This window comes from Budorcas taxicolor, chromosome 21, assembly GCF_023091745.1.
Source record: "Budorcas taxicolor isolate Tak-1 chromosome 21, Takin1.1, whole genome shotgun sequence".
Taxonomy (NCBI): Eukaryota; Metazoa; Chordata; class Mammalia; order Artiodactyla; family Bovidae; genus Budorcas; species Budorcas taxicolor.
In genome coordinates this window covers 34898609-34969899 of record NC_068930.1, presented here as the reverse complement: position 1 = coordinate 34969899, position 71291 = coordinate 34898609, and the positions used below count along the sequence as shown (strand labels likewise).

At 45.3% G+C, this 71291-nt stretch overlaps 3 protein-coding genes and 1 non-coding gene across 4 annotated transcripts; 3 read left to right on the top strand and 1 right to left on the bottom strand.

Moving 5' to 3' along the window:
• Positions 1–1210: 1210 nt before the first annotated feature.
• Positions 1211–2018, bottom strand: LOC128066800 (spliceosome-associated protein CWC15 homolog). Its single transcript, XM_052659915.1, has one exon. It carries the CDS (start codon positions 2015–2017, stop codon positions 1322–1324), a length of 696 nt encoding a protein of 231 aa, XP_052515875.1. The 5' UTR covers position 2018; the 3' UTR covers positions 1211–1321.
• Positions 2019–11171: 9153 nt separating this feature from the next.
• Positions 11172–26933, top strand: CHRNB4 (cholinergic receptor nicotinic beta 4 subunit). Its single transcript, XM_052659891.1, has 6 exons — positions 11172–11226; positions 15627–15775; positions 21389–21433; positions 21537–21646; positions 22409–23402; positions 26793–26933. Exons 1-6 carry the CDS (start codon positions 11172–11174, stop codon positions 26931–26933), a joined length of 1494 nt encoding a protein of 497 aa, XP_052515851.1.
• Positions 26934–33177: 6244 nt separating this feature from the next.
• CHRNA3 (cholinergic receptor nicotinic alpha 3 subunit) lies at positions 33178–52038 on the top strand. The gene is made up of 5 exons (XM_052659513.1): positions 33178–33259; positions 33373–33417; positions 34530–34639; positions 40851–41862; positions 51958–52038. The coding sequence occupies exons 1-5, from the start codon at positions 33239–33241 to the stop codon at positions 52036–52038; spliced, it is 1269 nt and encodes a 422-aa protein (XP_052515473.1). The 5' UTR covers positions 33178–33238.
• On the top strand, positions 37491–37563 carry TRNAE-CUC (transfer RNA glutamic acid (anticodon CUC)). The gene has a single exon. It is a non-coding gene; the product is annotated as a tRNA-Glu (tRNA).
• Positions 52039–71291: the final 19253 nt, after the last annotated feature.

Below are 71291 nucleotides of genomic sequence, written 5' to 3'. Positions count from 1 at the left end.
ATCTTGGGGGGGCACAGGGTGTCTTTGAGGACCTGGCAATACACTGTGCCTTGCATCTCTCCCAGTGCCACAGCTTGCCAGGGCTCCATCGCTGGGCTGCATGCTTTACCCACATTATGTCATTTAATCATCAGGACAGCCTTATAGCAGAGGAAAAGGAGAAACTAACTTTTTTAAAAAGGTCATGTAGGTCCCCAGTGGCAGAGCAGGATGGGAACCCTGTGTATCAACCTCACAGCCCTAACTACCAGCCTAGGCTGGAAGTAGGATGGAGAAAACTCACTCTGACCTGCTTCATAATGGAGGAGGATTCTTTGAGGCCAGCAAAGTGTTAGGCTGGCAGCAAGCACACAAGCAGGGAGACAGTGGCAGCCCAGATGGTGAGCCCTCAGAAATGCCGGGTGTGGGGCCAGCCGGAGGGGAGGGGACCAGCTGTTCCTCATCTCCATCCCCTCAGGTCGGTTGTCTGCACTTGCTAGGTTTTGGCTCTGAGTCAGCCTGGCCCTTGTCTCTGAACCCAGCTGCAGAGCCATCAACGCTGCTGCCTGCCGCGGGCCCCAGGTGCCGATTAGCACCGTGGAGAGTGGAGCTTGCCTGCCGGAGAGAAGGAGCAGGTGGAGCACGAATGGGTGTGGGAGGGGTGAGAGCAGCAGGGTCAGGGAGCAAGGAATCCAAGGAGGCTGAACGTGGATGGAAATCGCAGCCCCACTTCCTGCCCCAGCCGTGAGCAAGTGAAGGGACCATAGGCCCTGATGCCTGTAGTCCAGGGTTCAAACACCAACTCCACCAACTGACTTTCTCTTCATTCCTAAAATGAGGCAGTAAATTCTTGTGATGACAAAATGAGAGAGTTAATCAGGAAGTATCTGGCACCTTCTAGAGGCCTGGAATACTGTGGCTTCCTCCCACTTGTCCTCAGAAATGAGGACCAAAGACCCGACCCTGTCCCTGGAGTCCTTTCAGAGTAGTAAGAAGCAGACCTTTTTTTTTTTGTTTGTTTAAATATGCAATGTTTTACTAGCTGCATACATTTCAACAAACAAGTTGGGGACACAGATTTGGCTATTTATTAAAAATATTTATTACAAGGTTTCTTTTCCTATATTTAAGAGAAAACACATGACTGGAAATATTGAGATGGAAACTGGGTTAAACCAATTCCCAAGTCCTTATCAAGTAATTAATCAGTAAAGGAAAAGATACTTTGGAACTAAAAATTAGGGAAGCCTATACACAATTTAGATAGGGGTGGGAGAGAAAAATCAAAATGAAGTCAGATCGTTTACATTTTATAGCCTTCAATTCAGCACATAAAACTGTACTATTTAATGTATTTCTCCATGAACTTTTTGTGAAATTCAGATCGAAGCGTATCATTTACAAATCTTTTGTCTTTCTTCTGATCATCTACACCTTTTGCACAGTTCTTGAAGACAACGTCATCATCCCACCTTCTTTTAACTTTGAAGTTGGCCTGAGGCTGGGATGGGCCAGTGAGATTAAGAAGAGGGTTTCCACTCAGAATGTTTTCCATACGAATCCTTTCTTCTTCAGCGTTTTGTTCTTGTTCCTTTCTGGCCTGCTCTTCAGCTCCTTCTTTTTTGATTTTTTCCAACTCTGCAAGAAGAGCTGCAGTATCGTCATCATCACTCTCCTCTTCAAAATCTTCATCTTCATCTTCCTCATCTGTTAGTGGATCGTTTGCATCAAGGTTGGCAGCAGGAATCTGGTCCAATCGAGGCTCCTTTGACACTGAAGAGGAGGTTGTATGTTCTCGGGTTGGCCGATCTCTGTTTTTTTCTCTTGCAGCAGCTCTCTCTCTGTCCTCCAACTCTCTCCTGAAGTCACGGTTTCGAACTTCTTCAGGGGCATCCTGAGTGGTCTGTCTATATTTTATCTTTGTATGAGAGGGTAGGTCTCTGCTTGAATACTGCTTTGAGAGTTGGCTCAAATCACCCTCACCTTTTCCTCTTCCACCTCTTGCAGGTTCAAAAGTTGGCCGAGCTGCTGTTGTCATCTTTTATGGGGCCAACCCACAGTCTGCTTTCCTCTTGCCGCTCACTTTGGCCCAACTCCAACGCCGCTACCTCGGGAGATCATACAGACGCCATCTTGACTCTCCGCTCCCAGAACCCTCTGCCGAAGCAGACCTTTTTAACTAACAATTCTATGAGGCTGAATGAAGCAGGTCTCACTGGAGCTGCCAAGGGGGTGTAGGGAAGGCCTCTAGGAGGAGGAGGAGGAGGAAGAGGGAGCGTCCTGGTAGAGTGCTTACCGCTTCAAGAAGGAACTGCCCAACAAGAAGGAACTGTCAGGGTCCAATCAGGGAAGAAGCAGAACCACCATGAGCAAGAGCTGAGGGATTTATTACAGGAATTAGACCCTGCTTGATGGTAGGAGGAGCTGGGGAAGCAGAGGTGCTGGAGGTTCAGAGAAGGGGTCACCATTTGTTCAATCTGAGATGCCTTGTCTGGCCACTTATGTGGAACTGCCAAGGAGATGCTCCTGGAGAAGATACTGGGCAACTGTGCCAGCCTGGAGTTCCCACATCTGTGGGTCTGCAGCTCAGCGTTGAGTGGTGGGCTGGGGCCGCTATTGGCCAGCACCAGGAAGAAGAGCTGGATGCAGGGCAGACAGCTGGACCCCCCAGGCATCGCTGCATCTCTCACTGCGTACAACCACAGCAGCCTTTAGACAGTAACAGCTGCCTCTTCACTTCTGTTTCCAAATCTCATAAAGGCTCTTCTTTTGGCTGACTCAACCCAAAACCAAAAATGGAATGGGAATTCTGGAGAATATTTGTTGTTGTTTTAGTTGCTAAGTCATGCATGGCTCTTTGTGACCCCATGGACTGTAGTCCACCAGGCTCCTCTGTCATGGGATTTTTCAAGCAAGAATACTGGGGTGGGTTGCCGTTTCCTTCTCCAGGGGATCTTCCCAACCCAGGGATCAAGCCTATATCTCCTGCATTGGCAGGCGGGTTCTCTACCACTGAGCCATCAGGAAAGCCTTCTGGAAAATACAGTTCCAACTCAACCAAGTTAACACAGTTTAAACCACCAGGAATGATGAGTGGGAAGCAAAGACAAGGAACAGCATCCAGGCAGAGGGAACCACACTTGTAAAGGTTCAGATGTATAAACACTCCAAACCCTTCCCACCTTAGTTTCATCCACATTCATATACATTCCCTGTTGTTCTCTCCTGGAGAATTCAGTAGTTTTCCTCATCATACTTCGTCAATCTTTTCTTTATGAGTTTAATGTGTGTTTCTTCTACTAGAGGCTCTTCCCTGGTGGCTCAGATGGTAAAGAATCTGCCTGCAATGCAGGAGAACTGGGTTCAATCTCTGGGTCAGGAAGATCCCCTGGAGAAGGGAATGGCTACCCACTCCAGTATTCTTGCCTGGAGAATTCCATGAACAGACGAACCTGGCAGGCTACAGTCCATGGGGTTGCAAAGAGTCAGACACGACTGAGTGACTAACACTTTCACTTCACTTTCTTCTACTTGAGTGTTAATTCCATGAGGGCAGAGACTTTGCTTAGCTATCAATTCATTTCCAAGAACAGATCCTGGTACAAAGCAGATGCTCAGGGCATAGTCTGTTACTATACCCTAATATCCATTTTCCTCTACTTCTACCATGGTAGAATCCCTAATTATCTGCTGGATTATCACCACTCAGAATAAAGACTACATTTCCCAAGCTTCTTTGGAGCCAAGTGTGACAAAGATCTGCTGAATGGGATTATAAACAGAGATGTTAAGAGGCAGTTTTCCAAGAAGTTTCCTTAAAAGACAGCTGGTCTATGCTGTTAGCTTTTTCTTTTTGATTTCTTACTCCTCTGGCTACCTGGAGTACACATGTGATGCCTGGAGCTTTAGCAGCCATCTTGAAACATACAGATCAAGAAATATTGCCTTAGGATCATAGAGCAGAAAGCTAGAAGGACCACGTGACCCAGGAAGTTTGGGAAATAAAGTGACCGTATTAGTCCTATATTGGCAACCTCCAGGTTTCTACATGTGAGAGAAGTAGATATCTATGTTATTTATACCATTATGAACAAAGCTGGAGGCATAACCCTCCCAGACTTCAGACAATACTACAAAGCTACAGTAATCAAAGCAGCAATGTATTGGCACAAAAACAGACATATGGGTCAATGGAACAGAACAGAGAATCCAAAAATAAACCCACATGCCTATGGACAATTAATCTTCAACAAAGGAGGCAATAGTATGCAAGGGGAAAAAGACAGTCTCTTTAGCAAGTGATGTTGGAAAAGCTGAGCAGCCACAATCAATGAAGTTAGAACAGTCCCTCACACCATATACAAAATAAAATGGCTTAAAGACTTAAACACAAGACACCATAAAACACCTAGAAGAAAACATAGCCAAAACATTCTCTGACATGAATCAAAGCAATGTTTTCTTAGTTCAATCTCCTAAGGCAATAGAAATAAAAGCAAAAATAAACAAATGGGATTTAATTGAACTCATAAGTTTTCGTCCAGCAAAAAAAAACCATAAACAAAATAAAAATACAACCAACAGATTGGTAGGAAACATTGGGTTGGCCAAAAGGTTCATTTGGGTTTTTTTGTGAGCCTTTTGGTCAACTCAATATTTGGAAGCAATGCAATTGGCAAGGGCTTAATTTCCAACATACACAAACAGCTCATATAACTCAATAACAAAAAGGGAACAATCCAATCCAAAAATGGGCAGAAGAACTAAACAGATATTTCTTCAAAGAAGACATATAGATGGCAAATAGGCATATGAAAAGATGCTCAACATCTTTAATTATTAGATAAAAGCAAATAAAAACTATAAGAGCTATCACCTCACACTGGTCAGAATGGCCATAATAAAAAATCTACAAATAATAAATGCTGAAGAGGGTTTAGTAAAAAGGGGACCCTCCTACACTGTTGGTAGAAATGTAAATTGGTGCAGACACTATGGAGAACAGTATACAGGTTCCTTCAAAACCTAAAATTAGAGTTACTATATGACCCTGCAATCCCTTGGCATATACCCAGAGAAAATTCTAATTTGCATTGGCAGGTGGTTTCTTTACCACTAGTGCCACCTGGGAAGCCCCCCACCACCACCCCTCAAGCCAATTTGGGTTTCCCGAGAAGTGGAGTCTGAAACAAGGATTTGGGTGCAAGGATTTTCTTTAGTGAGCAGTCACAGGAAGAACAAGTAAGACAGTGGGGAAGCAAGGTATAAGGGAAGAAAGTCAATGGAGGTGCATTAATGAACAAGCTGGAAGGACGTTCGAGTTCAGTCTCACTGGGCACTTTAGAGTTATTCCAACCTGCAGGCAAAGAAATTGGATTATTTATAGGCTAACTCTCATTCCTCATTGACTATTTTAAAAATGTATCCAGGATGTGTTTTGATTATGTATAGTAAGACACACAGACATGGAAATGACTGTCATAAAGGAAGAAGTTTTCAACATCATACTCACAGATCCCTAGACACAGGAGGCATGACAGGCCATGCAGGACCACCCTGCAAAGTCCAAAGATCAGTCAGAAGGCAGAGGGAGTGAGGGGAAACGGCACGAGCCTTTACTGTGGTTTCTGCAGGAAAAGCAAGGCAAGGTACGTAGGCTTAGGGTTGGCTTTCAGTGGCCTCTGGGGCATATCAGCTATCTGCAGTTGTCAAGTACTTGGCCCTAGGATGATTAAGCCAGATGGATAGTGGACTGGAGTATAAGAGCCTGATAAGGAGTTAGTTCAGGACTATGGGCTTTAGATAGTTGGTATGCATGTGAAAGTTGCACTGGCAGGTAAGTTCTTTATTATTTCTAGAACTTGACTAAGCCCTGGAAGGGGGAGTCTCTACAGGATCAGCAAAGCCTTAGATGTCAAATAAAAAGGTATGATTAGTACATTAATGCTGCTAACTTCCTGGCATGTATGGGGTCTGTGATGCTGAAGGGTAGAGGCAGGACACCAGTGGTGTTCGCTATGTTATTCTTGGTCCCTTGATTTCTACTTGGATCTTACAATGCACCCAGTAAGTTCCATGAAAAATTCTATTGGGATTTGTGTGAGAATCACATCAAATTTATAGTTTAATTTAGTAATAAGTAATATACCAGGTTCCTCTGTCCATGAGGTCCTCCTGTTCATAAATATTAGTAGTTCCATTTTATAATTTGAGTCCTTACATTCATAAACATGTTATACATTTCCATTTAGTTCTTCAAGTCCTGGAGTAATTTTTACAATATAATATTCTACATGAAAGTTCTCATGTATCTTTTGCTTGATGCCTTTTCAGATTTTTGTTGCTGTTGTAAATAGAATCTCTTTTTCTATACATGTTATAATTTGGTACACAAATGCTAATAATTTTTAAAAAGTTGATCTTCAATTTAGTAACCTTACTCTCTTACTAGTTTTAATGATTTCTCTGTATGTTCTCTTGGATTTTCTGCACAGACAATCACATTGTCTGCACATACAGGTAGTATTCTTTTCTGATTCTTAAATGCTATTTATTTCTTCCTTTTATAGGTTGAATCATATAAGTTGCTGCTGTTGGGCAGCCTGTGACCTAAAAAAAATGGCAATTTCACATAATTTAAGCTACCACAAGAAGGTGTAGGACCTCCAATATAGTGCTGAATAGAAACTATGATAGAAGACATCCTTGTGTAAGTCTTGACTTTGATGGAAATTGCTTTTAAAGTTTTACCATTAAGTCTGATCAGTGCTACATGTTTATTAGGTTAAGGAAGCTAGTTTGCTAATAGTTTGCATTGCATGAGTAATCTGTTAGGGCAGTTTATTATATTAGTGAGTTGTCTAATGTTGACTCACTTGGGTTCTTAGAATAAACCCTACTTTGCCATGACGCAATATTTTTGTGTGTGTACACTGCTGTTTTCAACTTGGTATTATTTTATTTAGAATTTTTGAATCTACATTCATGAAAACTAATAGGAGCTAACATTTATTAGGTGCTTTCTATGTTCCAGGCACCATTAAGGCATTTTACATGAATTATTTCATTTCATCCTAGAAGGCCTATTGTTTTGAAGGTTATTTCCTCCTCTGGAATATGAGAGAACTGAGGCACAGAGAAGTTAAGTCACTTCCCCAAGTTCACAGAGAATATTAGTAGTGACACCAGAATATAAATCCAGACTGCTTGGCTCCAGAGGCCACGCACTAATCACTAACCCATGCCGTTTCCCTGTGAAAAATACCCATAAGTCACATTGGCCTATAATTCTCACAATTATACTATCCTCAACAAATAAGTTGGATAGCTTTTCTTCTTTTTCTTTTCTTCCTAAAAATTATTTGTCATATGTCTATAAAAATTCATTTTATCTGGAGTCAATTCACCAATATATTTTATTGACTTTCTTAGCCTTTGATTGCTTAAGTTTTCAAATCTAAGTTTGTAAGCTCACTTAGCTTTTTTTTTTTAATCTCGAATTTAGAGAAAAGTTCCAAGTATCATACAATGAACTTTTTCCCCTTGCATCATTTTGATTACATTTACAACATAAGCTTCTGACACTTTTATGTGCATTATTTACAAAGATATCTTTGTAGATATAGCCAACATATAGTCATCAATATCAAGAAATTAACATTGATATAGCATTATTATCTCATCCCCAGACCCCATTCATATTTTGCCAGTTGTTCCCATAAAGTCTTGTATAGCAAAAGGATCCATTTCAGAATCACATGTTGCATTTAGCTGTGATGTCACTTGAGTCTCCTTCTATCTGAAACAGTTTCTTAATCTCTCCTTGACTTTCATAACCTTGATACTTCTGATGATTACAGACCAGTTATTTTATAGAATATCCCTTAATCTGGGTTTGTCTGATGCATCCTCATAACTAGAGTCAAGTCATATATCTTTGGCAGGAATATCAAAGAAGCAATCCTGTGTACTGGAACCTATCAGGTAATGTACAATTTTTATTTGCTCCATCATTCATGATGTGAATTTTGATCACTTGGCTGAGGTACTATATTGGTTTCCTAAATCTGGTCCCATCACTTCATGGGAAATAGATGGGAAAACAGTGGAAACAGTGTCAGACTTTATTTTGGGGGGCTCCTAAATCACCGCAGATGGTGACTGCAGCCATGAAATTAAAAGACACTTACTCCTTGGAAGGAAAGTTATGACCAACCTAGATGGCATATTCAAAAGCAGACACATTACTTTGCCAACAAATGTCCATCTAGTCAAGGCTACGGTTTTTCCAGTAGTCATGTACAGATGTGAGAGTTGGACTGTGAAGAGAGCTGAGCACTGAAGAATTGATGCTTTTGAAGTGGTGTTGGAGAAGACTCTCGAGGGTCCCTTGGACTGCAAGGAGATCCAACCAGTCCATTCTGAAGGAGATCAGCCCTGGGTATTCTTTGGAAGGAATGATGCTGAAGCTGAAACTCCAATACTTTGGCCACCTCATGAGAAGAGTTGACTCATTGGAAAAGAGTCTGATGCTGGGAGGGATTGGGGACAGGAGGAGAAGGGGACAACAGAGGATGAGATGGCTGGATGGCATCACCGACTCGACGGAAGTGAATTTGAGTGAACTCCGGGAGTTGGTGATGGACAGGGAGGCCTGGCGTGCTGCGATTCATGGGGTCGCAAAGAGTCGGACACAACTGAGGGACTGAACTGAACTGAACTGAAAGTTACTGTAACAAATTACCACAAATGTAGTGGCTTGAAACAACAAAATTTTTTTAATCTTACAGGTCTGAAGATGAGAAGTCCAATATCAGTCTTATGGGGCTAATATCAAGGTACTGGCAGAACTAATTCCTTGTGATGTTTCCAAAGGAGAATCTGTGCCTTGCCTCTTCCAGTTCTGGAGGCAGCCTTGGCATTTGTTAGCTCATATCTACATCACTCCAATCTCTGCTTCCATTTTCACATACATTCTCTGATTCCCTGCTTCCCCTTATAAGGACCTCCGTGACTACATCAGTCCCACTAGGAGAATCTCCCCATCCCAAGACCTTTAATTTAATCACACAAGCCAAGTTTCTTCCACCATATAAAGTGATATCCACAGGTTCCAAAATAGGGATGTGGACATCTTTGGGGGTCATTATTCAATCTACCACAGGTGGTATCTGCAAAATTTCTCCTCTGTCAACTCTTTTACCCCCTTATAATTAATAAAAGTTTTGTGGGGAGGTATTTTGAAACTATGTTAAGTTCCTCATTTATCAGCAAACTTTCATCATATATTTACTACAATATAGTCTTAAATTTTCTCATTTTACTCAATGAATATTCATCATTATCATTATTTATTTTAATGCTAAAATGTCTCAGATCTGGTCAATGGAACCCTTTCCCCATCATTCTCTGAGCACTTCACTTATGTTCCAGCACTTAGGCTAGTTTGAATGAATAATGTATCCTCTCCCTCTCTCTCTCCCTTCCCACCCTCCTACCATTGCTCACCTAACTTAAGGTTTTGCAGATACCTCCAAGTCCCATGGCATTTTCAAGCTCCTATGCTATGGTGTATGAGAGGTAATACACATACTATGAGCTAAGGCCTCAGACAACAGATCAGCAGCAGTATCCCTCTCCAGCATCTTTCAGGGATTGGGATACAACCAAGCCTGTAGCTTCCAGCCAAGAGTCTTTTAGGCCCCTTCTATCCCTAAGCACCTGCCACTGCCTTTGACTTCCAGAGCCCAGTCAGCTTCCAATTTCAGCCCCCTCATTACTTTGCTTTCTTTTCCCCCCGAAGTTGGTTCATAAAGATCTTATTTTCAGCCTGATTATGTCTTTTTGTTTGCTTTATACATTGATTTGGCCAAAAAGTTTGTTCAGCTCTTCCCATAACATCTTACAGAAAAACCCAAACTTTTTGGCCAACCCAATATTTCATCTATTTATTGCTTCAGTTTGGAGAAGAGAATGCACTCAATCCTACATTCTCCAAGCCATCTTAAAAGGAAAGGCAGCTCCATTTCAACAGTGTTCTTTTAAAAAGAAATAGATGCCAACATGTCAAATTATAGCAAAAAAGACATTGGGGAAATCCATATGATAGCAAGCCTGAGAGTCCTGGAGAGAAAGTGGCAAAGTTACTATCTTTAGGTGACCACTCCCCCAGACCCTGCCCTGTCCCTCCAGTTGCTAGCTCTGCCTGGTGGGGCTCAGGGAGGAGAGGAGGTGGAAAGCTTGGAATGAGGGCTGCAGGAGTACTCCAAAGGCCCTGCAGGATCCTGGGTTGAGGCGCCACTTCTGGCCAGGTCCAAAAGTAAGGCTGCCCTGGTGTTGACGCTTGTCCTGTAAGGTCCCCCAGCTCCCAAAGGAATGATACTGATTCCAACTCTGAGCGAGGATCACTTGGCTGGAGGAGGGGGTGCTTGCTCCCTTGAAGCATCAGAGCTGTCTGCGGTCAGCACAGGTTGTAAGGCTCAAGTGAGAGGACACAGTCAGTCCACTGGCCCCATCCTGTCCTTTCCCAACTCAATCTATTAGTATGTAAGGGGACCCTGAACCATTTAACCCTCCCCAAATCCACAGACTTGCCCTAGGCATTCTTTCCCCAATGTCTGCAGATAGCTGTGCCCCACACCACCAGGCTTATTCCCCACTTCTTGCAGTGCTCCTTGCTTTCAGCAGATCCCGTGGGCACAGACTGGAGATCTTTTTCTGTAAGACCTCCTGAGTCCTGACAGGGCAAATCCTAGAGAACTGCCGGCTAGAGTACAAGCACTTTTCGAAAAGGTATGAGAGCAAGAGCCAGGGTCCGCCTCAGTCTCCCCAGTTGTACAAAGGGTGCTGGCGCTGTTCTGCCAGCCTCCCTTTAGGGAAAGTGGGAGGCCTGAGTAGGTCTGGAAGTGCCAAGGTCAGCCCGGGGGGGTGACGACCCTAGGCGGTTGGCTCAGAAGAGCCACTGGCGCCCCATTGGTGCTGGCCCCGCCCATTCCCGAGTGGGCGTAGCTCACAGCTGCTGCCCCCAGCGGGGTTCAGCTGGGCTCTCCGCGGGGTCCTAGTGCCCTCCGCACCGCCACTTCATACCTCCGAGGCCGTGGGCACCCGCTCTCACTAGCCTGCTCCAGGCTGCCGGTGCCCGGGCGGTCTGACCGCTGAGCTCGCTTCGGCTACCTCTCCAACCCCTTCCCGTCATGAGAAGCGCTCTCCCTCTGTTCCTTTTCTCCCTGGTTGCCCTTTGCGGGCGAGGTGAGTTCTTTTTGGGGAAGGAGGGAGGGGCGTCTGAGTCTGGCAGAGCCGGGCTGAACTGGCTATAGGTGGGAGCGAAGGGGGGGTGCTTAGCACCCGGGGGAGTGGCGCGAGATTGTCCCCGACGAGTGGGGGCGTGGGCGGGGCTAAGCCCACTCTCCAGCAGCAGGGGAGGGGCGGGATGAATGGGTCTGCGAGGTTTGGGGTGGGGACCGCGTGTCCTCTGCGTGGCCACCAGGGCCACCCTCCGAATCGAGCGCCTTTGGGCTGGGTAGCGGGGCTGAGTGGACAGGAAGGTGTGCTCAATCGCAGCGCTATTGTAGAGACAGCGAAATTTAGCTTGGGGGTGGGGAGGTGGAGGTGGGATTCAACTTGCCAGTCCAGGTGTGTTTGGGGGGGATCTCCTAGGAAACACACTTCGTTGGCACCTCTGCCTCTGGTCACCCACCCCCTAGGAGTTGGCCGTCAGGACAGCCAGCTTGGCTGAGCGCAGGGCTGGTGAAGTGGGGTCTGCCACTCAGGAATCTGCAGACTCTACCTCGAAGGGAAACCCAGTTAGCCGTTCCCAAGCAGAGTCAGGTATGGTGAGGATTGCCTGCTCTGGGCCTCAGCCTCCCCATCTGTATTCCAAGGACTCTCAGTTCCTACCCTCCAGCCCAAGCTTGTCCTTCGGCTCTAGTCAGCCCAGAGGACCAGGGCTGTATCTTTCTTGGACAGAGACATATCAGGGGGTGTTGGAAGAGGATGGGGGGACATGCAAGTGTCCTTTTGGGAAGTGGAGCTCTCCCCAGAGATGATGTCTGCACTCCATGTGTGTGTCCTGGCTCTGTCGCCACTTGCTCACTGACCCTCTCTGGGCCTCCGTTTCCCTGTCTGTTCTATGGGTATGATATGCCCGGACTCGTGCCTCAGTTGCAGTGTTTCTCATATATGGTCCTAGGGCCACCTGCATCAGAAACACCCAGTACTCATCCCTGGGCCCCATCCTAGGCTCACAGGGTCAGAATTTCTGGAAGTGGAGCCCAGGAATCTGCATTTATACAAACAACCTGGTGATTCTTACACATGATTGGAGAAGCTACTGGTAATATATCATGAGCTCTTTGTAAAAGCTAAAACCCTCAACTTTGGGGGGAAAAATATCCATAGCTTCCTTTTAATAAATGCAAATCTCTTGTTCCCTTCCTCTGTTAAGGACAAACATCCTCAACTGAAAATCATTCCGCCTTTCAGATGCCCACTTGCCAAGATTCCATAAAAGTGACCCTTCGCTTTCTGTGGTTTGTGAAAAGAAGAAAGTGTTAGCGACCCATGGACTGTAGACTGCTAGGATCCTCTGTCCATGCATGGGGTTCTCCAGGCAAGAATACTGGAGTGGGTAGCCATCCCCTTCTCCAGGGGATCTTCCTCACCCAGGGATGGAACCTGGGTCTCCTGCACTGCAGGCAGATTCTTTACCATCTGACTGTCTGAACCACCAGGGAAGCCCCAATAGCTGTGGGGCTCGTATTACAAACCAGTAGCTATTGCCTTTCTTTTTTTCCAATACAGCTTTTATGATAAGCTCTGCTTTTTCAAACTGTTCACACACTCACCCAGTTTAGAATGCCAGCCATGGCTTCCTCGCAGACTGTCTCCCCTCTCAGACTGTTAATGGCTGCAGAGAAGGCCTAGCAAGACAAGGCCCTGGACAGAGGCAGGTCGGGCCCACTCCTTCTCAGAATCACTGGGTCATGACTGACCCCTAGTGGTGGCCTCTTTGTGTATCTCTACCAGCCCCAGGGCTCCAAGGTGACCCCCGACTGTGTCTGTGAAGCTTTCACCTCTTCTGGGCCACCCCTGTCATCTGGGAGTGAGAAGCCTGTTCCTTGTCTTTTAAACCTGGCAGGCCTCACAGGCATAAAGCAGCAGATTGAAAAGCCTAAACATGTATTATGTGAACCCCTCCCACCTTCGCTGGCCCCACCCCACCCTGCACCGTGCAAGCATACAAGTACAAATGCAGGCACAGGCGTGAGTACACACTTGGCTCTGGACCCCTCCATGGCCTCTGCAGGGACAGGCTCCTTAAGGGTGTGATAGAGGACCCAGGGGGTGGGGATTGGGGTGGGAGGGGGGCTCTCCCCGAAAGAGCTTCCTAGACCTGGCTCTGCCTCTGACTTGCTGGGGCTCCTTGAGTAAGTTCCTCCCCCTCTTTGGTCTCAGTTTCCCCAGATAAGAAATAGAGAGTGGGATAAGTGGTCTAAGGTTTTTGGAACTGCTTTCTCTGGAGCCCACAGCTGGTCCTCAAAATGGGAAGGGGTCCCTGGGGGCCAAATGAATGCCTGAGAGGCAGGACAGCCCCAAAGGTGAGCAACCTGAACCTCCCAGGGGGCTCAGAGCTGGAACATGGGCTCCCACAGCCTGCAGAGCAGCCCTGGCCTCTTAGATACCCAGGTAAACCAGCCTCCTGGGACTGCAGAGATGTGGAATCCAGCCCTTCAGGGTTGGGGGCCAGGAACTACAGATTCTGATGTGAGCTGTCCCCGACACGCCAGATGGACTTGGGCAAGTCATACCCTGCTGAAATGGTGTGTCAACTCGGGGGGCTACAGACTGGCTTCCAGCAGCTGGCCTCTGGGAGGGGGTCCAGGGTATGGGAGGCAGAGCTCAGAATGTAGGCCAGGCATCCACAGGACCCTCTGGGCAGCCTGGGGCAGTTTGGGGGAGGGATGGTGGGCAGCAGGTGCGCTGGGAGCATCTTTCACAGGCACTGAATATTGCATCTGCTCCAGATAGGCAACGAGTTGGAAAGTGCGTGGAGCAGGCAGGGTGGTAGCTGCCCTCTGTGGCATTGCATCCAGCCCAGCTCCTACCCAGGAGTCCACCTCAGACTTGCTCTGTCGGGCAGTTCACACTGGGGGTCCTCTGGCCACATCCAGAGATGTAATCCCAGTGCGGGGCCTGCTGAGCTAGCAGACCCACCCCCACCTCCCCAGCCTTCCTTATTCCCTCATCCTTTCCCCCTCTTTCTTGCTGCCCCACTATTTCCTCTGTACACCCTCATCTCTTCCCTTATCCCTGGATCTCCTGCTTAGGTGTCCTTGACCTTCCTTGGAGGCTCCTTCTTTACAAGGCCCTTCCCCCACCTACCCTTAACTGAAGTCACCAGAGTGAACATGACGGAGTTCCTGAACCTCACCTTCACTCCCAGACGTGTGAGAGAGACGGGACAAAGGCCCAGATGCTACGTGGCAAGAGATCTGGGGTGTGAGAAAGGGCAGCTGTGGGGCTGTGAGCTCTCAGTGGGGCTCACGACCAGGTCAGACTCCTTGCAGGAGGCTGCCTTTGCTGGGTCTCAAATATGGTTCTGAGCCCAGAACCCTCCTTTAAGCTCCAGACCAGGAGCCAACTGCCATTTGGACCCCTTCATTTGGTGTCTCAAAGGCACTTTGCTTTCTGTAGGGCAGAGTCTGAGCCTAGGAAACTGCCCCCTGGCCCAGGCCTTTTCTCTTTTAATGAAAGCATCACTATCTCCCCAGCTCTGAACACAAATTCACATTTGAGTCATGTCTCTCCTCCACTACACGGGAGGCTCTCTGAGGGCAGGAACCATTTCTGGGTCTTTGCTGGCTGTTATACACAGCACATAACGCAGTGCCTGGCATAAGAAAGACACTCAGATATTTGATGGCTGGTGGCTATTCTGGCAGAAGAGTGCACTGGAAGACTTAGAAGTGAGACAGTGAAGATCACATGGGGAAAGGAAAACAGTATATATGGCTGAAATATAGAGCACCCAGGCATAGAGGTGGAGAGGCAAGAAAAGATCAGGTTGAGGGAGTAATGCTGGTGCCAGGAACAAAGGGCTCTGGATGCCAAGCTGAACCATGGAGATGTGAACTCTGCCTACAGCTCTGAGAGGTTATGGGCAGGGATGGGCTCTGATCCAGTAGCTGTAGGAAGACCACTCTGGCACTGATGGGACATGGCAGCAGGGGCAGAGTTAGGGTGGGAAGACCAGCAAAGAGGTCTCCCTGGAAGAGCCCGGGGGCAGGGTGGTGAGCCAGGATCAGGGCTGGAGGGATGGAGAGAGGAGGACAGACTGAGTGACTTGGAAAGTAGAGGAGACAGAACCGGGTGGCCACTTGGATGAACCAAGAGAGGGGTCAGAAATAGATGTCCTGGTGCCATTCACTGTCAGAGGGGGACAGAAAGAAGATGTAGGGCAAGGGGGGAGAGAGCTGAGCTCTGTCTCGGACAGATATAATTGGAAGACCCCAAGGAGAGGCAGGCCTGCCAGCATCTTAGCTGCTCCGACCGGCCCTGAGGGCAGCTGTGTTCCCTAGCCTTTGCAGCTTCCCCTTTCCTTGCCATCAGTTGGGTGTGGATCCTGCAGATCTGACTGTGTGCTTTCCCAGGGGACTGTCGTGTGGCCAATGCAGAGGAGAAGCTCATGGACGACCTTCTGAACAAAACCCGCTACAACAACTTGATCCGCCCAGCCACCAGCTCCTCCCAGCTCATCTCCATCCGGCTGCATCTCTCCCTGGCCCAGCTCATCAGCGTGGTAGGTACCAGGGACAGATGTGCCCCAGGGTTATTCATCTGATCTTTTTCCATATGTGAAAATTAAGGAATTTGCCTAAACTCTGAGACCCCTGACTCGGCCTCTAAGTTATTATTTTTCTTTCCCAAACTGCTGTCTGTGTCTTTGCACTTGCTCTTTGCTGGAGAGGTCTTGCCCACTTTGTGCACTCTTGTTCCACACTTTGGAGCCACCTGTACATCCATGACCCCAGTACCAATTACAATGCTTTGGCTTCAAGCATAGCTGGATGATCAACAAAGCATCTGACCATGAGTGGCTAAAACAATAAGGACATCTGTTATATCACATAACAGGAGAGCAGGCCAGTCGCTTCAGTGTTGGTTAATGCAGTAATTCAGTGATGTCAGGATTCTAGGTTGTTGGCAGTGATGTCAGGACTTTGTCATTCTCTTGTTTCCTGCCCCCGCCCCCAACCCCCACCATGGTCATAATATGGCGGCCATGGTTCCAAACATAAAATCTTCACGACAGTGTCTGTGGCAGGAAATGGCAAGTCTTTTTTTGGATACCTTTTTGAGTATGAGGAAGACTTTCCCAGAGACCTCCCCACCTCTGGGCGTCCCAGTGGCCAGGGCTACAGCTCATGCCTAAGCTTTCACTGATTGTTGGCTGGAGGAATGGCATTACCACGGTTAGCTAAGACTTAAATAACATGTCCAGTGGCTAAGACTCCATGCTCCCAGTGCAGGGGGCCTGAGTTCCATCCCAGGTCAGAGAACTAGATCCTGCATGCTGCAACTAAAGATCTCGCATGTTGCAATGAAGACGAAGATCCTACGTGATACAGCTGAGACCTGGCACAGCTAAATATATAAATAAAGGGCGTGGCTAGGAGGCCGGAGAAGGGCCCATGAAGTTCATGAGTATGCAATATCTAGCAAAGTCATAGTTTTATTAACAAAGAAGTTGTAAGGGTGGAATGACCACTGAGTAGGCGGCCAACAGACCTGCCACAGACGGGCCTCCAACTGGCCATAAACATCTCCTCCTTCTACCCTATCATCTCCCCGGTCTGTGGAACAGATGACCTCACATATCCACTACCTATCGGGGGGAAATAGGAATCAGGGTACAGAAACTGATGGCTACAGAGACCCAGATGTAGGGACAGGGCCAGAGTCAGCTGCTGCCTTGGTCTAGCCAACTGGGTGAGGGTCTGGATAAATGAAGGTAGTCACTGTGGGTATGGAAATGAAGAACGGATTATAGAGTCCACAAGTAGGGTGGTCATGTGTAGATGCGGGACCTGGGTAGGGGTGCTGAGGAAGGCTGAGGTCCAAGGAGCTCCCTCTCTCCCCTCTGCTGTCTCTGACTTGGGGGTGCCTGAGAAAACCGTGGCTCATTGTTTATGTTCCCTGTGGCCCTTTCCACATCTCCACGCACAGGTTTGGAACCCTGCCTCTGAAAGCGGCTCTGAGAGGAGCACTCACATGGGGAGTGTGTGGGGTACTGTGTCCAGGCAAGGGGAAGGAGCCAGCCAAGATGGCTGAACCTCCTCTGGTCCAGCGACGGCCTTCTTATCCCCAGCCTCTCTCCCTAGCCCAGTCGGCCCCCACAAAGCCAGCCCCTCCAACCTATAGACCTGCGAAGGCTTTGGCCAAATTACTGGCTGGCTTCCTCCCCTGGGAGGAAGCACAGCTCCAGAATGGGGGAGGGGTGAAAAGCCTGTGCTCTCTGCCCCTCTTCTCTCCGCAGGCCAACTGGAAGGAATAAGCGCTTCCGGCCAGGCCGCTCCCAGGCTGGTGTCTGAGTGTTGTTGTCCAGCCAAGGGCTTTTTGCTTAATGGGGTGAGCCCAGCTGCTGCCCTAGTGAGGAAGGACAGGCAGGCAGCTCTCGCCACCCTTCCAGGGTCAGGCTGCCCCTCCCAGATCTGCTCTGTGGGGTAACAGAAGTTACCAGAAAGAGGAGGGCACACAGCCTCCAGCCCCCACACCTGTGAGCTGTCATAATCCTGAAAGCTGTGTATGGAACAGATGTGAGGTTTGGGGGCTTATTTTCCCTACTCTATTTCAGGGTTTGGTTTTCCAGAAGGGAGGATTAGGGCATAACCAGTTTAAAGATGCAAGTTCCTAGGGCGCAAACAGGGAGTTTGTGCCATGCGAAGGCCAGCAGGCCTTCAGAGATTGCACTCTGGGAATGCTGGGGCTGTCTTTGGGAAGGCAGCTGCTGGGGAAGCAGAGAGGACTGAGACAAGGGACTAAAGAACAAGAGGCGTTTCTGAGTGATAGCATTGTTCTATACCTTGAAAGGAGATGGGCTACCTGGATAATGTATTGTTAAAACTGATCAAACTGTACTTCTTAAGATCTATGCCTTTCACAGTATGTAAATTGTACCTCCACTTAAAAAAAATTTTTTTAAGGCAGATGAAGGTTTTTAGCTTCCATTAATGGCAGAGTTGCTTGTTGCAGATTAACTTTCTCACAAGAATATTTAGGAAAGCCAGACAAAAATGCCTCTCCTCCCGACAGTTAGTTTGAAGGTCTTGGAGAACTTCTAGGTCTAGGATTTGAGGGACCAGGACCCAGGAGGTGGCCCTGACAGTTTCTGGTGCTTTCCCCCTCATTTGATGATTGGTAAACATTGGGCCAAGGGGCTAGGGAGCTGAATCCAAAGTGGTGGCTAAGAGGTTGGGAAGCCTAGCTGAATCATTGCCACTCCTGCAGGGCTGAGATGACACAAATTGGAATTGGAGCCCCACCAGGGAGACGGGGCCTTGGTGAGAACATTGAAAAGACCATCCCTAAGAATCAAAATGAGTCAAGAACAGACCAGCCCTCACAAAAATTAAAACCTGCTTCGAGCCAGCTCAGTCACAGATGATGAAAATGGTTTGCCCTTCCTCTGACTGCCTGCCATAAAGCCAAAGTTGGTCCTCCCTGGAGGCAGATAAAGTCAGATGAAAACCTACCAAGAAAGCAATAAGACAAGATGAAAAAAGAAAAGAAAAAATAAGAGATAAAAGAAGGGAAATACACCCAGATGATTCAGATATTGAAGTCATCAGACATAGACTTTAAAATAACTTGCATTATGATGGTAAAATTTATGTTATATGTATTTTATCACTACTAAAAATAAACAAAATAAATTTTCTTAAAAAGAAAATACCATGCATTAATATGTGTAAGAAACTTAAAGTGATAGAGAATTTAAAGTGTATTGGATGGGTTTAACAGCAGATTGGTCATAGCAGAAGAGAAAATAAACAGCAAGAAAGAGCAATCGAAAATATCTAGACAAATGATAGAAAAAAGGAAGGAAACCATGGAAATGAAGATAATATGGTATGTGATAAAAACGTCAGGTCTGACATGTGCGTCTAGGGTTCCTGAAAGAGTGCATATAAAAATAAGACAGAAGCAATATTTGAAGTGATTCTGACTGAGAATTTTCCAAAACTGACTAAAGATATTAAGATACAGGTGCAAGAGGCTCTATGAACCCTATGTGGGATACATACAAAGAAAATCTTACCGAGGTACATCATAGACAAACTCCAGACCACCAAAGATGAAGAAAAGCTTAAAAGCAGTCAGGAAGAAACAAGTCAGAAGAAACAATAAAACTAAAACAGCTGCAATGGAAGCCAAAAAATTAAATGACAGTTTTTAATGCTGAAAGAAAACCCTGCAAACCTAGATGTATGCAACCAGGAAAAAAAATAATTAAAAATGAAGGTTAAATAAAGATGTTTTCAGACAAAAAGAGAGAGAGAATTTAATAAAAGAAGACCCAATACTAAAGGATGTTCTTTAACCATAAGGAAAAATGATCCCAGATGGAAGTACAGAAATGTAGGAAAGAATGAAGCATAACAGAAAGGGTAAGTATATGGGTGAATTTGAACTGATATTGACAGTATAAAACAAAAAATATATCATGCAAGGTTTTTATTTTATGTAGAATTAAATACATAACAATAGCCCCAAAGTAAGGAGGGTGTAGATGAAATGTTCTAAAGTTCTTGCCTTGTTCTAGAAGTGATAAAGGTACTAATTTATATTAGGTGCTAAAAGGTTAAGTATATGCATCTTGCAGTCTCCAGAGTAACTACTAAAAGAAGAGTCACATTAATAAGGGGAGAAATGGATAATAAAATAGTTAATCCAAAATAAAGCAAGAAAAGAGAGAAAGGGAATAAACAGAAAACAGGTAGATGGTAGGTTTAACCCCAAATATATCAGTAACTACACTAAATGTAAATGGCCTAAATACTCTAATTAAAACAAGACATTTGGGGGGAAAAGAAAATTGACATGCATCTTCTCTCTCCTCTTTTCATCTACCCTGCAAGGGCCTAGAATGTGGGTATAATGGCTGCAGCTGCAGTAGTCATTGTGGGCCATGCAGATGAGGACCACATTCTAGGTGTGGTAGAGAAGACATCTGGAAGGTCCCTACTGACTTTGTAGAACATAACTGCCATATTACCTTGGAGATACTTCAGGTTTGGTTTCAGACCACCGCAATATAGTGAATATTAAGTCACATGATTTTTTTGGTTTCCCAGTACATATAAAAGGTATGTTTACACTATGCTGTATTAAGTGTGCAATAGCATTATGTCTAAAATGCAATGTACATAACTTAATTTTAAAGTGCTTTATTGCTTAAAAAAAAAAAAGCTAACCATCATCTGAGTTGTAATTTTTTTGTAGTAGTAACATCAAAGATCACAGATCACCAGAACAAATATAATAATGACAAAGTTTTAAACGTTGCAAAAATTACCAAAATGTGACATAGACACACAAAGTGAGCAACTGCTGTTGGAAAAACTGTCAGTAAGATGCTCCACACAGAGTTGCCACAAACCTTGAATTCAGAAAAGATGCAGTGTCTATGAAGCAAGAGATGATAGTGGCAGAGGAGATGGGCGGAAGCAGGCAAATCTGAGACTTGTGTAGGGTCCCCAACTCCCCAGGCTGGCACTGTGGCCTGTTAGGAACTGGGGTGCACAGCAAGTGAATGGTGAGTGAGCGATCGAAGCTTCATCAGTATTCACTGCTGTTCCCCATCACTCCCATGACCACCTGAGCTGTGCCTCAGGTCAGATCAGCAGGAGCATTAGATTCTCATAGGGGCACAAATCCTAACCCTAAAGGCAAGGTGGAATATCCTGAAATTGCCACAAAATAGAAATAAAGTGCACGATAAATGTAATGCACTTGAATGATCCTAAACCATCCCCACCCCCCACCTCAGTCCATGGAAAAATTGTCTTCCACAAAACTAGTCCCTGGTGCCAAAATGGTTGGCACTGACCTACAGGACTTACTGATGGATCAGAGAGCCAGCAATCAGGGACACCTGCCAGGATTACTGGCTTGTGGAATTGTATGACTGGGGTGCCATTCACTGAGATGGCAATGCCAGTGGAAGGCCAGGTCTGGGTGAAGATAAGGAGCTCTGTCTAAGGCACGCTGGTTATGAAATACCTCTGAGCCTTTTGCAGATGTTAGGTCAGTGGTTGGTCACATGGCCCCGAAGCTCACAGCCTTTTGCTTGATAAAGTGGGATCTGTTTACCTCCTACTTGGTGAACTGATAGCTGCATTTCCCTCCCCAGAATGAGCGAGAACAGATCATGACCACCAACATCTGGCTGAAACAGGTAAGTGCCCTGCAGGGTCCCCAGCCCAAGGAGACATTTTCTCCAGGGCTGCCCCTTGGCAGCGAGGGACCTACAAGTGACGGGGCCTTGCCTGTCTGCTCAGGAATGGACAGACTACCGCCTGGCCTGGAACAGCTCCCGCTATGAGGGTGTGAACATCCTGAGGATCCCTGCAAATCGTGTCTGGCTGCCTGACATCGTGCTTTACAACAAGTAAGTGAAAGGGTTGGCCACGGTGGTGAGGGCCAAGCCTGGGGGTCCTCCAGTCCTGGGCTTCACCCAGACCTCCCGGCTGTCACGCATCAAGAGGAATTAGAGAGGTACAGAGCCAGCACCCTCAGTTACAGAGAGGAATCAGAGACCAAGAGATGGGAAGGATCTTAGGACTCAGGCACTGCTGGCACCAGGGCCAGCCTTCTGACCCCAAGTCCAGGGCTCTTTCTGTCCTCCATACCGTCTTTTTGACTGTCAGTTGCTTCGACTGTGTAGCACTGACTTGATATGCATACATATTTCAGGTAGGTTGAGGGGGCTAACAGACTTCCCAGGTTGTAGTTGTACCAGCAAAAGCATGAAATGATCATGAGTAGGTGGTGTAAAAACAGAAAGACCAGACTTCAAATCTTAGAGGTACTGCTTACTAGTTTTCTGACCTTGAAGGCTGCTGACTTCTCTGAACCTTGGTTTTCCCATCTGTAAAATGGGGACAATAATATTAATAATACCTACTTCGTTGGACCGTTATGAGGCTTAAATGAGCTCATCTACATAAAGCCTTTAGGCTGCTTCATGGCAGAGTCTCTCTCTGCTGTGCAGTTGCCAATTAAAGCAGGCCTTTCCACTGAGAGCGTGGGGGGTTGGAAGAGTGACTAGTGAGAAATGATCCCACAGGGCCCTTTGGCCAGTTCTAAGAACAGCCAGACGCCATCTATGGGCTTCATGATGTTCTCCTCCACGCCTTGCCTCTGCCCCCAGCGCCGACGGGACCTATGAGGTGTCTCTCTATACCAACGTGGTGGTCCGCTCCAATGGCAGCGTCCTGTGGCTGCCCCCTGCCATCTGCAAGAGCGCCTGCAAGATCGAGGTGAAGCACTTCCCCTTCGACCAGCAGAACTGCTCCCTCAAGTTCCGCTCCTGGACGTACGACCACACGGAGATCGACATGGTCCTCAAGATGCCCTCGGCCAGCATGGATGACTTCACCCCCAGTGGCGAATGGGACATAGTCGCCCTCCCCGGGCGAAGGACAGTGAACCCGCAGGACCCCAGCTATGTGGACGTGACCTACGACTTCGTCATCAAGCGCAAGCCGCTGTTCTACACCATCAACCTCATCATCCCCTGCGTGCTCATCACCTCCCTGGCCATCCTCGTCTTCTACCTGCCGTCCGACTGTGGCGAGAAGATGACGCTGTGCATCTCCGTGCTGCTGGCGCTCACCGTCTTCCTGCTGCTCATCTCCAAGATCGTGCCGCCCACCTCCCTCAACATACCGCTCATCGGCAAGTACCTAATGTTCACCATGGTGCTGGTCACCTTCTCCATCGTCACCAGCGTCTGCGTGCTCAACGTGCACCACCGCTCACCGAGCACACACACCATGGCACCCTGGGTCAAGCGCTGCTTCCTACACAAGCTCCCCACCTTCCTCTTCATGAAGCGCCCCAACAGCAGCCCCTCTAGGGTCCCCCAGTCCAGCCAGGCTCGCCTGACCAAGTCTGAGGCCACCACCACCACCACCACCTTGGCCATGGGCCCCACCAGCTCGTCCAACCTCTATGGGAACTCCATGTACTTTGTGAACCCTGGCTTGGCAGCTCCCAAGTCTCCAGCAGCCTCAGACTCAGCGGGTATCCCCAGAGATTTCCGGCTGAGGTCTTCTGGAAGGTTCAGGCAGGATGTGCAGGAGGCTTTAGAGGGCGTCAGCTTCATTGCCCAGCACATGAAGAGTGACGATCTGGACCAGAGTGTAAGTTGCTAGCCCAGCCCCCAACACCCACCCAGTGGAAGAGGTTTGGACTCTACTGTTTCCCATTTCCTGAAGTCACTTCAGGAGACAAAGGCTCTCAGATTCTTTGCTTGAATAAGAAATCCAAGAGTAAAATGAGTTTTATTTTAGTTTTGTGCATCCAGGGAGAGGAAGGAAGTACCAGTGATCCTTTTTAGTTTGTTTTGGGTTCCCCCAAAGCAGAGCTCGGTATAAGGACCTAGGCAGAGGTAGATTTTTTTTCTGAAAAGTGATCCCATGAAGCACATTAAGGAAGTGGAGAAAGTGAGACGGGGAAAGGAAGAGAGCCAGTGTGGGTATCAGTGAGCAGGATACTGCTATGGGCTCTGGGGCATCAGAGACCCCCTGCAGAAGCGTGGGAGCATGCCTCAGAATCAGCCCCTGGGAGGGAAAAGGGCATTTGCCCATCTCTCCCATCCTCCACTGCTCGAGTAGCCCTGGGGCATTAACTCCCCTGCACTTCCCGGTGACACCAGCTGGCTGTGGAGCAAGCAGCTTTGGTGCGGGAGGAAGCCCAGGGGCAGAGCAGAGAGGAGAAGCAGGCAGGAAGTGGGAGGCTGACCGTGGGCTGGAAAATGATTTTGCAGCCTTTAGGGACACAGGTGGGCCAGGGCACCCAGGATCTCCGCTCCCATGCTTGTCAGGCTTGCGAAGAAGCCACGCAAACATTTCTAGCTTTTAGGAGGGTAGAACTATCCATTCAAATATTATTGCTATGGTGACTACAATTACAGATTTCCGAAAAAGAGGTTAAGCTTACTTTCACAGGGCAGAGCAATGAGTTCTAGAGCTCAGGCATCTCAGTCGATTCCACTGAACAAGTAATGCTTCAGAGGACAATTTTATGACAGCTAAACACAGAACGTAATGGTAACAGTTAGCAATTTTCCAAACCCGGCAGGAGAACAAGTTTCAGAGTCTTGTGAATGTTCGCATCTTAACACCTTATCGGATAAGATTCTTTGAACAGATTTTTTTTATGAGACAACATGCAGCTTCCCCAGGGAGAAAGAGGGCATCTCCACGTTCTTACCTTCCTGCAATTCCTTTCCACCGGCCTTATTCTCAAGGGATGGTTCCGGGATTCCATTAGTTAGTGCCGAGAGAAAAGAACAGGGTGGAAAAGCTCCAAAATTACACTGTGAAAAAGCTTTGCTAACAAGCAGAATATAGGACACAAGCTCTTCTCCACCCTTGTCCTGGGAGTGTGGTCCTTGGACCAGCCGCACCAGCCTGGCCTGGGAGTTGGTTAGAGAGCCTGCGTCTCAACTGCCTGCCCCATTTTCCCACCGCCATCCCAGACCTGGGGGCTCAGCAGCTGCATTGTCACTGGATCCCCAGGGGATGCCTAGGCTCAGTCCAGTTTGAGAATCGCACAGCTCTATAGAATGATCAGATTTCACTTTCTAAAAAGTAGATTGAATTACGCTTGCTTTGGTTCAGAACCATTCAGTAGCTCAGCATCACCTAATTCATTGACTCCCAAATGTTCATATGCAGCCTGGGGCCCTGCTGGCTAATTAGGAACCACTTGGGCAACTTTTCAAAATACAGCTTTTGGGGCCACCTGTTCTGACTGAGCCGGAACCACTGTGGGAGGCAGTCCAAGGGCCACATTTTTAACCAGATCCCTGCCAGTTCCTGTGCAGACGCAGGGTGAGAAGCTAGTCTCCTGCACCCCTGGCTGAGCCGGCCCCCACCCTGAGCTCTCTCTTCTAAAGGTCTCACCACCCTCTAGCCTTTCCTCTAGACCTCCTCCTGTTTCTAACTCAATTAATTAAAAGCATCTTGTGGGAAGGAGCCAGGCATGACCCACAGTTACCATAACATAATGGCCTGTGTCGGTTGAGCTCCAACCACACATCAGGCGCTCTGTCAGGACCTCACAGACGTTACCGCTAACTCTCCCAGGAACCTGTGATGTGGCATTTACTTAGACTCCCATTTTACAATGGAGAAACTAGGTCCAGAAAGGCTCACTGACTTGCCCAAGGTCACACAGCTAGCACGGAGCAGAGCCTAGCTCCACACTCACATCTTTCTGATGTCGTTAATATTTCTTGCCCTTCCCAGTGCCTTGCCCTGAACTGACACATGGTGGCCTTATTTGTTGATCGACTTTCTCGTGCCTAGCTGAAGAAAAGAGGCTTTCTTCCCTTCCAGAGTGTGCTTGCTTGCCCCTAACCCAGCCTGGGCTGCTTCTCATCTTCAGCACTTTCACCCTCCCTGGTGATTAACGGGTCTCTATAAATAGTGCAGAAATATAAAAGGGGGAGAGGCACACACACACACACAGAGTCGTTGGCAGTTAGGGCTGTCAAAAAGAAACCCAAGAGCCCCATGTGAAGAGTGTGAGGTTTCTGCAGCGGTTGTGTTTGGCTGGGGGTGTGGGACTGGTTGACCAGCGGTTGTCCTGGAGGTAGATGCCCACCGCTGACCAGGGCTCTGACAAATTGGGTCACTGACACCAGCCTGCCCATTGCTGCCCCAATTTCCAGCTCCAGAGCCTCTGCTGAATTTTGCCGATCCAGCCACTCTCTACCAGAGCAAGTCTGCAAGCAGAAGGATCCAGACAGGCTGGGCTAGGGGAGGTGGGGGAGGAAGACCAGGAGGCTGGGTCTCTCTGGGGGCATCTCCCGCAGGCCAGGGAGGCAGGCACATCTGCAGTGGCACCTCAGGAGGCCAGCCAAGTTCCTGCCAATCCTTTATCCCACAGCTGAGTCTGAGAAGAACCACACGGAGCATTGGGGTGGGGGCAGGGAGCCGGGGGAAGGGCAGGAGGGTGGAGGAGAGAAACCCAGATGATGTAGAAGAGTGGGTCTTGATTAGAGAACTAGCAGACAATCTGCTGTTAATGGAATTGACCAAATTAAACAGGATTGCCAGCTGTCCTGCAGGCCCCACTGCCCAGCCCCCACTCAGCTCAGTGTACCCCAAGTCTTCCTTTGGGTGAAGCCAGCTCAGACAGGGGGCTTGGGGTGGAAAAGAGAGCAGGCGCCTTGTGATCCTCAGGTCCTGCCCCGCTTATGTGTAATCGTTTGGTTTTGAATCGCATGTGTAGCATCAATAACCCCTTCCTCCTAACCTTCGCATCCAGCGCAGCTCCCAGTGGCTCCATGATGCTGTGGAGGAGGGGTGGATTGAGATAGGGGTGTGTAGGGGTGGACTGAGGACCCGAGAGGCACACAGGTTCCCAGCTGAAAGACCAGCCTCAGACTCAGAACTTGCTCTCCAAGTACTATGTGGCCTGCAGGGTCCCGGCCAGAGAGTGGGGCCCCGACTCAGGGGGAAGAGGGCAAACAGGACCCCCCTCACTCGGCCCCTGTAACCGGCCCCTCTGTCTGCCCACAGGTCATCGAGGACTGGAAATACGTGGCCATGGTGGTGGACCGGCTGTTCCTGTGGGTGTTCGTGGTTGTGTGTGTGCTCGGCACTGTGGGGCTCTTCCTACCTCCCCTTTTCCAGACTCACACACCTTCTGAAGGACCCTAGGCTGCCCCGTGTGTCTGGGGCCCCCAGGATGTGGGCTGAGATGCTGTGAGTGGCCAGGTGGACAGTGTGCCACTTCCTTCTGGGTCACGGCAGATGAGGCCCTAAAGAAATGAGTTTGTCAGCCACCAGCTCCATCCAACAGTCATAGCCATGGAGGGAGGCGGGAGAGGGGGCACAGCAAGGATGAGGGGCCTGGACTGTCCTCCCTGAAGGCCTTGGTAGAACCCCAGGAAACCCCCAGCAGGAGGGTCTTTGGACACCTTACTTCTGGCCTATCTTCCTTCCCCAGCAGACAGTGCAGATAAAGATGAGCATAACATTGTCATCCAAGATGCCACCAGGCATCTTACCTGCATCCTGGTCTACCTCTCACTCCATCTCTCTCCACTCCACCTGTCCACGAGGTTCACTGGCCTACTCTTAGTCCCTCACGTGCTTCAGTATCTTCCCAGCTTAGCGCCCCTGCCTTTACTGTACATTCTACCAATATCTGCTTCTCTGGATGCCTCAAAAGCTCTCCAAACGGCTGCATCATTCAGGACTCTGCTCCACCCCATCATCTGTCCAAGGTCACCTCCCCCAGAGGCCTCCTCAGCCCTTCATTCCAAAGCATTCTCCTCCACAGCCGTGTTACCCCACCACCTTCCTCCAGTGCCCCTCGGCACCCAAGGCTCTCATTAGAGCGTTTATTGTCCACCTCTCACCCACTAGAGTGTGAACTCCGTGAAAGCGGGGACCTAGACCTTTGTGTTCACTGCGATATCCCCACAGGACAGAGCTCAGCACACAGTAGGGGCTCAATAAATGTTTGTTGAATGAATACATGGCTCCTATTCCTCCTTCCTGCACCCTCCTCTGAGCATTTCTGTGGTTCCCCACCTGAAAGGAATGGCAGTCTCCTCCATGCTCCCCAGCCCTGGTCACATTCTGTTTTTCATCCTGCTTGGGTCAAGTGTGTCTCCTTCACTGATGCTCTGATTGGCTTCCCCCACATATTATGTTTTGCACAGTGCCTGGCATGTAGTAAGCACTCGAAATATTTGTGGAATGGAGGAGGAGCTTTTTTAAAAAATCTATTTTAAAAATTATACAATAAAACTGACTTTTATGCACTGTTCTGTTAATTTTACACAAGTATAGGTTCACGTCTGGTGGTTCAGATGGTAAAGAATCCACCTGCAATGCAGGAGACCAGGGTTCAATCCCTGAGTCGGAAAGATCCCCTTGAGAAGGAAATGACTACCCCCCCCCCCCCCAGTATTTTGCCTGGAGAATTCCATGGACAGAGGAGCCTGGCGAGCTACAGTCCACGGGGTCGCAAAGGATCAGACCCGACTGAGCGACTAGTGCACACATGTGCACGGTGAGTCACTTCAGTCGTGGATTCAGGAATCGGACCTGCATTTCCTGCAGCTCCTGCATGGCAGGCAGGTGGCTCTTTGCCACTGAGCTTCGGGGGAAGCCCAACACACACACAGATTTATGTAATCAGGATACGGGAGACACTCATCACCCAAAACAGTTCCCACCTGCTACTCCTTATGCTCATGTGTCCCCACCTCTAACCCCCAGCAACCACTGAGCTTTTCTCCAGTACAGTTTAGTCTCTTCAAGAATCCCGTCGTCTGGAGAGTGACTTCTTTCATTCAGCATAATGCCTTTGAGACTCATCTAAGTTGGTGAGGGTACCAATAATTTGTTCTTTTGCATCCATCATATGTATGTTGAAGCACATTTTAGGTTGTTATCAGTTTGGGGCAACTATCAATAGCGTTACTAATCCCATGGACGGAGGAGCCTGGTGGGCTGCAGTCCATGGGGTCGCCAAGAGTTGGACACGACTCAGTGACTTCACTTTCACTTTTCACTTTCATGCACTGGAGAAGGAAATGGCAACCCACTCCAGTGTTCTTGCCTGGAGAATCCCAAGGACGGTGGAGCTTGGTGGGCTGCCGTCTATGGGGTCGCACAGAGTCAGACACGACTGAAGTGACTTAGCAGCAGCAGCAGCAGCAAACATTTACTTATAGGATTTTGTGTGATCAAAAGTGTTCATTTCTCTAGATAAATACTCAGGAATGTGCTTTGTGGGTTACATGGGGTTGTTGTTGTTCAGTCACTAAGTTGTGTCCAACTCTTTGTGACCTCAAGGACTGTAGCACATCAGGCTCCTCTGTCCTCCACTATCTCCCAGAGTTTGGGCAAATTCATGACCTTTGAGTCGCTGATGCTATCTAACCATTTCATCCTCTGCCACCCTCTTCTCCTTCTGCCTTCAATCTTTCCCAGCAACAGGGTCTGTTCCCATGAGTCAGCTCTTTGAATTAGGTGGCCAGAATATTGGAGCTTCAGTTCAGCATCAGTCCTTCCTGATGCTGAACTTCCTGAATGACTATTCATTGGAAGGACTGATTTCCTTTAGGATTGAGTGGTTTGATCTCCTTGCAGTCCAAGAGACTCTCAAGAGTCTTCTCTAGCACCAGAGTTTGAAAGCATTAGTTCTTCAGTGCTCAGCCTTCTTTATAGTTCAACTTTCACATATGGGGAGAGTTATGTTTAACTTTAACTTTGCCAATGGCTAGTGATGTTTGACATCTTTTCATGAGTTTTTTGCCTTTTTTGGTCAAGTGTCTGTTTAACTCTTTTGCTCATTTTAACACTGCATTTTAGTTTTCTTACTGCTGAGATCTTACAACTATTTAGGTATAATTTATGTATTGGATATTCCTGGTGGCTCAGACAGTGAAGAATCTGCCTGCAGTGCAGGTGATCTGGGTTCAATCCCTGGGTCGGGAAGATCACGAGGAGGAGGAAATGGCAACCCACTCTAGTATTCTTGCCTGGAGAATCCCATGGACAGAAGAGCCTAGCGAGCTACAGTCTATGGGGTCGCTAAGAGTCGGAGACGACCGAGTGACTAACACTTTCACTTTATACTTTATGTATCACAAAATCCACCCATTTTAAGTGTACAATTCAATGCGTTTAATAAGTTTATCATTATAACTCAGTTTTAGAACATTGGCATCACGCTAATAAGATCCCTCATACCCATCCATTCCTGCTTTTGAGGTTTTTTTTTTTTTAATAAGGAAGATTATCTTTTTTTTTTTTTTTAAGTATTTATTGGGCTGCATCAAGTCTTAGTTGCAACACACGGGATCTTTCACTGCAGCGCACAGACTCTGATTGTGGTGCCCAGCTTAGTTGCTCCCTGATGTGGGATCTTAGTTCCCTGACCAGAGACTGAACGGCATCCCCTGCATTTCGAGGTGGCTTTTTAACTACTGGGCCACCAGGGAAGTCCCTACTTTTGAGTTTTGAGGTTATTTTAGATGTTCTGGATACAAGTCCTTTGTTGGATATGTGATTGGCAATATAAAGGGCTTCTTGCTAGGACAAGGAGAATGCTCTAAATGGGGGCCTGACAGTAAGTCCCAATTCTTACAAACATTTTTGGAGTCTTGTAAAATGTTTCCTTTGGTTCGGTTTTAATGTGGGTTAGGTGGACCATTGTGGAAATAATAAAGGTGACTCACCTGTCCTGTGCTAAAGGGACTGCTAGCAAGCCTGCAGCTACCCCACCGCACTCCCAGTGGGTAGACAGCCCAAGTGACCCCAGGGCAGTCTCGATCACACAACCGTCCTGGAGCACTCAGGGGTGCAGATGGGCCGGTGGGCAGTGTGGATTTAGGAGGGTTCCCGAGCAGGAAGGCACACTGCTCTCTATGCTGGCTCCATCTCCACGCCTCATTTTTATTTCTTTCTCTTGTTTTACTTTTTCATCACGGGACATTGTAAACATTTTTATTCAATAGTAGAATAGCATAACAAACCCCCAGCTCAGGGCCCATACTGTTTCAACGGACTCACACCCTCTCCCTCGTGGTAAACTATAAGGATTCTTAAAAAACACAATTAACCATTATCACTTCTAAAATATTGAACAATTACTTAATAGTGTCAAAATTCAAAATTCTGAGCCCTCGTCTTGAAGGTATGTTAGAGTCTTCCAGGCAGACAGATGATTGTCCGTTTAGCCCGGTAGTCCCCAACCCCGGGGATGGGGGAAACCCACACTCACCCAGGAAGCCCGGGGACAGAGATGCGGCCCCTATTCTTCCCCGTGGTCGGTCAAGACCTGCTCGGATTGGCCCGGCGCGGAGCCGTCTGTCCGTGGGCGGCACCGACCACAGAGCGAGGGCAGAGAGCGCTCAGCACAGCGCACTGGCGCCCGCGGGTCCTCCTTCCAGGAGCGAGCGCACCTTTCTCGGGTTAGAGGCTCCGGAACCGCGCGGGGGCGGGCGGGGCCGCGCCGAGCCTGTGGGTGGGGCAGCCGGGGCTCAGCGCGCCGGGGCCGGGTCCGACGCCGAGCGGGGCGGCTGCGTGGCCGCGCGAGTCTGTCTCCGCCACCGCCCCGCCGGCTCCGGATTCTTCGGCTCCGCTCCGCCCAGCCCGCCCCCCGCCCCGTCCGCGCGGAGCCTCCGGCCCGTGGCCCGACCCGCTATGGGCGCCCACCCGCGCGGTGCTCGCCCCGCGAAGCTCTCGCCGCTCCCGGCTGCGCCGCTGCTGCTTCTGCTTCTGCTGCCAGGTACGGGCGCGGGGCAACGGAGACCCGGAGGACCGAGCCGGGACCCGGGGTCCGTAGGGCTTGCGGCCCCGAGCGCAGCGCGGAGAGGCAGGGACAAGGGCGTCGTGGCCGGGGCCCCGCACCCTGTGTGGTCTGGCTCCGACCCGGCGGCGAGGTGGGTGGGTGCGTGCGTGCGTGTTTCCCCCTCGAATCCCCCATTCTTGAGAGTCTTCCGGGCGCTGGCCCAAGGCGCGGGGAGGCCCGCACCCGGGGCCTGCCCTCCCCAGCCCGGGGCTACCGATTCGAGTCCCAGCCCTGCCTGTCGTCCTGCTTGGCGCACTGGCGCGCCCAGGCCGCGGGTTCCACGGCCCGCATCCCGCCCACCTCCTCGTTTTACGAAGAGATGGGGACGCTGAGGGCTAAAGGCTTGACCAAGGCCACCTGGGGCAGAGGGGAGTCGTTTGGGGCGCCAGCCTCTCCTCTTTGTCCTCGCCTCTCGGCGCTGCTGGCGCCTCCCCGCCTTCCGCCCGGTCTCTTAGAGGAGCCTGTTAGGGAAAAGCCGGCCCAGACCCGACGACGCCAGAAAACTTTCTGAGTGTCCTGCGAGGGGTGGTAGATACGAGGGGGCGAGGGGTTTGGCAGGGCTGACGGCGGTCCCTGCAGCTGGGCTGGACGTCGGTCGGGAGACCGCGTTGTGAGCATGCACTCAACGCTGATCCTGCCTTCCGGGGCTGAGGCCCCCACTACACAGAGCGCCGGCCGCTCCACACGGAGCTCCTGACTGTGGCCCCGTCTTTATCTGCGGGGCGGACTGGGGAGGGCAGTCAAAATCCCTGGAGAAGTTGAATTGAACTTCAACAAGGATTCCCCTCATCCCCTCCCCAGATTTCTCCCAGATCTGTAAGTGAGAAGCAAAAGACAGCTGACTCAGAATGCCTGGGGTGTGGCCTATAAACAAAGGAGATCCTCAGGGGTTTCAGAGAGAGAAGGGTCTTTGATCAAGATGTGAAGACATGTTAACAGGGACTGTGGGTCACACTCCGAGATCATGGGAGCCATGTAGGCACCTGGCTTCTAAGAGGTTTGGTGGCCAAACCCCTGCAAGGTCCTGGGTGGGAAGAAGGAGAGTCCCAGTCCTGGGCTGCAGTCTCCCTCTGACCCTGGGGTGCCCCTGCCTTGGGAGTGGACTGGTCATCTCTCCGTTGTGGCTGTGTCCTGGCAGACTGCACTTGTATCACCCCTGCCCTGTAGTAACAAAGATAGGCATGATGGTTCTTGAGCTCTCACCACATGCCAGCATGGACAGGTTAAGCCACTTGCCTAAGTTCACACCACTGCCAGGCAGTCTGTCAGGATTTGCACCAGATCTCTCCAAATTCAGAGCCTGTGCTTGTAACCACTGTGCTTCTCATTGAATGTGTGTGATCTGATGGAATCCCTTCTGTCTTGGGCCTCAGTTTTCTAGTCTGTAAACTTGAAGGCTCAGGACTAGTCTGAAAGTCTGGAGTTCCAGAGAGTACCCCCAGCAGGTGGAGGGGAGGCTGTGGGTATGTGATGTTCCTGGGGAGGGGAAAAGTGATGACTACCCCAGGGTCTGACAGGGCTACTTCCCTCAGTGGCCAGCACCTCCGACGCCGAGCATCGCCTGTTTGAGCGACTGTTTGAAGATTACAACGAGATCATCCGGCCAGTGGCCAATGTGTCTGATCCGGTCATCATCCAGTTTGAGGTGTCCATGTCTCAGCTGGTGAAGGTGGTAGGTGTCAGGGCCACAAGCCGTGGCTGTGGGGGATGGAGCTTCTGGAAGAGCCTTTCCCAGAACCAGCCTTGTTTTTGTAATTCACCATCTACTTTAATCTCTCTTTCTAGGATGAAGTAAACCAGATCATGGAGACTAACCTGTGGCTCAAGCAAGTAAGTGACCAGACCCTGAGCACTGCTGCCCCCTGGTGGTGACTATTTTATTTGCTATCCCTGAACGAGAACAAAGGGCCTAGATGTGGGCCTAGATTGGGGTCCACTGACTAGCTGGTCTTTCTCTTCTGGGGCTTGGGGTCACATGTAGGGCCCTACACCCTCCTGGAAGGACTGCAGGGTCCAGCCCCTCAAGTCACAGACAATAGACTGAAGCCTGGAAAGAGAGAGAGACCCTGCCCCGCCCCACATGTTCACACAAAATGGCGCAGATCCAGGCCTGGAGCCCTGACCTCTGACTCTAGGGTGCTGCCTGAGACACCTCTTTCCCTTCCTCTTGCTAAAAACTCATGCTTAAGTCAGAATCATATACCATTGTAGTTGGGAGGGTGGGAGCTGGGGTTCTGGATTTTCTTGTTCAGATTGAGACCAAAGAAATCAGCTCCCACATGTCCTCCCCAGGGAGCTCTGTGCAGATGTGGACAGATAACTCACTGACCTAAGGCTAACTGGCCACTCAGCTCAGCATCCTTCCTTCCCAGGAGGCTGGGCACGGTGCCCACGGAGCGCTCTGTGGCACAGATGCCCCTTGACCACAGCCTAAGGTCCTTGCTCTCCTTAGGCGCTCAGGACTCAGCTCTCCCAGCCTCTGCACCCAGATACTTCTTGGGTCCTGGTGGAATTATGGTTCTCTCCCCAGAACCCTTCAGAGGCCAACACTGCTCAACTTGGAGATATAAAGGGGGTTTTGTGTGACATTAGCACTCTGTTATTAGGGCTTCCTGGCATACCTGAGCCATTTCAGGAATGTAAACAGCAGGAGCATAAGGCAGGGACCTGGACCTAGCCCTGGAAGTGACTGGAGAAAGCCCTAATGGTCCTACTTGATTGTTGGGGGCTGGGCTTGCCCCAAGCATGGAGGCAGCGGCTCCCAGCAGCCAGCACCAGCCGAGTGCTATCCCCGTGAGTAGCACCCACAGGAGGAACTGGGCCAGTGTGGTCTTCATCACGGACATGGCTCTGTGACGTGTGGCAGAGGTGGGAGGTCACCAAGATGGGTGGTGTCAAGAGAAGTAAAACCACGCTGGTCCTTCTCCGCCTCCTCCCCCCAGATCTGGAACGACTACAAGCTGAAGTGGAACCCGTCCGACTATGATGGGGCTGAGTTCATGCGTGTCCCTGCGCAGAAGATCTGGAAGCCAGACATTGTACTGTACAACAAGTAAGGTGCCAGGTGGCCCCCACCCTCCTGGGGCTGTCAACCTGGACCTGGGTCCTTGGCTTTCTGTGCTTTTACAGCCTAGGCATCCTGAGACCTTTGCCAAGAGGGCTTCATTCATCTGATTCATTCCACAGGTGTTTATTGAGCATCTCCTATATGCCAGGTGTTATGTGGTGCCTGAGAGCCCTCTTCCCTTTCCTCATGCTAAAAACTCATCTTTAAGTCAGAATCATATGCCGTTGTTGTTGAGATAAGGTGGCACAAAACATTAATAACCACCATTCCCCTTGCCTGTAGGAGTTTGCCAGACATCAGGGAAGCCAGACATGAGTTACAATATCAAAACATACAATGAGAGAGAGGAAGGGCAAAGAAGGAAATACATGGGAGTGGGCGTTGGTCACCAAGGCAGGAGCTTTACCTTCCTGAAAGTCAGGTCCCATCAGGCCCTATGGTTAGGCCACAGGAAAGCGTCATTCTTCTACTCACCTAACAGATCCTCCCCTCCCAGCCTGATGCTGTACCTACGCCTTTGCCCACCAGCAGCAGGAAGCCCTGCTTCTTTCTCACTTTCAAAGGTTCTTTTCCTGCTGGTCTGAACCTGTGCATCCTGGCACCTCCAAAACCAGCCTCTCTACATGCAAACCTGACACTTGACGCATTTAACCTCCGTTGTTGCTGCTGCTGCTGCTAAGTCGCTTCAGTCATGTCCGACTCTGTACGACCCCATAGACGGCAGCCCACCAGGCTCCACCGTCCCCGGGATTCTCTAGGCAAGAACACCGAAGTGGGTTGCCATTTCCTTCTCCAGTGCGTGAAAGTGAAGTCTCTCAATCGTGTCCAACTGTTAGCGACCCCATGGACCGCAGCCTACCAGACTCCTCCATCCATGGGATTTTCCAGGCAAGAGTACTGGAGTGGGGTGCCATTGCCTTCTCCGTTAACCTCTGTTAGACACACATAATCTTAATGGATATTTTACAGTATGTACTAGTTTATTCTCTGGGTATTGCAAAACTTCATGTTTGCACCTGTGCTTGATCTCTGGAGTTATAGTGTCTTGAAAAAAAACAATGAACAGTTTTCAGCAAAACACTTGATATAAAATTAGTCCAATCTGATTTTAAAGTGTTCTGTGTTTAGGTTTGCCTGGCATATTAGTACAAATTAATATGTTTTACTATTAGTATTGGGACTAGAGGAGCTGCATCCCACTTTCTAGTCATGGGCTAAAAGAACTAAAAGGAGTCCTTTACCCATTCCAAAGATGGTCCATGTTTTATTTATTGCTGTCCCAAGAAAAGACAGCATTCATGTTTCTTTCATGCAACTTGTAAATTGGCCCTTAAAGAACTGTGACGGGGGATAAATTAACTGGTTTGCAGGATGTGAGCCATCCTACAAATCTCCTGGCCCAGAGGCTGTTAGGGAGCTGGACAGGGTGGTGAGAATTTTTCCTGAAATAGGATTAAAGTGGGCACAGCTTTTAATCTTATGATTTGAAAGTCATAGCTGTTTTCTTGCTGGCAATCTTGGGTGAACAGCTGGGGTGCTTTAGGGATGTATGCTTTGAACAATAATGATAGATATAGTGAAATGTTTCAAATCCGATGTAGAGAGAAGCAAATATCAAAAGGAATTTCCTTGGAATCTGAAGCTGAAAATAACATTTAGAGAAAATCATCCAGCTCCTTTCTCCTAACTAAAACTCCAGTTTCTCTAAACCTCAGGTGAAAGTTTCATCTCAACACACTAGAAACACCTTTTATCTTCTTATGCAAGTTTCTCCTATGGTTTTTTGTTTTCTGAAGTTCGTTCTCTAGTAGAATCCTCAAAGTGTTCATGGACACAATATACCTAAGTTCTCACACGTTCATAACTCACAGTACCCTTTTTAGGTAATACTTTTGTCATTTTGCTGATATAAAATTCTTGGTTCACATTTTCCTTCCATGAAAATCTTAAAAATGCTGACTCGTGTTCTGGTATGAAGTATTGCTGTCAAAAACTATTGCCAATCAAGTTTTCTTTTTCTTGTATAATCTGGTGACTCTGGGGAGAGAAAAGGGACTCTATTAATAAGTATGCCTGGGCAACAGAAATAAACCAGGGCTGTTCTTTTTCTTGGGTAACCCAAAGATATTTTTCATTTATCTTTAAAATCTAGTTGTTTTACTCTGTATCATATACATAATAAGACTTCTTTTATTCCAGTAAATTTTTTGTGAATTAGAGTTTTTAAGATTTGTTCTGTTCTATTGCTTTCTATTGCTGTTCTATCTCTCCAGGAACTCCTTTTTCACATAAATTACAACTTCTTTACCTATATTCTCTGTTATTTTCTCTCAAATTCTTTCTGTCTCTTTTTGATTTACATTTTTTCTCCTTTCTTTTTTTTATTTCAATCACTATACTTTCCATGGTGTCTGCTTGTTGTTATGTTTTAATCTTTATTTCTAAAATGATTAAAAAAATTTTTTTTCCTGTTCTTTCCTACGTTTTGTCAGCTCTTTATTGAACTCCTGTCATTAGCCAAATTCTTAACTTTTCTGTCTCTGATTTAGGCTGCTCTTTCAAAGTCTCTAAAGGTTGCTCTTTTAGGTTTATTTATAACGTCAGATTATCAGTTTCATCTGTTCTGTGGCTATATTTTTCTGTTGCTTGCATGTTATTCAGTTACTTTTCATATTTTTCTTACAGTATGTTAATATGGGGTCCAATCTATCCTCCTTTGTTGTTTTTGTTTCAGCCTTTGTGGGTAAGAGCGCAGCTCTGTGTCGCCCGCTTGGGAGTTCCCTCCTCCAGTCGTCCCCTCTGTGTAGTCCCCTCTGTGTAGCTCTGTGTAGGGACTTCCCTGGTGGTCCAGTGGCTAAGACTCTGCATTCTCAATGCAGGGGGCCTGAGTTCGATCCCTGGTCAGGGAACTAGATCCCACATGCCACAATCATGAGTTTACATGCTGCAACTAAAGATCCTGTGTGCCACAGCTAAGACCTGGTGCAGCCAAATAAGTTAATAATTAAATAAATATTTTTTAAAAAATAACTCTCTTAAAAATGCCCCCATGTAGCCACCTCCACAGCCTAAGAGCTGCCACTTCTAGATGGGTGCTGCTTTAGCTTCTGAACCATCTTCTCACCCCCAGTTTCCTGCCCTCTTCAATCTGAATCCTACCCGATGAAGCTTTTTTTCTGGGTGGGTCTCTGTCTTTCTGCAAGGCAGTTGGGGTGGGGCATGTTTTTCTGAGATCAAAAGGCCGTACTGGTCCGGACTCCTCTGCAGACCTCCATGGGCCCATCATTTTGTCTTCTCCCACTAACTGGAACCGGTGGCACCCTGCCTGACCCACTGTTCCCCTTGCTAAGGCTGCAGTACAGAGCGGGGTGCTCTCCTTTTTAATGAGACGAGCTAGCATTGATTAAAATGCATTTATTTATTCTTGGCTGCACTGTGTCTTCATTGCTGTGCCCGGGCTTCCTCTAGTTGCAGCGAGTGGCAGCCACTCTCCAGTGGCAGGACACAGGCTTCACGGTGTAGGGCTTCTTTTGTTGCGGGGCACAGGCTGTGGGGTGCTTTGGCTTTGGTAGTTGAGGGTCGTGGGCTCAGTAGCTGTGGTGCACAGGCCCAGTTGCCACCACTGCCGTGTAGAATCCTCCTGGGCCAGGAATCGAACCTGTGCCCCCTGCACTGGCAGACAGACTCCCAGTCACTGGATCGCTAGGAAAGGCTGGATCCCCTCTTTTGAGGACCAGATACTTCTTGGTGATTTCTGTCTGGGGCCCTCAGGACAGGAGAACTCCACTTCCCTTGGCCACCTCCACAGCAGCTGACCCTACCCGCAGCCCGTGCAGGTCCCATTGGTGGTGGTGTTTGACCCCACACTCTCACATCTGAGCTTCATAGGGTTCCACGTAACCTAGTTCTGTTGATGATGTGGGCAGTGTGATGAGTCCTCAAGTGTTCAAGGCTCTGCCACAAACTCTCTGTGGGACCCTGAGCAAGCAGTCCTGCTCTCTGACCTTCAGTTTCCTCTTCAGTGAAATGAGGGACTTAGACTGGAGCAGGGATCATCAAGATTTTCTCTGAAGGACCAGGTAGTATTTTAGGCTTTGGAGGCCTTACAGCCTCTGTCACAGCGATACAGCCCTGTCCTTGTCACTTAATATTTGCAGACAGTAGACCACAAATGGGTATGGGTGTGTGCACCAATAAAAATTTATTTACAGAAATAGGGGTGAAGCCAGTGGGCCGTAGCTTGCCAACTCCTGGACTAGTGCCTGGGCTCTGAAGGTCCATTGTGTTGATCCAGGATGCCTAAAGGAAAGTTGTTCTGGAGGCTTCTGCCTTCCCAGGGGTCCTCTCAGCCCTCCATGGAGTGTAGGCCAGCCTCCCAGAGCTCCTCCCTGCCCCACGTGGTCAAGTCCACTTGGGATTGCGTGGGTCCCTACCCCCCCACTTCTCATACCCCTCCTCCTTTCTTCCTGGGGTCAGGAATCATCTTCTTCTGGGGAATCGAGGGCCCAGTATGATAAAGTGGGGCTGAGAACATATATACGCAGGGCACCTTTGGGACAGTCCAGCTGGAGTAAAGGGGTTAATGGATTTGACATCAAGTTCCACATGTAATGACTGTCCTGCTCAACAGAACATGTGAGGGTGGGAGGGCCAGAGACCAGCAAGGAGACAGGCCCCAGACACCTCCCTTCTGTCTTCACACAATGATATCCAGTAACAACCAGACAGGATATCTCTAAATGTTTAGGTTTTTGGGCAAATTGGTATGGTAGTTGTTGCCTTAGGACATGTATGCCTTCAAATGCAGAACCCTAAGGAACCAGTCAAAGGCTGGCTGACCCAGGAAAACATCAAGAGCCTTCACTGGGCAAAGCCACTGTTTTGAGGACTGGCTGGCTTCACTTTCAGATGTGAGACTGGATAGGGTATTGAGTTGGTCGACAGAAAATCTTCCATTGCACAAGCCAGCTGATAAATGCCAGCAAGCCAACTCTAAGAATAATATCTATCTCTTCCTAGAAAGAAGTCAGGGTGGATGTAGCTAAGGGAGAAGGAGCGTGGGGAGAACATGGGGAAGGATGGGGACACAGAAGGCAAAGGAACCTGCCGCGCTGGGTTTAAAAGACAAGGAATCAGAAAATGTGATTATTCTTTCTAGAACAGTGCAGGGAAGAATGGGGGAGTGTGGTGAACCGGAGAACCAGAATCCAGAGTCAGAGCCTGGTAATAGACCCATCTAACAGGGCTCAGTTTAATGGGACTGGGCTCCCACGGTGGTCTACACAGCCCTTGGAGGTCCAGGGTGTGGCTCAACATGCATGGGTATACACATATTGGGCACCCAATTGAGGACAGCAGGAGGCGGCATTGCAAGGACCAAACTATAGGGACCTGAACACCTGCCTCCAAACAACCAGGTTCGTTAATTTCTTTTATTTTTTTAATTAAAGGAGAAAACTCCCTGGCATTTGGGAATAGCTTCCCCGGTGGCTCAGAGGTTAAAGCGTCCGCCTGCAATGCGGGAGACCTGGGTTCGATCTGTGGGTTAGGAAGATTCCCTGAAGAAGGAAATAGCAACCCACTCCAGTATTCCTGCCTGGAGAATCCCATGGACGGAGGAGCCTGGTGGACTATAGTCCATGGGGTCGCAAAGAGTCAGATACGACTGAGCGACTTCACTTCATTGCAGTAAATATCAGGGCTTCCCAGGTGGCTCAGTAGGTAAAGAATCCACCTGTGATGCACGGGATGTGGGTTGGATCCCTGGGTTGGGAAGATCTCCTAGAGGAGGGAATGGCCACCCACTCCAGTATTCTTGCCTGGAGAATTCCATGGACAGAAGAGCCTGGCGGGCTACAGTGCACAGGGTGGCAGAGTGGAACACAACTGACGCGACTGAGCATGCACACGCAGTAAGTTTCAAGTAGGGAGTCGTATGGTGTGGAATGAACCAGTGACATGGCCTGGGTCCGGGAGCATGACGATGAGTGTGTCGGACTGTCTGTAGGTGGGGGGTCCTGGGCGGCCTCAGTATCTCCACTGGTAAATGGAATGGTGACCTGGGAGACTTTTTATAGCACTTGGAACGCTTATATTCTACAGTTTCACAAGTCGCCACTTGCTGTTTACCAGCTGGCAGTGTGAGAGGCTGGACTAGATGACGTGTGTGCCACACGCCTCCTGTTTGTTTTCACAGTGCTGTTGGAGATTTCCAAGTGGACGACAAAACCAAAGCTTTACTCAAGTACACGGGGGAAGTGACCTGGATCCCCCCAGCCATCTTTAAGAGCTCGTGCAAGATCGACGTGACCTACTTCCCGTTTGATTACCAGAACTGCACCATGAAGTTCGGTTCCTGGTCCTACGACAAGGCAAAAATCGACCTGGTCCTGATCGGCTCCTCCATGAACCTCAAGGACTACTGGGAGAGTGGCGAGTGGGCCATCATCAAAGCCCCTGGTTACAAGCACGACATCAAGTACAACTGCTGCGAGGAGATCTACCAGGACATCACCTACTCGCTGTACATCCGGCGCCTGCCGCTGTTCTACACCATCAACCTCATCATCCCCTGCCTGCTCATCTCCTTCCTGACTGTGCTCGTCTTCTACCTGCCGTCCGACTGCGGTGAGAAGGTGACCCTCTGCATCTCAGTGCTCCTCTCCTTGACCGTGTTTCTCCTGGTGATCACTGAGACCATCCCGTCCACCTCGCTGGTGATTCCCCTGATCGGCGAGTACCTGCTCTTCACCATGATCTTTGTAACCTTGTCCATCGTCATCACCGTCTTCGTGCTCAATGTGCACTACAGGACCCCGACCACCCACACGATGCCCACATGGGTGAAGACCGTATTCTTGAACTTGCTTCCCAGGGTCATGTTCATGACCAGGCCGGCAAGCAACGAGGGTAACCCTCAGAGGCCAAGACCCTTCTATAATGCTGAGCTCTCAAACCTGAATTGCTTCAGCCGCATAGAGTCCAAGGGCTGCAAGGAAGGCTGCCCCTGCCAGGATGGGCTGTGCGGCTACTGCCACCATCGCAGGGCAAAAATCTCCAATTTCAGTGCCAACCTCACGAGAAGCTCCAGTTCTGAATCTGTTGACGCCACGCTGTCCCTCTCTGCTCTGTCACCGGAAATCAAAGAAGCTATCCAAAGTGTCAAGTATATTGCTGAAAATATGAAAGCACAAAATGAAGCCAAAGAGGTAAGGCTGTGTCTGTTATTACTAATGCAGTCATTTAGTAGTGAATTAGTCACTCATTCAACATTTATTGGTTCTTTGTGGACAAGGCTTAGGGTGGGGTTAAGGAATTAGACTGGCATCAGTGAGCTGTTTTCAGACCTGCTCTTCCATGTACCAGTTACATATCCTTGGATATGTTGCCTCACCTGTGTGAGCCTGTCTTGTCTTCTGTAAAATGGGATGATAAAGGTGCCTTGCATTTAGCTCATCGGCTGCCAGCCTTTTAGGCCCTAGGAACTCCTGATGCCAAGAGAGAATGGATTAGGAGGTAGGCTGGAAGAGGGAGTGAGACGAGATGATCTCCAATTAGTATTGATTAGCTGAGCTGACATTTTAAACTTTACTGATGGTGTCCCCCCATCCCCCTATAAGTGTATTTACATAAGGTACACATGTCTTCAGTGTGCATGCAGTTCAGTGAATTATTACATGTATACTCATGGAACCATGATCTAGATAAAGACATAGAACATTTCCAGTGCCCCAGAAAGCTCCCTCGTGCCCCTCCCAGTCAGTACCCCACTCCCTCCCTCCTTAGTAACCACTGATCCTGGCCTCTTTTACGTTAATTTTATGTATTCTTTAAAAAGTTTTTAAACTTATTTGGCTGCACTAGCTCTTAGTTGTGGCATGCAGGATCTAGTTCCCTGAGCAAGGACTGAACCCGGGCCCCCTGCACTGGGGATGTGGAGTCTTAGTCAGTAGACTACCAGGGAGGTCCCTGATTTTACCTGTTCTTGAACTTCATATGAGTGGCATTGCGTAACCTCTTTCATATTTGACTTCTTTCTTTCAACAAAATGTACAGAACGTCTGAGGTTTATCCTTTGGGTTTGTTACTGCTGTGTAATATTCTGCAATAAGACAACACCGCCTTCTGTTTATTCATTCCATCTACAATTGTTGGATGTTTGATTGTTTCCAGGTTGGCGCTATTGTGAATAAGGCGGCTCTAAATGTTCGTATACATATCTTTGGGTGAATACATACATTCGTTTCTCCTGGATACACACCTAAGGATGGAACTGCTGGATCACTGCAGAGATGTATTTTCCACTTCAGTGGATACTGTCGGGTTTCCAAAATGTTTAAGCCGATTGACACACCCGCTGGCAATGTTTGAGAGCCCCCAGCTGCCGCCTATCCTCGCCAGTGGGGTGAACTGGCATCACTTGATGTTTTAATTAGCATGTCCTGGTTGAGTAATGAATAGGTCTCCTTTTCATATGCTTATTGGCCATTTGGATATCTTCTTTTGTGAAATATCTATTCACACTCTTGCCCATGGTTTTTTCATTGGGTGGACTTCTATTTTCTCCAAGAATCTTATTTTAGAACTAGTGATAGGTATTAATGATGGGGAAGTTTTACACTCACGTGTTTGGCTGCTCCCACTCTGTTTACCCCCAAGATTATTATGCTCTGCCTTAAGTTGCTTATTAGAAGAGAGCTAATTACTAGATAATTTCATCTCCTGATGCCCTGGAGGTAATTAATGTTGGTAGGGAATGTCTAGAGCCTCTTTTTCATCTGTGAATGGCATATTAATGGGAGTGGATGAGACGGGAGGGAGACAGAGACAGTGGCCCTATCTCCTCACCCCACCCATCCGAGCAACTCTGTGCCCATCTTGTGACTGTTACAATGCACAGCCTCCCGATGATGTCAGAAATTTAGCCGAAAGGTCAGGCCGGCCTTCAGATTCTGTTGAAGCAATTGTTGGACATTGAGTACATGATTAGTGAAAATCTCTCGTTGGTCTAACACTAATCACTTTTGCAGATGCTCTCTAACATTTATCTACTTTTAAAATCATCACGTCTTTTGAGTGATAGTTGGGCGGACCTCTATTTCCTCCAAAAATCTTATGTTAGAAATAGTGATAGGTATTAATGATGGGGAAGCTTTACACTTATGTGTCTGGCTGCTTCCAACTAGAGGCACATGGTTCGTCTCAAGAGGCAGCCACTGCTCACCTCTGGTCATCTGGCGACATGGTCCCATTGTTTTTCCAGAGAATGCAGAAATCTGGACCCCAGGGCAGTGGATTGCTACCTGTTTGTGAGCAGGTGTTAGAATAAAGATGCCTACTCAGTGCTCTGGGCAGTTGGGCTGTCCGAAGGATTCCTTTCTCTGTCTTACTGTGTGACTGACACGCTGCTGTGTACATAGTTTCCCAGAGATGTTTTAGTTTCCTAATTCCCCGGCTCCAACTTGGCTGGTTTTAACTGTCCTGACCTCCTAGGAATTCAGACCAAACAGGCCCAGTTCTCCCAGAGCCATCTCGTGAGGGTGCTGGGAGCCCGTGAATGACTGTCCCTGGACACACCAGGTCCCAAAGGGACAGGAGTGTTACCGTGTCCCCTGCCTTGGCTCTTCTTGAGCTGTGTTGGTGACCCTTACTTGCTCACACTTGTGAGGAGTTTAACACTCTAAATTCAGAGTTAAGGTAGGATTGGGTTACAAATTAGAAAACTAGTTAGGGAGCTTGTGGTCTCATGTTAATACTTCCGTTTGACGGTTTTGACAGCTGATCCTTCAAGATTGGTTCCACTGCATGAGTTGCTCTTGAGGTCTTGGAGGTGTGCACAGATCAGAGCCAAGATCTTCTGAGCTAATAAGCCTGAGACAACTTGTTTGGTTGAGATATAGATACAGAGATATATCTATAGATGTATGTATATGCTATTTCATTCATTCCAACCAGAGTCTGACTTTTGATCAATGATTTATTTATATGTATTGTAATTACTGTTTTCTGAGGGTTAAATTTCGGCCATCTTATTTCATGTTTCCCATTTACTTTTTTTTTTTTTTTTTTGCCTCAGCTTGTTGTGCTTTAGAAACGTTAAATTTCTTGTGCTGATTGAAAGCCATGTGCTCTCTTTTTATTCTTCTGTTACCTTGTCCCCCAAGATCTCCTCCTCATCCCTTTCACTCCACTGTGGTGGTTTCATCTTTGATGTGGGGAGTGAGGAGGGAAGTCTCAGGCCCCGCCAGTAAGTGGGCACCTTCTCTGCTCTCTTCCCGCCTCCACTTTGCTCACAGGCGGCCCCACCTGCCTCTCTGGGCCAGGAGTAGCAGGCTGGAAGGAGGCACAGGGTTGGGGGAGAGGAGCACGATCAGTCCCTCCCCAGTTCGTCCTTCTAACAAGACCCTCCTCCTCCAACCCCACGCTCACGCCCACGCTCACCAAGCCACACCTGTCCGCGTTTCTGACCATCTTCACTGCAGTCGCCTTTCTGGGACATCTGCGGGGTTGGGCTGAGGGATGACACCAGGCGCTTGGGCCAGTTTACCATTCTGCCTAACACTCATCTACCTGTTCGTGCATCATTAGTGCCAGGGTTTCCAGAGAATAGCCAGTATCACTGTGCCGAAATACCCAGAGCTAGACACACAGTTAATTTTCACCCAGAGCTCTTTGCAGCACTATTTGTATTATGTGTAAGACCCGAGTTCACTCTTTCTTCACCAGGCTAAAACATGTGAAATGCTGTCAGAGGGAGATTTATAATGCATCATTTTAAAAATCAGCATTAATATCAATAGGTATTATTCATTAAGGACCCTGTGCCAGGCACATATTTCATTTAATCTTCATAACAATTCTCTGAAGTAGGTACTGTTCTTATCCCTGATTTACCAATGAGGAAACTGAGGCTAAGTGAGGTCACATATTTGAACCAGATTCTCACACCTAGAAAGGAGCAGAGCTGGGAATTGTAACAAGTCTTGCTTTTTCCACCCCACTGCTTCCTAGAGCCTTAGGAGGTTTAGCCAGTAGTGGGGTTAGTAGAAATTACAGGGTCTACTTTATACTTGAAGCTTTTGCAAACCAGTCTTAGGGATTTGAATAAAGTACCTTGTGGCAAATAGGGCATTATAGTTCTAATCCATTGACTTCTCAGTGTCATCGAGAGGACACATTGACTCAAGTTCATAATGATGAAATAAAATCTTGGTCTACCAGCCCCATCTCAGTCCACTTAATTAAATTACTAAATCGCATGCTGCCTCTTTATTATGTGATTATTTCTTAAAAAAATCAGTTGATTCATGGGTTCTTTTTCTCAATTCAATTATGGTTTCCTTCCTTTCTGAGTTGTCTAGGAGTGTAATTAATGTGCAATTCTCCTTCCTATTTCAAGCCAAAATTGAAGCTCTATTATATACAATTCGACTTGCTCTTTCTTCCATCTTTTACTTTATTGTCAGCAATTGTTTCTGACTTTGAACCTATCCTATAACTACACAGAATTCCATGATACTTTGGCCTTATAATTGAAGATGATAATTGGCTAGTTGGAGACAGGGGGGCTGTGTGAGAGAGAGTGATGAGGGGCTTGCCCTGGTGTGCTTGTTTATCTAAAACTGGATAAGAGCTAGTACTTTGAAATAATGGTAAATGATGTTGGATTGCATTAGCTATTCTAACAAGGGCCCAGAATCCTCCCACAGAAGTATAAGTCAAGTAACTGGTTTAACTAACTTTATAAATTAGAATTCAATGGGGGGGGGTGGTGGGGGAAATGGGTTATGTATATATTAAGAAATTTCTTATTTATGGGAGTTCCCTGGTGGTCCAGTGGTTAAGGCTTTGCCTTCCAAGGCAGGGGGTGCAGGTTCGATCTCTGGTCAGGGACCTAAGACCCCACATGCCTCCTGGCCAGAAAACCAAAACATAAAACGGAAGCAATATTGTAACAAATGCAATAAAAAGTTTAAAAATGGTTCCCATCAAAAAAAATCTTAAAAAAAAAAGAAATTTCTGATTTTAAAGCATTTAATATGACAGATACTTTATTCCTGTTTCTCTAGTGCATAGAGAGGGTAGATTTCCTCAGACTACATTCATTAATTAGGAAAAAAAAGCTTTCTTGCATGTTGGCAGCAGAATGGTTTCTTCTCCTCCTGAAACCCATTTATTAAATATTTGGTATTGAAAATATGTTCAGTTTGCCTTTTCCTTCCTGCTTTATTTTTTCTTTTCATGATTTTTGTTTTTGTCTTTCAGATTCAAGACGATTGGAAGTATGTTGCCATGGTGATTGATCGTATTTTTCTGTGGGTTTTCATCCTGGTGTGCATTTTAGGGACAGCAGGATTGTTTCTACAACCCTTGATGACTAGGGACGATGTATAAGAACTAAACTATGTGTTATTTATGAGGTTATTCATGGGTGTTGAGGGAGAGGGAGCTTTTTATTTTTTGCTGTGGAAAAGTACACTTAGCATAAAATTTATCATCTAAACCATGTTTAAGTACACAGTTCAGTGCTAAATATATTCACATTGTTATGTAAGCATCACCACCATCCCACCCAACTCTAGACCATTTAAACAATCACTCCCCATTCTCCCCTCTCCCCAGCAACCACCATAATACTTTGTCTTTATGATTTTGACTAAGCTAAGTACTTCATGTAAGTGCAATCATACAGTATTTGTCTTTTTTGTGACTGGCCTGTTTCATGTTGCAGAATGTCCCTAAGGTTCATCCATGGTGTAGCATATTGCAGAATTTCCTTACTTTTTAAGGCTAAATAATACTCAGTTGCAAGTATACACATTTTACTTGTCCATTTATCTGTTGATGGACACTTGGGTTGCTCCCAGATTTTACCTGTTGTGGATAATGCTGCTACGAATATCGGTGTACAAATCTCTCTTCTGTACCTTGCTTTCAGTTCTTTTAGGGATATACCGAGAAGTGGAATGTTTGATCATTTGTTAATTCTATTTTTAATGTTTTGAGGAACTGCCATTCTGTTTTCCACCAGGGCTATGCCATTTTACATTCCCATCAGCAATGCACGAGTTTCTCTACGTCCTCATTGTACTTATCGTTTTTTTTTGACAGTAGCAAACCTACAAGTTGTGAAGCGGTATCCCATTGGGGTTTTGATTTGCATTTCTCTACTTGTTAGTAATTTTGAGAATTCTTCATGTGTTTAGTGGCCATTCTTATGTCTTCTTTGGAGGAATGTCTCTTCAAGATCTTTGCCCATTTTTGAATTGGGTTGTTTTTTAAGTTTTAGGAGTTCTCTTTATATTCTGGATATTAATCCTTTATCAGATATATGATTTGCAAATATTTTCTCCCATTCTGTGGGTTGTCTTCATTACTGTTGATAGTATCTTCTGATGCACAAATTTTTAAAATTTTCAAGAAGTCCAGTTTGTCTGCTTTTTCATTTATTACCTGTGCTTTTTCATTTATTACCTGTGCTTTTTTTGTAATATCCAAGAAATTACTGCCAAATCTAATGTCATAAAGCATTTGTCCTGTTTTCTTCTGAGTGTAAATTCTTTTTTTTTTTGGAAATTTGATTCTTTATTAGAACTCTTCAGATTCATATTTGCAAACCTTTAACAGGGAGTGGCGGGGACCCGGGAAACCAAAAATCAAAAATGCACACCATTCTTTTCTCAGCTTCTGCAGCAGAACAGGACTTAGGAGAACAGGGTTCCAGGAGGGGCTTTCACCTGGACCTTGCCTGGCTCTCTTGCTTCTGAGCGCAGAACGCCTTCAGAAACTGGTATCTGGATCCTGCGTAACTTTGAGGAAGCTCTGGGTTCCGGCGGGGAACCGCTGGGTCCCAGTCTCCTGGACTTTCTTGGGTGACAACTGGGTCGCTGCCTGCTGGATTGCGCTGGGGGATCGCTGGGTCTTACATATAAGCTTTTTCTTACTAGAGGTTCCTATCATCACACTACTGGCTTTGCTTTTGGCATTTCAAAGCTTACTTATTATCCAGTTGTCTTGACTTTTGTTTAAAAAAAAAAAAATTCATGCAAGAAAAATGTCAAGAGTATTATAGGTAAATGAACATTTAACCAGCCTTTGGATTAGGTAAAAAAATGTCAAAATATAATTCTTCTACAGTGATAAGTAGCATGCTGTGCTATGGATGTAAAAATGGACTAAATACAGAAACTGTAGGTTTTTTTTAGTGGTGGAGACATAGCTGGATGAGAAGAAAAAAACAACCTTGCTGTTCAGAAATGGGAAGAATTGTTTGGTTCAGTATCACAAAAGATTTCCCAATGGTTTTCTTATTTAGCTTATGATCGCCTTGAAGTTTATATCATTTCAGCAAGACCTCACTACTATCATTTCTTACCATGCACTTCTTTTTTTTTTTTATCTTTTACTGTTTTTCAAGAGTCCTAGGACCATGCCCCCATTTTGGATGGCCTTATTTATCTTGCATAATTCTAAATGATTAAGAGAGATTATATCCAACCATTCCATGCTAAAGGAGATCAGTCCTGGGTGTTCATTGGAAGGGCTGATGCTGAGGCTGAAACTCCAATACTTTGGCCACCTCATGCGAAGGGTCTCGACTCACTGGAAAAGACCCTGATGCTGGGAGGGATTGGGGGCAGGAGGAGAATGGGACGACAGAGGGTGAGATGGCTGGATGGCATCACTGACTTGATGCACATGAGTTTGGGTGAACTCCGGGAATTGGTGATGGACAGGGAGGCCTGGCGTGCGGCGATTCATGGGGTCGCAAAGAATCGCACACAACTGAGCTACTGAACTGAACTGAAGAGAGCTTATGCTTAGCCACACATTCGTTGTTAATGAGTCTCCAAATGTTACCCACTGGTAACATTTGGGGCCAGATTAATTCTGTGTTGAGGAGCAGATCTATCCGTACACTGTAGGATCTTTACCAGCACCCTGGCCCCTACCCACTAGATGCCAATAACATAACCCCATCCCTTGCCAGGTACAATGACCAAAAATGTCTCCAAGGATTTTTAAGTGTCCCCTCGAAGCAAAACTGCCCCTGGTTGAGAACCATTGCTTTAGATAAATTATTAAAGCGAGCGTATCCCATACTCTACTTCTGAATCTGAGTACTGGCAAAAGATGATGATTTACAGAAACTGTTTTAATCTTCTCACTAGTCATTATGATGTTTTTCCTATGCAAAAATAAAACTGACAAAATTGCAGCCCACCGTGACTCATGTTTCAATAAGCCAAAAGAAGATTTCTATAACATGTATTTACATGTAAATTTTTTAAGTAAGGCTTCCATGGTGGCTCAGCTGGTAAAGAATCCACCTGCAATGCAGGAGACCCCGGTTCGATTCCTGGGTCAGGAATATCCACTGGAGAAGGGATAGGGTACCACTCCAGTATTCCTGGGCTTCCCTGGTGGCTCAGCTGGTAAAAAATCCACCTGCAGTGCAGGAGATCTGGGTTTGGGAAGATCCCCTGGAGAAGGGAAAGGCTACCCACTCCAGTATTCTGGAGTGGAGAATCCCATGGACTGTATAGTCAGTCCATGGGGTCGCAAAGAGTCGGATACGACTGAATGACTTTCACTTTTTAAAGTAAGAGTAGTGGAGATATAATAATAAGGATCGGGGATATTGACAAGCTGTGACAACCAACAGACTTATTTAAACTCATCAAATCAGGAGACTGTCACTCATTAAATAGCATTAAACACCTGCCTACAATAAAATGCAAATTAGATAGGATCCCCTCTGCCTTCCAAAGAGTGTTGACTTGAACACAGACCTGTTGCTTACTATAAATAAATAAGTTACCTGTTGTCTCAAGAGCTAAGAACTCTAAATTGAATGCAAGATTTCTATCAGTATTTTCTTCCTGGTCATAAGCTGAATCAGGAAAATTTAGAGATGAAATTTTAACTTGTCCACCTGTGATACATGATACTATACTGAATAAGTAATAATAGGCTAAGACTAGGCTAAGACTAGATTACATCTGGGAGAAGGCAATGGCACCCCACTCCAGTACTCTTGCCTGGAAAATCCCATGGACGGAGGAGCCTGGTGGGCTGCAGTCCATGGGGTCGCGAAGAGTCAGACACGACTGAGTGACTTCACTTTGACTTTTCACTTTCATGCATTGGAGAAGGAAATGGCAACCCACTCCAGTGTTCTTGCATGGAGAATCCCAGGGACGGGGGAGTCTGATGGGCTGGCGTCTATGGGGTCGCACAGAGTCGGACACGACTGAAGCGACTTGGCAGCAGCAGCAGCAGCAGCAGCAGCAGCAGCAGCAGATTACGTCTAAAGGCCCTCGCAACTCTAATATTCTACTACTGTACTGTAATTTTTGGAAGGAAAGAGGTAAAATTGAAACATCACAGGTATGTAACAATGTGCTTATACATAATTAGAATATCACCTTTAACATTAGAAGATGGTTTTCTCACAGAACAATTCAGTAGTATACACAGACGTGTTCTTAAAATGGGATTCACTTAGCTGTAGTGAACACTTCTAAGGTTACGGATCAAAAGATGCTACCAGAATTTATATAAAAGGTGGTCCTATTAATTGTGGAAAAGTAGACGAGAACTGAAGTAATGTTTGGGATATGCTATACTGCACGTCCACAGGAACTGTCTATTGTATGGCCTCGTAAGGGAAGGAAAGCTGTAAAAGTAGTTAATAATTGTTTAAGCAGCTACAAAATAAAGCAAGCCTTAAAGGGATTCCCAATTCCCATTTTTTATTTTTTAAAAATGCTGGTTATAAAAAAGCTGCATCATATTCAATCATTATCATACCAAGTAGCCAGCTTACTTAAAACAACAGTAGACTGTAGCTGTTATGCAGCAAATACAGGACAGAGCGAATTTTTAAATGTGTACCTTTACCAAATGAAATCAGTCTTCAAATACAACAGGATTTTCCGGCACAATCAAAGGATGAACTTCACTGCTGATTACAAAGAATTATTTGCCAGGATACAAACATTAGATTTTTATTAGTTCAGTTTAGATAATATTTTGTGCTATTATTTTTAGAAGATCAAATATTATTCACTCAGTTATTACTTCAGTCATGCAGCTAAATATTTTAATGGGCAATCTATTGAGATAAACTGATGTTGGTTGCATCAAATTTTAAACACAATTTACATTTTTGTAATTCATAGGTGCCATAAGAAATATGTGCCTTTTAACTAAATTCCTACTACAACCCCTTGGAAAGTGTCACTTATTTTCATTTCCAATATGAATTGGTACTATTATATTTGCCCATTTATAGATAACAGGAACAAAAAGCCCAAGAGATCCAACAACTGAAACCAGGAGAAAAGTCCACAGAAACATCCGATCAAGAACCTGGGCTATGAATTTCCAATCTTCAACAACCTGTACCAAAAAAACCAAAAACAAAAACCAATGTTAAATAATTAAGACACAATTTGTAAATTTACACGTCAGCTTATAATACAAGTGGCTTACTTTGATAGATTTTTAATAAAATATAGTATTTGCATATCTTACAATCAACTTTTAAAACATTTTTAATTCTTACCATATATAGTTACTTCTATTAATTATTCTGGCCCAGGAGTGTTTAATTTTTAAAGACAATCCAGCCTGAAGTTAATCTCATGACAAATGAAAAGTTGGTTCAGAATAATATACATTCAACAGCTGTTAATCTTCTTCCTCGCCTCACTTGCTTTATTTAGTTCTGGATTTCCTAGGGACCATTTTAACCTAAGCTCATGAGTTCAGATCAAACCAGTCAATCCTAAAGGAAATCAACCCTGAATATTCATTGGAAGGACTGATGCTGAAGCTGAAGCTCCAATACTTAGGCCACCTGATGGGAAGAGCCAACTCATTAGAAAAGACCCTGATGCTAGGAAAGACTAAAGGCAAAAGGAGAAGGGGATGGCAGAGGATGAGATGGTTGGATGGCATCACCACCTCAATGGATATGAATTTGAGCCAATTCGAGGAGATAGTGGAGGACAGAGGAGCCTGGCATTCTGCAGTCCATGGAGTCACCAAGAGTCGGACATGACTTAGCAATTGAACAACAATAACGTGAGTTCAGATCTGCCAGCTGAGAGCTCATTCCCTCCCCGTTTTTGCATCCCAAGCAGAGAGCTGGCTCAGCAGGTGTGAGTGACCTCAAGGAAAGGGCAGGCTGAGACCAGGCCCTGAGCACCAGAGGGTCCTACTCAACAGGCCACGTCCTTGACCACGGGCTTCCTTAGCCCCTGCTATGAAGCATGGAGTCTTCTATAGGAACTGTACCCCCAAGTTTGAAGATAATGTAAAATTTAGAGGATTATAAAACCCTACAGCTTCTCTACTTATAGGTTTTTCCCTTGAAAATAAACCCCCTTTACTGGTCTCATGGAAGGAGCCCTGACCCTGCTGTACAGCACTTTGCAGACATTCATTAAATACAGTGGTTAAGACTCTGAACTTCCAATGCAGGGAGTGTGGGTTGGAGTCCTTGTCGGGGATTTAAGATCCCACGTGCTGCACTGATTGGCCAAATAAATAAATCCTCTCTCAATCCATACTATTATCTAATATCTGTATTTTTTAAGACTCCTTTGATGGCTTCACCTTATAAACTAACTTAACTAGATACTTACACCAAATAGAAATTTTATGTTTCACAAGTATTAAAAGTTTATAGATTAATACAACATTGTAAATTAACTATACTTGAGTAAAAATGTTTTTAAAGTTTATTAGAAACTTATGTCAATGTCCCTTTGGGGGAGAGGGCTGGTATTTTACCAGATTCATTCCATCTGCTTACCACACCTGCTAGAAAATTTTCCATTTAACAAAGTTTTAGAGATTAGAATTCATATACATGTTTTATGTTAGGTACTATTTTATTTTCTTTTGATTTACAATATTATATTAGTTTCAGCTATACAATAGTCATTCAAAATTTTTATAGATTATACTCCACTTAAGTTATTGTAAAATATCGGCTAGGGACTTCTCTGGTGGCACAGTGGATAAGAATCTGCCTGCCAGTGCAGGAGACAGGGGTTCAATCCCCAGTCTGGGAAGATTCACTTTCTGAGGAGCTTATAAGCCCATGCTCCACAGCTACTGAGGCAGCATGCCCTAGAGCCTGTGCTCCACAACAAAGGGCACCCCTGCTCCCCAAAACTAGAGAAAGTAATGAAGACCCAGCACAGCCAAAGAGATACACATTTAAAAAAATATTTCCTGTGCTGTACAATATATCCTGATAGCGCTTTTATATACAGTAACCTGTACCTCTTAATCCCCTGGCCTGTCTTGCCCCCTTTTTCCCTTTCACCACTGGTAACCTCTAGTTTGTTTTCTGTTCCTATGAGAAAATTCATATAATTTTAATGGAACTATTGAAAGTAAATTCAATTATAAAAAATAGTATTATGCTGCTAAGTCACTTCAGTCGTGTCCGACTCTGTGCGACCCCATAGACGGCAGCCCACCAGGCTCCCCCGCCCCTGGGATTCTCCAGGCAAGAACACTGGAGTGGGTTGCCATTTCCTCCTCCAATGCATGAAAGTGAAAAGTGAAAGTGAAGTTGCTCAGTCGTGCCCTACTCTTAGCGACCCCATGGACTGCAGCCTCCCAGGCTCCTCTGTCCATGGATTTTCCAGGCAAGAGTACTGGAGTGGGGTGCCATTGCCTTCTCTGAAAAAATAGTATTATAGTCATACCTTTAAAAATATTACACAATAGAAATAAAGAATAGTGACAAGACTGAAATATTTTGAAAAGAATACCAGTTCAATATCATACTAATAAAATCTATTCATAGTTTAACTCTTGCATTTAAAAAATTAACTTTAAATAAGGACCCAGTGAGTTATTTTTCTATAACAAAGTTTGGAGCAAACTTTCGTTTTTAAGAAATTAAGCATATTATTAAACACTAGACATGTATCTGATGTCTAATGCATAACAGCTGAGACATTATTGCTGTTAAATTCACTAACATTCTCTTGTGAGCGAACAACAAGAGGATTCTAGAAAAATATCTTGGCTGTATTTATAAAGCCTACATTAGAGTCATTCTTTAAAAAACTAAAATCACTTTGGATAAATTACAATGCAGTTGTGCCTGCAGATGACTGTAGACTTCAGAAACAGTTACTAAAGATCAAATTGAGACAGTTAATCATGTTAGCAGAGCTAACTATGCCTTAGAAAAACAGAACAGTCAGAATCACACAGCGTTACTAAGTCATTCCAGCACAGACTTAGGGAACAGACTTGTGCACACGGTGTGGGCAGGGGAGGGTGGGGCGAATTGACAGAGTAGCAGGGAAACATACACACACCATATGTAAAATAGAGAGCCAGGGGGAATGTGCTGTGTGACACCGGGAGCTCAGCCCCGGGCTCTGTGACAACCTGGAGGGGTGGGATGGGGTGGGAGACGGGAGGGAGGTTCAAGAGGGAGGGGCCAGATGTGTACCTGTGGCTGACTCGGCTGACTCGTGTTGACATATGGCAGAAACCAGCACAATACTGTAAAGTAATTATCCTCCAATAAAAAAAGTCATCCAAGATGCTGATGGGGGAAAAGGAGATGTGAGATTTGTGTATAAGCCACATTTTGCAGATGTTTTTCACTGAAACTTTAGTAACAATCTTTTACAAAATAGTCTGTCACTATCTCTGGCCCTCAATCTATACTTAGTCTTAAGGGTCATGCCAGGGGCCTGACTTCGAATCGAAACAGACATGCATTTGTAAAGACATGTGGTCACAGACCTCACGGACATCGTTCTCCTTCACGACGTGTCTTGTGATATAGCGAACGGAATCCAGTGCAGCTTCCAGTGTGTTTCTAGAAGATCTGGGTCCACGGCTGCTCCAAGTTTCCTCCTTCTGACTGAAGTACCTATCTACATGACTTCGCATGCAAAGCAGTTTCGGTAGCTTGTGAAGAAATATCTTGCGGACCCACGGAGCCATAGCGTTGTGCGTTGAGGAAGAACGGTGATGAATGTTGATAGCAAAGACAGTGACCATGATAGACAGTGTCACAAAAATCATCGTGAACACCAGGTACTCTCCAATCAGAGGTATGACTTTGGAAGATGAGGGTATGATCTCTTCAATAACGAGAAGGAAGACAGTCAGAGACACAAGTACTGACGTGCAGAGACAAATCTTTTCACCTTCGTTTGAAGGAAGATAGAAGACAAGTACAGTTAAAAATGAGAGCCCAATACAGGGTATAATGAGGAACAAGGTATAAAAGAGAGGCAGACGCTTAATTACAAATGAGTAAGTGATGTAAGGATACCAGCAACAGCTGTCGGTTCTGTTTCCCTTGCTCCCTGTTGCGCTGACAATTTCCCATTCTCCATTATCAAAAAAATCTCTCTTGTCTACATCTTGGTCCTCCAAAATTATATCAACCTGTGATCCATCGTAAGTCCAAGAACCAAATTTCATGGAACAGTTTTGCAGATCAAATGGGAAAAATGTGACGTCGATGGTACATGAACTTTTGTAGTTTGCTGGTGGAGTCCAGGTCACCGTGCCGTCGTACCTGACGATGGTTTTGGTACTGGCCCCTTCAAAACGTCCATCTGCACTGAAATACACAAATACACAGTAACAAGGCAGAGAGTAAACAACCCGGGCATATGTTTTACAAGCCTAATGTCTATAAGAAAGCCTACAATATAGCATGAAATATTCTTAAAATTATTACACTTGAGCTATACCTACAACATGGAGGGGACTCTAGAGTCCTTAAATATCTAACTCTGCTGAAGTCGAACCACGGTTTCCATGTCTACTCCAGGACCAACAGATATGTATTTACAGAATCTTGAGATTCATGTAGTGGTAATGATTTCACTTTGATTACACACAAAAGGTAACTGGTGCTAGTGGTAAAGAACCGATGTAGGAGATGCAAGAGACATGGGTTTGAGCTCTGGGTCAGGAAGATTCCCCTGGGGAAGGAAATGGTGACCCACTCCAGCATTCTTGCCTGGAGAATCTCATGGACAGGGGAGCCTGGTGGGCTACAGTCCATGGGGTCGCAAAGAGTCGGACACGACTGAAGCAACTTAGCATGCATGCACACACAAAATATAACTAGGCTATTTATAACAATGGACATGCAGTCAATGTATGGCAAAACCAATACAGTATTGTAAAGTAAAATAAAGTAAAAATAAAAAATAAAAAAATGGACATGCATACAGCCAGAACCTAAATCCATATTCCTAGACCCACTCCCTCCAGTGACTGTCCCCCTCCATGACAGATACTGGACACTTCCTACAGTGATGGGGAAAAAATGACAGTCCCAAGCTGGGCAGAGCGCTGGAAAACAGCTGTCCCTCTCGAAGTCTGTTACCACGTGAACTCAGGCACTGGAGAAGTCTAGCGGGAAACACCACCACCAACATGAGCTCTCTTTGGGATATTGTTCTCTATGTTAAAATTCATGTAGCTTTTGCACACTCCTCTGTAATAGATCCATGTTAAATATAAAACTGTCTGCAGTGACTCCGAGTAAAATGATGCTCCAGGAAGCTGCATCATGCTACCTTGCAGCTTTGTTCACTCCTTCCATGTTGAGAAGCATGGAGGTAAAGGTTTGAAAAGTGAGAAACATTTTTTCTCAGCCTTTGCTCTGTCCTCATGCCAATGCCTTTTTGCAAATAAGATAAAGTACATTAGGATAAGCACAAATTCCCCAGTGTCCTGGAGTGGTTGGTGCTAGAAAGAAAATGAAACTGGAATCCAGAAATACCCTCTCCCCTAAGTCAAAAACCATAATCGCAATACAGTTAGGTAGAATACTCATTAATATGAGCTAATAATAAACCCAACATTCCTCACTGTGGGAAAATTATGACAACATAATTTTCAAAATTATGGAAAAATCACAAAAATTACAACATCTGAGCAAAATTAAAAGGATGCACCTTAAAACATAAAGTATGACCTTAACTATTAAAAAAAATAATACCAAAAAATCTGGAAGGCAGTCAGCAAATACGTAGGCTTGAAAATAGGAGGTAAATGGGACTGTCAGGCTGCTTTACCATGAACACCTCCACCCCCACCACCGCATGTGAGCTGTGATCTTAGACAAAACATAACTGCCCTTGGCCTCCATTTTCTCATCTGGCACATAAATGTAGTCATCCCTAGTTCGTGAGGTTATCTTGAGACTCAGATGACTAAAGCACACACGGCACTGAGTGCGCTGCCAGGCAGAGTTAGCTCACTATGCATGTAAGCCAGCAGCTGTGGCTGGCTCCATGTGGTGGGCTAACAGGACTGATTACGTTTCCTCCCAACTTCTTCATACCTTTCTGGACTTTCCAAATGGATTACAAAGTTTTAAAATCCAAGAACACTTTTATGATCAGAAAATAATTCACAAGCAAAATAGAGAGAATCCACAGAACATATTCATAGGTTCACGAAACAAAAGAACACAAGATTAAGTCATGGGACTTTATATAGGCAATCAATTTCCAAAGGATTTTAAAAAAAAATACTGGTGCCTAATGGTGATACAATTTCTCTCTTAAGAAAACATAAAATGGCATTTTGACTATAACTTACTTATCAAACAAAACGATATCTGGAGTCCAGAGAGAGTCTGAAGGGACACGTATAAGTTTTATTCCACCGTAGTCATCAGGGTTCCACCTTAATTTCACATCTATCCACTCCTTTAAAACAAAGAAACCTGAATCAATTTCAACAAAAGCAACAGCCAAAAACAGTGAAAACTCTACTCTTCTTGCCAAACTCAGATATTTTAGACACGAAGTCACCTCTACTCCCAGTAGAGAAAACTCACCTCCACATCCTTCTTATGGGCTCTGGGGGACAGCCCTGTCCCCTTGTGTGGTGGCTGTAACCATGGCCCTCATGAGACACAGGTGAGGACCAGAGCTGGGTGCATTCACGGCTCTGCTCAACACCTCTTCTACCAGCTAACCATACCCAGGAGCTACAGCCTGGTCCAGGCCAGGCTAAGGTCCAGGTTCAAGGAAAACGTTCTCTTTCCTAGCCGTTTTGTCATTGACTTGGCTGGACTAGGCCATGCAAAGAGCAGACAGATTTATGACGCATTCCACATAAACACACCATCCCACCTCCACATCGTAATAATTCTGTGATCAGGTCAAGACTTGCACCCAAGGAAAGCACATATGCCTTTAAGGAGTTTGGGGTTAGGGAACTGGCAGTAAGTATTAAAAATCAGGGACAGGACTTCCCTGGTAATCCAGTGGTTAAGAGTCCACCTGCCAATGCAGGGGACCTGGGTTCCATCTCTGGTCTGGGAAGATTCCATATTCTGCAGGGCAACTAAACCCATGCATCATAACCACTGAAGCCCCCGTGCCCCAGAGCCCATGCTCCACAACAAGAGATGCCTCCGCAATAAGTCTATGCACCGCAACAAAGAGTAGCCCCACCCCCCGCTCTTGAACTAGAGAAAGCCTGTGTGCAGTAATGAAGACCCAGTGCAATCAAAAATAAATAAAATCAGGGGTAATAAAGAACAAACAAAGGGAAGCACTCAACAGCAGTTGGGCACATATGACTGTCCCGAAACAAAAAGAAAGAAAAACTCCTTTATATAAAAGGGACTATGAAAATAAAAATAAATCATTACATTCTTGCCTGCTCCCATCTCACTCAGAGTAAAAACCAAAATCCTACAGTGGCCTAGAAGCCACTACTCATAACCTATGCTAGGAGTATCCATTGGCCTCTGGTAGCTTCACTGACTTCATCTCCCACTCCCATCCCCACGGCCACTCACCCCTAGCCAGCTGGCTTCTTTGCTACTCCCTAAACACACCAGGCACCCTCCAACCTCAGGGCCTTTGCACGTTTGTGTCCTTCTGCCTGGACGTTCCTCCCCCAGATACTAGTGTGGCTTGCTTCTTCTTCAAGTCTTTGTTCAAATCTTACCTTCTCAGTGGCACTTCTCCTGCCATCCGATTTAAAAGTCCAGTCCCCCACACTTCCTGTCTGCCTTCTCAGTACTTTTCTCCAAGCTTATCAGCTTGAAAAGTACTACACAACTTCCTATTTATCCCACCACCCTCCATGGGAAAGATGTTCCTTGAGGGCTAGACTTTTGTCTCTTTTGTTCACTACCATTTCCCCAGTGCCCGCCAAATGCCAGGCATTCAGTGTTAACTGCGTGAATACAAGACTCCATCGGCCTCACCTTTCTGCCTCCTGCCTGTCCACCGAGACCAAATATTCATGTCCCTTCTGTGCTACAAACTCTGTAATAACAATGGCACCAGGTAACAGTTACATGGCCCTTCAAATTCAAGACATACCTGTTTCAACCAGACATTGGTTGTCATTAACTGATTTTTCTCATCCTATAAAATAAAAAAAATTTAAGAGGCTGATTATTTCAATTACAGAAACGGTAATTCTTTAAGTAAGAATTTTATCAGTTTTTATATAAGCACTCCTCTCTGTAGAATACTACGTTCTGTTCATCAATCCGATTCTCTAGAAAGGCGGGATCTTTTTTCCAGCCTAATCTCACATTATTCCTTCCAACATACTCTGTATTTCAGATAACCTGCCATAAAGACCACCATTGGCATTTTCCCATTTAATGTTAATAGTCTCAACAACTACATTTCTTCAAATCTAAGATGCAATCTAAGAAGCACAGCATTATTTTATGTACTTAGCACTAAGGAAGAAAGAAAAAGGCTGATAATGAATTGTAAGCTGCCGTTAATTACAAGACATCTTGATTTCAGAAGTACTAAAATGTGGGGAAATGGACATCCTACAATTGGTGAGATACAATGTATGCATTCTTGAGGGGCTATTACTTGTCATTTGCTTCTGCGAAGGCACAAATGTCAATCTCTCTATGGAGCTGTTATGTAGAAAAAAAGTGTGGAGGTCAGAGGCTTGGATGTTAACTTCATAAAACTTTTACATCCGACTTTTCTAGAGAACCAGGGGTCCTTGCCACTTATACCTTCCTATTGTCTCATCTTTGCTTATGCCAGTCCTTCGCTGAATTTTCAAGGCCTAATTAAAGTGGCAGCTCTTCCATTAAATTTGACTGAAATATAAAGCCAACTGCACCACTAAAATATCATCATGGTCATCAACCACAAAGGGACCTTGTATGGGATACAATGCTCAGAGCACAGAGACCCACAGAAGCCAAGGCAGTCGCTACAGCTGGGGAGACAGGATGGGGTATAAATAGCTTAGGTGACTGGAGGGTCCCCATTGCCTATCCCATCCCAACAACACATGAATGACCTAGGAAAAAGGAGCAGGACAGAAAAAACCATGCCCCTAGGGACAAAGGCAGCTGTTAGTCCCTACATGGAGAATGGGGCCTAGGAAACAGCATGGCCATCCTCCTTATGGTGTGTTTTCCAAAGAGCAATTTTCCTCGATTAAAATACTAGCGCTGGAAAGGAACGAGAGATTTTATCTATCATAATCCCTTCATTTTGCAAACATGGAAACTGGCCCGATGGAAACTTGCTTAAAATCACACCACCAGTTTGTGGGTAAAATCTACTCTAGAACTCAAAACTCCCAAATTTAAACCCTATACCACCAGCTTTACTGCCCACCCCGAAATCACACACCATCCAGAATAACTGCTGAGCCCTCTATTAGAATATGCCTTTCAGGCAGAAGTTCTAAACAGAGGCATTAAAAATGAGGGGAGTTTTGGTAAACACATAATGAGCATCTGCAGGCCAGTAGGTCATCTGTGAGACTCTGATGAAAATTACAGACCATTTCCCCAGAAAATGTGAACACACATCAATTTTACACTGGGAGGTAGGACCTAGTCAGTACTTAGTATCTTCAACAGTAACATAGATAAAAGAACAATCCATAAATTCACAACTGGCTCCGAAGATGTGGAATTAGCCATTGGCTCAGGGGATATAGCTTATTTCGATCTCAAGTGTCTCTCCAGCATCTATTGTGTGTTAAACACAGTGGAGGATGCAAAGAAAAGATGAGTAAAGAAAAATGTAAGATGACACTCAGGGGGAAACCACAAATAAATGAAATGTTAATACTCATAAGCAAAGCAGAAAAGTTTTAGGGGTGGTAGGTTTATTTTAACCTGACCATAAAAATAAAATCAAAACAGACAAGCCAACACTGAGGTTTTAAAAAGAGAGTGAGAACACAATGGAATAGGGATCTGAGGAACCTTCAAGAGCCACTAAACATGACCACAAGGTTGCAGGGCAAAGACTTCAGCAGTTACAAGAAGCATAAACCTGCTGAGAAGCAATTCAGTGAAACTTCTAGTCTCAACGTCCAGGACCCCTGGCCCTCATCTTCCTTGACTCCAGTCCCCCACCCTCCTATTGCCACTGACCGTACATTTTCTGGGCTCTTCTATTCAGAAGCCACCCTTCCCCAACTTCTCTGCTTGGCTAACCCACCCAGTTTCTATGAATGTTCTTGAAGGATCAGGCTCCTGCTCTCTCTGCTTTAAAAACACACCAATTCAAAGTTTTTAGCAATCACCCCAAGGCCAGTAATTCCAAAATGACTTCCTCAGCCTTGTCTCTCACTTCAGAGCCAGACCTGACCTTCCAGGGGCCTCGCCAGCATTTTCTTTTGAACGCACCACGATGACCTCATAGCAAAGCAAACCCATCATCCTCTCTGTCCTGCCTCCATAACAACTAAGTTTTACTTTCCAACTGGTTACCCTTCTAACCACCCAGGCTTTAGAATTAGACGCCTCCCTCCATAACCAGTGGTCAAGTCCTGTTCCTTCTTCTAACTTGCCTCTCAAGCTTCTAATCTTTCCCTCCTCAAAGCCACGTGTTTATATTGTATTAATCTTCCTAAAGTTCTGCTTTTACCATGTCTGTTATCCATCAGATCTCTCATTCACTCAGCATTTACTATGTGCCAGACACCATGTTAGAAGAGACACAAGGACTAAAGCTCACTCTGCTTTAGTGAGGAGGCCTTGCCAGCACATGAGTGCCAGTCAGTGTAACTGGAACAGAGGAAAGACTGTCTTCAGAAGTTTGGATTTCAGTCTGACAGATGAATTTGGCCTTGAAGGAAAAATGGCTTGTGCTGAGAAGGAAAGTCCCCCAAACAGAAGCAATGGCAGGACCAAAGGCACTGTGGCACCCAGGTATCACTCGTCACCTCCTCTACCGTCCAGTTAGACCACTGATCTAAACCGCTGGACAAAAAGGCTTAGCACCACTTATGTAATCACTGTGATTATACTGTTCCTTGTTATTAAAGTTCTTTCTCCTCTGCGTGCCAGATCCTAAGCTTAGCACAAGGCCAGCTCAAGCACTCTGCCTTCTTTGATAGTCTCAGTCACCAAGATCTGGATAGCCAGATTTCTGTGACATCACGCTTTAGTAATGCAGTGTTCTACCCTTACTCCATTTACACGCTAACGATCCCAACTGGAAAGAAAGGTTGAAAGCAAGTCCTATTAACTACACCCTGCTTCCCTATTTTTAATTCGTATTTAAAATCTCCCTGGATTGCCCAGCAAAGGATCAAGTACAGAATCCATAGTGATTGATCTTTCTGGAAGCAATGAGGTGACCTATATTAATCAACAGACTTCAAAAACTGTATATCTTTTGATTTACCACCTTCCTTGCTTATGTACAAATATATTCATCATTGTCACTTATAATAGGAAAAATTGGGAACAAGTTTACAAAAGTTTCTGCTATTATAGAAGAATGTTTACAATAAATTATAAATTAAATATAGCCATTAAAAATTACATTTAAAGATTATGTATTAACATAAATATGTTCATCATATAACAACAGGGGAAAAAGTAGTAATCAAAATTATATTTAAAATAATATCACAATTTTATAACGTACTCATAAAGAAAAAACTGGCAAGAAATACAACAAAACATTACCAGTGGTCACCTCTGGGTGGTAGAATTACAGTCAATTTTTGTTTTATTTGTATTTTTTTGAACTTTCAAAACTCCAAAAACCATGCACTACTTCTATAAACAGAAAATAAAGGCACACTTACGTTATACACACACACACACACAAATACTTGTAAACTATTCTGGGAACACAACAGGGAAATAATTATTGATTAATATGATCAGAACAAGAAGAAACTAGTTTGAAAATTAGTGTGAACCTTTTAGTTTAAAATAGAAAGAATCTCTTGACAACAAAAACAAGTTTATGAACAGAATTTACTTCCTGGTAAATCTCACATGAAAAGATCTCAGAAACATTGTATGTGTGATACTGAAGCAATAATCCGTCGAGATCCTTTTTGGTTCTAAAAATCTGCAACTCTAACTCTTGGATTTTTTCTTTTAAAATTTTGATCTGTTGGTCATATTTTTAAAACACATTTAAGGAGAAACCTCCATATAAAATATTTAATCACTTCAAATTTATTAAGAATAGGCCTATTTTAATCACCAAATGAGATAAAATGATTTCTAAACTCTACCAGATTACATAAACATACAGTATTCTTATGTCTGCGGTGTAATCATTGTTTTTCCCTGGTGAGTTCCTTGAGGAAAATGGCTATGTTCATTCACCCCTGTTATCTCTGTGGCCTGGCACCGTGCTTGCGTGCACAAGACACTCTGCATAAACCTGTGTGAAATGAATATGTAATGACGTGCACACCTACCACATCCACTAATTGAGATATTGCAAGGCCAAACTTTATTTGTATTCTGTCATTCAGGTGTTCCACAGGACGAACCCATCTTTCGTAGTCTTGAAATAAATTCTTAAACAAACTATCTTCATGTTTGGCAACAACGGATGGTTCAGCTAATCCTGTACAACAAATTTTTAGAAGTTAGTGGATTGGCATCTCTCCCACGAAACACCTAGACTTTTAAGAAGTTCAGCATTACGAATGAACCAAAGGGGGCGACAGAGGGAGGATGAGATGGTTGGATGGCATCATCGACTCAAAGGACATGAGTTTGAGCAAACTCTGGGAGATAGTGAAGGACAAGGAAGCCTGCGTGCTGCAGTCCATGGGGTCACAAAGAGTGGGACACGACTGAGAGACTGAACAACAATAAAGTATTATTTAGGCTACGGATATAGGAGATTTTAATATAAAATGTTAATATAAATGTTTGTGATCCATGAGGGACACTCTGGTTCAGATATATTTCTTAGTTAAATCAGATTATTCACATGGAAATATGCTGAGTTCCATAAGAAGCACTCAGAACTTAACACAGAGTAATTGAAAATCTAAGTAACAAAGGTCCGTCTAGTCAAGGCTATGGTTTTTCCAGTAGTCATGTATGGATGTGAGAGTTGGACTGTGAAGAAAGCTGAGCGCTGAAGAATTGATGCTTTTGAACTGTAGTGTTGCAGAAGACTCCTGAGAGTCCCTTGGACTGCAAGGAGATCCAACCAGTCCATCCTAAAGATCAGTCCTGGGTGTTCTTTGGAAGGACTGGTGCTAAAGCTGAAACTCCAGTACTTTGGCCACCTCATGCGAAGAGATGACTCATTGGAAAAGACTCTGATGCTGGGAGGGATTGGGGGCAGGAGGAGAAGGGGACGACAGAGGATGAGATGGCTGGATGGCATCACGGACTCGATGGATGTGAGTCTGAGTGAACTCCGGGAGTTGGTGATGGACAGGGAGGCCTGGCGTGCTGTGATTCATGGGGTCGCAAAGAGTCGGACACGACTGAGCGACTGAACTGAACTGAAGTAACAAAAGCTTTTAAATTACCAGGGCTGGGGGGTTGCTTGTCATAAAATTCCAAACCTAGAAAACAGATGTATTAAAATTTACTGGTAAACTGGCGCTAGTGGTAAAGAACCCACCTGCCAACACAGAAGACATGAGAGACATGGTTCAATCCCTGAGTCTGGAAGATCCCCTGGAAAAGTAAATGGCGACCTACTCCTGTATTCTTGCCTGCAGAAACTCATGGACAGAGGAGCCTGGCGGGCTATAGTCCACTGGGTTGCAAAGAGTCAGATACGACTAAGCGACTTAGCGTGCAGCATAAGTATAAAATAAACATGCTTTAATTTGTTGTTGTTGTTCAGTCACTATGTCGTATCCAACTCCTTGAGACCCCATGAACTGCATGCTTTAATTTACATGCATTTAATATATACGGACACAAAAATATTGAGTAAATTATTCAGCTTTGTCATATCTTCGCTACACATTTGTATACAATTACCTTAGGGTTCAAGACTTAAAAAAAAAAAAGACAAAATTTTACAAGTTTGAGATGCCATAGCCAAAGAAAGATTAATTAGATTTATGGATCATAGTAATGTTTACACTTCTACTGAGTTTAAATAAGTCTCTTTAAAGAAATGGGTTTTTAGTGTTTTATGGACACTGGAGTCTCTGTTAGGAAATGTGGAATCCATGAAATTCAAGGATGACATTTACTCAAAACTCATGATTTTGCAAAGAAAAAACACTTATTTAAAACAAAATGTCAATGGCTTATTTATCATAAAGTATATATTGCAGATTTAGAGTAGCTAGTGTTGATCTTTCTCTAACCTGAAAGAATGATTTGACAGAAAATTAGCACTTTCACAAAATCTCTTTTTGTTATGAGAGACCATGTTTTCTATACAGAGCTATTAAAAAGTATCTAATTATTTTAGCTAGAGGAAATCCATCCTCTGATTTTCTCTCACTGCCTATTCCTTAATTAATAGAGCAGCTTAGTCTTCAGAGTTTATGTCTTGCTTCCTTAGGCTATTTAAGATATTTGATTTAACCTATAAATACCGTAAGAGTTTGTGCCATGCCTCTGTAAAAGTCTCCTTCTGCTGAAATGCACAGTACTGGAGCTATTGCAATTCAATTAGAATATTACACACTAAGGAGTCATTCTCTGTCATTTTAAAAGCTGTTAATTTCAGAGGTTCAAGTTAAAATAGCATTGTTGACCAGTTTCTCCTATTCTAAATCTATTTTTAAACGTTATAGTCTCTGAAACACCAAAAGTTTAAGGTTGTTTAAAAGACAGAGATAACACTCTGATGGGATTGGGTAAATATCGGATGGTCGTGTACATCATGTGTATAGTGAAAACATCTATGCCAGGCACTGAGTTTCTGAGAGACTTCTCAGAACCATGAGGTTTGTGTCCAGAAATGCTGTTGAGGGAAGTTCCTTTTCCATTATAGGTTATTACAAGATATTGAGTATAGTTCCCTGTGCTATCCAGTAGGTCCTAAAAAAAAATGTTTTTTAATAGCATCTAAGGAAACTGTCTTAGGGGGAAAAAAATACTAACTCGAATTGCCACCTCAAATTTTGTTTGAAAGAAAGTAGATAGGGTATAAATAAATAAAATGATAATCGTTCTACTTAATGAGAACGCTTAAGAGACTACCTTGTGAATACTTTCTTAGTACGTCCAATACTAGAAATAACATTTTCCTAGTACAATGTTACAGAAATGATAGGTGCAAAGGTCGACGGTATTTTAGCACAAAAACTTAATGGTGCACTCAAATTCTGCTTAGAGGCCATGTTTCTTTATCTGGTTCTAAATGTTTTCAGTTCATAGTGCTCATAAACCCCAAAATATTAAGAAGGAGATGATCCAACACATTCCCTTACTTAACAAATGAGGATATAGACCAGAAAGGCCAGTGCTACAGAGCCCCTAAGTGGCAGAGCTCAGCTCCCCTCAGCCTCTTCCTCTTTCCACATTAATTTCTTCTGCCTCATGACAACTGGAAAGAGGTTTATGGTTATATCCCCTGAGAGCTCAAGCCCCACCAATGTTTGCTCATTCATTCAACAAACATTTAACAGAATATGCCTTGTATCAGGCACTATGCCTTTCAAATGCTGGAAATGCACTCGTACTCAACGACAGGTAAATCCACATTTACCATCTAGTAGTAAGGACTGATTCAGAAAACGTGATACTATATATAAGCTAAATTCTACAGAAACTGAATCAAACTAAAAAATTATTAAAAAAAAATTTTTGTGAATAATTAACATTTGCTCATCCTACTCAATATAAATACTTTAAAGCAATCACTTTCAACCTAGATTCCTAGGAATCCTGTGGCAATTACTATACAGAAAGTACCCTACACATGAATGAGTTCTGTTCTAAGAGTGTATTCATAAGTCAAATTTGTTCATAAGTCTAACAAAGTTAGCCTAGATATCCAACTAACACAGCTGAATAGTACTGTACTGAATAGATTTATAATACTTTGCACACAAATAATACATAAGAAACAAACACAAAAATAAAACATTTTTCATCTTAAAGTACAGTACCTTGAAAAATATAGTAGTACAGTACAACAGTTGGCATACGGGGGCATGTTCACATCTTAAGAGTTCACAACCTGAAGGTTCATATGTAAGGGACTTACTGTATTGCTCTGCACTATTTTTCAATTATGTCATATAAGTCGTGGGTCTCCAGGAAACAAACGTCCTGGAATGCAGGAATCATTTCTTTAGTCTGGCATTCCTACAGCATTATACTTAGTGCTGAACACAGTAGTAAGTTAAGAGTAGCTTTTCTTCCCTTACTACTTAAAGAGAGAAACAGGAGAAATAATTTGCAGATTATACATCTTGACAAGGGACTTGAATAATAAGACCAACAACCTAATCAATTTAAAAACAGTTCAGTTCAGTTCAGTCGCTCAGTCGTGTCCAACTCTTTGCGACCCCGTGGACTGCAGCACGCCAGACCTCCCTGTCCAATACCAACTTCTGGAGCTTGCTCAAACTCATGTCCATCGAGTCAGTGATGCTATCTAACCATCTCATCCTCTGTTGTCCCTTTCTCCTCCTGCCTTCAATCTTTCCCAGCATCAGGGTCTTTTCAAATGAGTCAGTCCTTCATATCAGGTGGCCAAAGTATTGGAGCTTCAGCTTCAGCATCAGCCCTTCCTTTTCCTGAATATTCAGGTCTGATTTGCTTTAGGATTGACTGGTTTGACCTCCTTGCAGTCCAAGGGACTCTCAAGAGTCAATTCTTCAGCACTCAGCTTTCTTTGTAGTTCACCTCTCACATCCATACATGACTACTGGAAAAACCATAGCTTTGACTAGACAGACCTTTGTTGGCAAAGTAATGTCTCTGCTTTTTAATATGCTGTCTAGGTTTGTCATTGCGTTTCCTCCAAGAAGCAAGTGACAGAAAGGCCAATAATTACACAAAAAGATGTTCAAACCTTTAGCCATGAGATACCATGTCATACCCCCTAAGATGGCTATAATAAGTAATACAGATAATAACATGTTTTTTGGTTAAAATGTGGAGAAATTGGGACCCTTAAAGCTATGGTTTTTCTAGTAGTTATTTACAAATGTGAGAGCTGGACAATAAAAAAGGCTGAGTACCAAAGAACTGATGCCTTTGAACTGTGGTGCTGGGGAAGACTCTTGAGAGTCTCCCGGACACCAAAGAGATCAAACCAGTCAATCCTCAAGCAAATCAGTCCTGAATATTCAGGAAAAGGAATGCTGAAGCTGAAGCTCCAATACTTTGGCCACCTGGTACGAAGAGCCAATTGATTGGAAAAGACCCTAATGCTGGGAAAGATTGAAGGCAGGAGGAGAAGGGGCTGCTAGAGGATGAGATGGTTGGATGGCATCACCAACTCAATGGACATGAGTTTGAGCAAACTCCGGGAGGTGGTGAAGGACAGGGAAGCCTGGTGCGATGCAGTCCGTGGAGTCGCAAAGTCAGACACGACTGAGCGACTGAACAACAACCCCAGGTCCTAACAGCATACTGGCACAGAGCAGGTGGTCTGTGTGCTGAATGCATACATGAACAGATGAAAAAGTTAATACCATCTGACAATTTCCACTTATTTCTAGTAATTCAGAATTTCATCCTTGGTTGTGAAAGCAACTGTCACAAGAGCTACAGAAGTTTACTAATAAGGATTAAGAGTCCCACTAGACATCTTTTTAAAGATAGAGAGGCCTTGTGCTACTCAGATTTGAGTATGAAGAGAGGCAATATAACATGCTGGCTAAGAACTAGTAGATTTTAAGTCCACGAGTGGAGTTCTATCTAACTTCTAATACTTATTGTCTGACCTGGAGATATAACTTCTTTGCATATTAGTTTTTTCATCTGTAAAACTGGTCTAAAACAATACCAACCTAATAAAGTAAGTTATTGTGAGGATTAAGTAAAACTGTGCCAGAAGTGCCAGCAGTCATTCTTATCAGCCTATAAATGACTGCTAAAGTAAGGATAACTGATAGACCTCAAAAGGCAAATACACAAAAGTACTATCACAAAGCAATTACTGCCTGTAGTGCTCTGATTTCTACATAAAACTTTCCTGATAGCCTAAAAGATCATCTCCCTATAGAATACCATAGACACTGGAAACTTGTAAAAAAAAAAAAAAAATGAAGGAATAACATATCTGTGGCATCAGGCACTCTCAACACTGCAATGACAGTTCAGTGAAAAGCTCTCAAGTCTCTACCCTTTACAGCTAATAATAATTAGAATACCAACCTACTAACAGCACATGAATCACATATCTCAGAAAAACAAAGAGAACCTAGCAGTGAAACACACTAAAAACAGGACAAGAGTAACAACAACAACAAATTAATGGACAATTCTTCAGAAGTAGTTAAAAATATAATGACAGAAAAAACTAAATTGAATACATAAAAGGTACAATATGTATACTATTATTAACTCTGTGAGATTTAAATTTGGGTTTCACAAATCCATCTGTAACTCCAAGTAGCATTACTCTGGTATCATCTCAAGTTTGAGGAATTAAAAGAATGACTTATCAAGAAAGTTTCACTTGTAAGTTACTTACTGAAACCACATATATTTTCAAAGAAATGTAAACTTCATCCTTAATTTTAGTATGGTGATTAAGAAAGGAAGCAGAACTGCAAAGCTGAAAACTGTGATTTGAATACTTGGCACCAGTAATTAGGTATTAAATTCATATGTCCCCACTTTCTAACTTACTTAAATAAAACAAGACTATCTGTTGGAAAAATGCTGAAAATGTTTGGTGATGTTTTGGCCTGTCACATGGAGGGGGTGGTGTGAGAACTGGATGGAAGCCAGGGATGCTACCAAACATTCTGTAGGGCACGGTGTATCTGTTAGTCACTTAGTCATGTACGACTCTGCGATCCCATGGGTTATAGCCTGCCAGGCTCCTCTGTCCATAGAATTCTCTAGGCAAGAATACTGGAGTGGGTTGCCGTATCCATCTCCCGGGGATCTTCCTTATCCAGGAATTGAACCTGGGTCTCCCACGTTGCAGGCAGATTCTTTTCTATCTGAGCCACCAGTAGTGCACAGGACAGCCCCTATGACTAAGATTTATCCAGCCCAAACTCAGTAGTGTTGAGTGATGCCGTGTCAGACTTCAGGGCTGCAGCCATATTCTCATTTGCAGGGAGTGCCCTTCACATTGTGGGGTGTTCTCTGCACAGCCATACTGTTTAACAGTATGATCTGATGAAAGTAAATAAATATGCAAATTTGTCTTAAATATGTCCGCCAGGAAGCCAGGCACCGGAGTTTTCTGCTCTACCTCTAGCACCCAGA

Excerpts from the sequence above, each read along its gene's own strand:
- LOC128066800 (XM_052659915.1), bottom strand. The coding sequence starts at position 2,017 with ATGACAACAGCAGCTCGGCCAACTTTTGAACCTGCAAGAGGTGGAAGA.
- CHRNB4 (XM_052659891.1), top strand. The coding sequence starts at position 11,172 with ATGAGAAGCGCTCTCCCTCTGTTCCTTTTCTCCCTGGTTGCCCTTTGC. Across the intron at positions 15,776-21,388 it reads TGGCCCAGCTCATCAGCGTG|AATGAGCGAGAACAGATCAT; the intron begins GTAGGTACCAGG and ends TTCCCTCCCCAG. Across the intron at positions 21,647-22,408 it reads GACATCGTGCTTTACAACAA|CGCCGACGGGACCTATGAGG; the intron begins GTAAGTGAAAGG and ends CTCTGCCCCCAG.
- CHRNA3 (XM_052659513.1), top strand. The coding sequence starts at position 33,239 with ATGTCTCAGCTGGTGAAGGTG. Across the intron at positions 33,260-33,372 it reads TGTCTCAGCTGGTGAAGGTG|GATGAAGTAAACCAGATCAT; the intron begins GTAGGTGTCAGG and ends CTCTCTTTCTAG. Across the intron at positions 41,863-51,957 it reads CACAAAATGAAGCCAAAGAG|GAACAAAAAGCCCAAGAGAT; the intron begins GTAAGGCTGTGT and ends TATAGATAACAG.